Source organism: Solea senegalensis, linkage group LG5 (genome assembly GCF_019176455.1).
Source record: "Solea senegalensis isolate Sse05_10M linkage group LG5, IFAPA_SoseM_1, whole genome shotgun sequence".
In the NCBI taxonomy this organism is placed as follows: domain Eukaryota; kingdom Metazoa; phylum Chordata; class Actinopteri; order Pleuronectiformes; family Soleidae; genus Solea; species Solea senegalensis.
Window position 1 is genome coordinate 17,538,623 of NC_058025.1, and position 57,432 is coordinate 17,596,054.

Sequence of the window (57,432 nt, forward strand, 5' to 3'; positions counted from 1 at the left end):
CCCCATCCTTCCTATGGTCACTGACTGCCACTGTGTGGTCATAAATATTTCACAGAGTCTGCTGCATTTGGGTTAAAAATGTCATCTTTTGTTGAGTAACAACAACAAGTCTGGCATCATTGTTTTCCTTATTCTTTTGTATATCAAATAATAAAAGCTTCCTCTCAGCCAATGTCCTTTGGTGGTTAGTTCAAGCTCCACCCTCAACCCTCAGAGAATAAGTTGTATAGTATATTATTTGTTGTAAAAGTTAGTTGGATAGCAGGATGACATTGATAACAAGTACACTTACATTCATCAGTGACAGTTATAATATTAACTTATTAAATTAATAAATAAAGTGTTAAATTAATAGTACATTTAATTAGTAACCCAAACTGTGAAAGTTTAAGTACATATTGCAGTTTTAGGAACAGGAACTGTTTGCTCCTAACAAACCAAATCTTCTTTCGGCTTCTCTCTTTCGAGTTTGCCACAGGGAATCATCTGCCTCCAACTTATGGAGGTGTATTCTCTCCTTATGTCCTCCTTCACAACACCCATGAACCTTCTCTTTTCCCTCTTGCCCCGCAGCTCCTTCTTCAACATCCTTAGTCCATTATAATCTCTATCCCTTCTCTGCACGTGACCAAACCATCTCAACCTTGCCTCTCGTACTTCATCTCCAAACTGAGCTGTCCTTCAAATATGTTCATTTCTAATCCTGTCCATCCTGTTCACTCCCAACAAAAATCTCTGCATCTTCAGATCTGTCTCACAGCCGTCTTGTAGAGCTATGCCAAATAAAAATGTTTGTTTTTAGTGAAATGTATGACGGGTCGGTGACACAGGCAGCACACTTCGATGGTAGGGCAACCCGTAGACAGGGCTCATTCCTGCGTGGCGGAAACTCTCCACCTTGCCAAACTCGCGCAGATGGAAGAGGAGGGTGAGCTTTCGGGTCATGGTCCTGAGTGCCAGGAAGGAAGCCAAGATCTGAGCAAGGAGGAAGAGGAGGTACAGCGAGTGGAGAGCCCTCTCCAGAGGCAGGATGATAATTCCTTCATCAGTCAGGAAGAAGAGCAGCACTGGCAGCTGGAACATGAAAGACAGAAGCCAGAAGGCTGCGAGCTCTGGCACCTGATGACAAACAGGGAAACAGAGAGAGAATTTGGGTTGGTAGAAGGCAATGCAAATATATAGTCAGGCACACACACACACTCTCGACGCTAGATTACACAGCATTCTTTGCAGGAGCCACTTCCTCTGAGACGAGACGATAAAAGAGCTCTGTGGTGTAGTTCAGAGAAAATGTTGGCTTGATTCACCTTTTCCTTAAGGTTGCCAATGTAGCCCAGATAAAGTCGGACAACTTCAATCACTGTGAGGAGGATCATCCCAGTTATAAGCAGAGCCTGGTAATATCCCGGCAGATGATAGAACTGCAAATAAAGTGCACAAGTACAGCAAATTCTATTTTTATTTTTATTAATAAGAATTCATCAATAGGTGGCACCAAAGTCATTCAGTTTTAATTTTCCAATTTCACACAACTGGATTCACCAGAAATTAATACAATTCCTACTAAAATACAGTCAAACATAAGCATTTTGGTGGTGTGACAAACTAAGAGATGAACTTTCATCAACTAACCTTTACTTCCAGCATGAACACAGCAGAGAACCACCAACAGGGGAAGTAAAACATGTTGAAGTACAGAAGCATCTGCAGCGGAAGGTGAGAGACTGGCTCATTCACTCCTGCAACACAAATATCATCAACAAACACTTAACTCTGTTGCATCCATGATCCATATTCTCTATAGTCGGAGATTTTACAGCACAATCACAGGACTCAGCTGCATTAAAAGAGAAATCCACACCTATCGGCCAGGACATTGAAACTGCACAGTGTTATTGTTGTGGCAGACTGAAATGCAGTGAATTTGAAATCATTCATCAATACTGATTTGACTACAACACATTTCTCAGATCGGCTTCAGCAATGGAACCACCAGTTTTAAATGTATGGTACAAAAACTCTAAATGACTAGCGCTACTCCAAGAAGAGCAGGCTGTGTTATTTCAAACAGGTAGACATGATTAAAAAACAAAAATAGAAAAAATAAAGACTGGCAGGATAATAATAACAAAAATCCACAAACTACAGCTTTACATATATGTCTCGTTGTCTGGTGCATTTGCCCCGCACCCAAATGCATCCCCTGCAACTAGACAGCAGCACTATAATCAGTGACTGACCAGATGTGTCCTCCTGCTCCCTGGTGAAGTCACTATCTGCTGTCCTGTTGTTGGTGAACACTGAGCCTCCCATGTAGGCCAGGCCCACCTGCAGGTTCTCATGGACAGGTGAATAAAACACAGGCATTGTGGATACAGATCTGCTCATCCGTTACCAAGCCTACCTAAAGACCTAAACTGTGTTTGCGTTTCAGTGTCTTCTGCTAATCCCGCTCGTCTCGCGTGTCACAAATGCCCAGTTGCAGGCACAAAGAGACACAAATGGACATGTGCACAGACTCGCTGGCAGACACTGCAGCTAATCAGATTAGGATGAGGGAGGCGGGTTTAGGATTAGGCCGGAACAGCAGCGTGGCTGTCAGTCAGTCATTTAGTGGCCACTTATTCTCACTAAATGCATTCATCTAATTTAACATTTAGTTTACATTTATATATGAAGACAAAATGTGGATGAAATCTAAACTCTGGATAATGTGTGAATGAAAATCTGAATTTTACACAGGGATATATTTTGTCTCTCATGCTGATAAAACTAGGTCAAATGTCTGTTTTCAGTGTGGTAGCACTGTGTTTTCTATACACCCTTCTTCTCTTAGTATACCCTTGTTCAATATAAAGTGACATGAAGCAGACACTTGAATACAATGAATATCGGTGATATATGTGATTTTTAGACTTATAACCCTGTTCCTACTTTAGAAATTCAGAGGCGATACAGGTAGGCGATACTAAAGAGCTTTGTATTGTATCTTGTATTATTTCTCTTGCCGCTTACAGCTACGAAAAGGACGTCTCTACTCGAATACGCTGAGTGAACTGCATTTATATTTATATCACCCTAGTCATGAGCTAAGAAGATTATTTGTTATGGTATCTTGAAATGCTTTGTTTTGGAAGGACACATAGTTTGCATAACACAATAATACAAAACAAATGCATTGCATTGCCAAGCAGGCACCAATTAAAATCTCATTCAAATAATTGTTGAGGTGTTTTTACAGCTGTTTTTATTGTATTTCCAGAGGAGAATGACACAGGTTGTTATACCCTACACGAAGCACCGAGCCAGCAAGTCTTCAGAATGGAGCCTGGTTTTTTTTTTTTAACCTTGGGGTCCCACACGTCATTAATGAGACCAGGTGCAGCTGCAGAGTTTGGCCACAAGATGTCATCACAGCTCATCCCGTGGGGCTGGCAGGGGGAAATGTTGGAACTCCTCAGGCACCTCTTCCCCTTTCTGGGACCTCTTGTAGAAACCCAGCGAGTCTAACAGGCTGCTGATCTCATCTGCCTTCATTTTCTTCACTGGAACAGTCTGACGTGTGTGGAAATACATGCACAAGAGCTGACACACATTATGGTGAAAAGCCCCCCCACTGCCTCCTGCACTTACAGTAACATTTATATGTTCAGCAAGTTGATAGGATTCTTCATTCATATTCAAATTATACAATTTCAAAGGGCTCCCGCCCACATTATGAAGCAACGAATAAAAACACATAGTAATAACACATAGTCTTCGAAAGACACACACACACACACACACAAACTCCCACATAAGGTTTATAGGGGAAAGTAAATGCTCTAAATTCAACTCAAGAAAGCTATAAAACTAACAGTTCACTTTTCAATCACAGCAGGGAGAAATTCATTATCACTGGTTTCAGTGGAGAGTTTTATTGTCCCGTACTGCCCTAAATGTGGATTCAAGGGCTTTTCCACACTGATAAAAATAAAAGTCTGTGGGAAACACTGAACTGTAGTAATTTCAGGGCATTAAATGTATATCAACATTGGGACCATGTATCCTGTTTCTGTATAAAAGTTAATACTCAGCTGTCAAAATTTTCATGCATAGACTTTTATCCTCCCTCTTTTTTTGCCATTACGTGTATTTTGCAGCTCTTTCAAACACTCTTTCTCGGGGTGAGGGAGGATCTGATATCAGATACGGCAGTCTTAAAACGTACATGAATATGTCTCAGTGTTCTGGACTATAGCACTTTCCATAAACCCCCATCACCAGGTTGAAAAAAGAAATAGCCCACAACTCACCTTTACAACCTCGTCCTTGTCATTGTACAATATCAGACGCGGATTCTTCTCCTCTGATGAATCATACTCCAAGTTGTGGCTACAAAGGAAGCAAGGGATCAAGGGAAAAAAACAGGAAGGAAGTGCTGTGCAAAAGTCATAGGCTAGACTAAACATGTATGCACTTTTAAAATAACAAAAAGTTTCAGAAAAAAGTGTCAAACATTTAGTGTGACCTACCCTCACATTTAAACAATAGCCCGACCCTGGCTTTCCTAAAACTGAATATTGTCTGAGCTGCTAACACACAAGACCAACTTTGAGTCACATCATTAGACACACTTAACATTACTGCCTGGAAGAGCTTTTTTTTTTTGCTGACAGGGAACTCGCCAATTTTGCAAGAAAAGGTCACGAGAGAATCGTTGTACTGCTTTTTTAGGAAATGTCACCAATGCCTCACCAGGGCGCCTGAGGAAACTGCAAAGAGCACAAGGATACTACAGAGCCCATCGCTCCATGAGAAAAAGATGAAGCTCGGGCATTTTCTTTATGCCTCATCCAACCACGCTGGGAGCCTGTTAGGACGACAGCAGATAGTTGTTAAAACAGCATGACAAATGGCTTTGTGCACGCTTTGTTCTGTATGTAATCAAAGCTGCCACAAATCGGTTTTATATCTCTGCAGAATACAGTATACTCTGATACGACAGCATGTGGCTTATCCCTCATCTTACCAATTTCCCCACATGCTGGTTATTGTTATAATGTTTCCCCTTTTGACTTAACATGTGAAAAAAACCCGGTCCCTCTTGCCTGTTTTAACCAAACAGTTTGTCAATGTACTGTAAAAGTAGAAGCAACCTAAAAAAAAAAACGCACAACCAAATAATAAATAAGTTCTTTAAAATCCCCTCATAAGGATCTGGTACTAGTTTGTCCAGATAACAGATATTTATGTTGTGTGGATTTCAATCTGTACTCACCAGCAGTTTACCTCTGGCTATAACAAGCGTTTCCTCAACCATTGCAGTGTCATTCTTAGATTCTGTTGCATAAACAGTGAGGGTAAATGTAAGCACCAAAATGGGCCACATGGTATCTTTGACTTCTCTTGCCAAAGTTTTTTCCAACAATATGTGACTCTTTCACACACTTGGACAATTTCTCAGAGTGGACAAGACCATGCAATATTCCAGCAGGGGAGCAGTGAACACCTGGGTTCCATTTTTTCTCTCAGTTGTTTTTCTCCTTACTCTTTAAAAATACCTGTTAATCTCTGCACTCAAGAAAACTGGCCCGCATGCTCTTTATTCTTTTGTCAGCTCTCATTGTTGTATAGGCTGTTTTTGATTTTCATAAGCCATGCAGGGGCCCCCTGCCTTATGGTTTATAGTTTCTTCCACATTAGATGTCATTGGGGGTCCACACAAATTGCACAACATCTGGGCTCTTATCACTTTTTCCCATACAATAAACCTGCTGGTACTTGATGGCCTCTGAGAGCCACCCACACTCACGCTGCTGACACACAGAATTCAGCTTCATAAACCTGAAGGCAATTTTCTTTTGTGTATTAAAAACAAAGTATGGAGTCAACTTGAAATCTTCTTCGATTTGAAACATATACTGTAACAGTGGACAAAGAGTGAAAATAATGACACAGGGTGAAAAAAGCATAGCCTCAGTATGAAAACCAATAATTGGGTGATCGGTGTGATCAATATGTGTGTGTTTTGGAGGATATCATTCTCAACAACAACAGTGTGATTCTTTCTGAACCAATAATAATGCGATTTAAAATAATCTGAGTTGTGTTCATTTTCATAGCTGGAGTAAGATAAAAATACATCTGCTACAACTTTTCTGAGAATATATGTATATATATTCTCAGTACATATGTATATATATATATATATATATATACATATATATATATACACACACATATATATATATATATATACATATATCCTCTTCCAGTTTTCTTAAACACTACCAATCTATTCAATTAGAAAACTCCCACTTTCACATACAACAGCTTCCAGTGTTTAAGATCAAGTCAAGTCAAGTTTATTTCTAGACCACATTTTAAAAAAAACTACCAAAGATTTAAGATGGTAAGACACGGCAACATAATATCAATAAAAAATAGAAGTAAAACAGAATAGTAAAATGGTAAAAACTACACATAATGCGAAGGCGAAGTAGAAGAGGTGGGTGTTTAAAAGCGATAAAATGGTCAATAGTGGGGGCAGATTTAATTTCCATGGGTAACTCGTTCCAAAGTTTAGGGGCAGCTACAGAAAAGGGGGCATATTTCTGGACAAGAGGGCTGACAGGAGAGGGTTGGATGTATTGTGTTTACTTCAAAAGCAGTCTGTTATTGCAAGTGTTTTCAAGACTTACAAACCGGCCTTTAACAATCTAACCCTCACCAGAGAAGTAAATAAACCTCCAAAACAGTTCTTTTAAGTTTTGTGAACGCAGACCTCGCTGATGCTCCAGTAGGGGTTGCCACAATAGGAAGTGGTTTGTTTTATGTCAAGATGGGCAAGTAAAATGAGTCAGCAGCAAAAACGGTTGAAAGACTGAAAACACAATGAAGCACCTACAAAAGGTGAATTCCAGCGCTCAGAAAGGTTGTTTCGCAGTATATAAATGCGTCTTGCCTCCGCCCGCCCCCATTGCCATAGTTGCAAAACATGTAGTGTTTAATTCCTTTGTGATTTTCAACATGTACACTCTATGGAAGTTGTCTTGTAAGAAGGTCACCACAAGAGGGCGTGACGGCCACATGTGCACTTCCTGGCAGTTTGGCGGGTAAACTGTACATCCAAATCTTAGCCACAGACAATTATTTTTCCAACAAAAATAAACCATTCCTGCCTGGAATGCTGCAGCAAAGCCATCTCTCTGTCTCTGTCTTTTCCAGACCCAGCAGCTCTGCTGCTCACAGTCCTGCACTCTGCTGTTTGAGATAAAGTGTCAAATGGCAGTAAAACAGTCCCCTGTTTTTAACAGGGTTTCCTCCCCCTGGCAGCCATCGTAAATCCGTGGGCCTGTACGCTCCCCTTGCTGGAGATTTTGCGTTTGCATCTGTAAGTTTTACAGGTCTACTGCTGTTTCTCACAATGTATCTCCGACCCAGAAGCGAAACGGCGCTGAAATATCTGAGTTAGAACAAAAGAGAAAGAGAGAAAGCTGATGAGGTCGAGGAGAAATCGCAATGAGCAGATGGGGGTGGGGTGATCTTGCTGTGCCTGACTCCACAGTCAGTTATGTGTGTGTGTGTCTGCATGTACACCGTATGTGTTCGGCGTCAGCATGTTTCAGCTTACATCACAGGGTGCCTGTCAAAAAGAGGATGCTGTTATAATTCGCTGACAGAGGGGGAAAACGCGACCATTTTTAAAAACATTCGCAAAACATGCATATGCTGAGCTTTTTCTTTTCTTTTTTTTTTGCATTTGGCGAAAGATCAAACAATGAAACACGTCTCTGTTATCCTGCCACCTTCTGAGAGCTTACTATAAGGACAGACACACACACACACACACACACACACTTCCTGTCTTTGCAAAACTCCAGATGCAGCCTACCAGCAGGACATTAGTGTGTGTGTGTGAGTGTGTCTGCTCTGCTATGGAGTCCACAGACATTAGTGAGACAGAAAAAAAAAAAAGGTTGTTTGCACATTTCAAGAGGAGGATAGGTGAAAAATCTCAATATAATATAATATTATTATATTTATGTGTGTGCGTGTTTTTCTGTCAGGAGCCTCAAGGAGCCCGTGGGGAAGTCTGCTGCATGTCTGCCTGCTGTGCTCTAGTTTGCTCATAAAGAGAGGCTGCACTGAGGAAGGTGAAGGCCATGTGGAAGGCTCCATTCATTAACAATATAATGCCAATTAGGCTTCTCCACTCTACAGTAAGTAGACTGGGTTTAGCTTCTACAGCAGGACCAAGTGGCAGCCAGTTGTGATGTCACTCATAAGAATGTGAACTCCTGTTTTCAAGGTTTGAGATGTGCAACTGGAAGCTCACAGACATCGATGGCACCCATGCCACTGGTGTCTATTCATATGTGCCGTGCATCATGGTTTACAAATATTATCGACTGAGACCACTGACTCCTCAGGAAATTGTTTACTGACATTATTAAACATAAGTCACACCCTGGTGGTTATTGAGTATACTGGCCCCAACTGGAAAACAAGAAAACTGTATTCATTTTTTACAGCCCATGATAAGGACACATGCTTTTCTTCAGAGCTGTTGTGTTATGATAACCAAGCAAACTCTTCCCTTCTTTGTTTTAAATATGGAATAACTAATAATGGATCATTTATTTCATGTTAAAAAATGGCCTGGACCACTACAAATACCATTATACTAATTTTCCTGGCCAGATCTTCAAAATGGGCTTATAGGTTAAATAAATGAATGACAAAACGACTAATTATAGTTAAAAAATAAATAAAAAATGACTGGTTAGATCAAAAAAAGCTATAAGTAAATAAAGGCAACAAACAAACAGGGCCTCTTTGTAACATTTACAAAATTTAGTGTAGTACTGAATTTGATTCAGCTTGTGGTTAGCTTGAACCTATGACCTAAAATGATGGAGCTCTACTTATCCCCATGCAGGGCCACAGCGAGCTGTGCAACACTGCTGCCCTTGGATGATGATCTGTGATGTACAGGCAAATATGACTAAACTGAGTCACCGCAAGTCACTTCATTAGCTTTTTTGTGTTGACGGTGAATGTGAGAGAGAAGGACCACGATTCACTTATCATGGTGACATTATTCAAACCTGTATATTATGCAGTAGGCACTACAGTCACTACAGTCACCTCAAATCAGTAGCTTGACATTTTGGAAAAGAAAAAAAAAAAAATCAGTGATGTTGGTCTGGTTTGTTAATATGTGGACATGCTGCATTCATTTCTCATTTACATCTTGTGAAATGTTATTAATATGGAGGAAACAGAACAGTAGGCTATCATAGGACATTTTATGTGCATGTGTGTGTGTGTGTGTTTGTGACCCTTTCATGTAAACATCTATTCTCATCTAGTCTGCTGACTCTCATCTGACCAATTTAAAACTTAAACACATACAGTTACACAAACAAAAACATTTATATTGAACTGCTAACTCTAAAATGCTCATTTCCAAAAGTGTTACTGTCCTCACACTCTGTGGGACAGCTGCTCTGCAGCCGTCGTTGACATTTGACCTCGCCTGGAGGGAGGGGATCAAACGACAATCTTCCTGTGGAGGTAAAACAAGTATCACATGGTTGAAGTAACAACCGAAACCATACTTTTCTAAACTCCTTATTTTTTTTAACAGTCACACTGCGGAGCCACAACTGCGTTTACAGTTGTCCGCGGTCACATTTTGAAGAATGCAGCTGTGACAGTCTGGTGCATGTAGCGTGATTTGTAGGTCAAGTACGACTAATCCGAGTAACAAAGATTTCTGTGTTTACATGTTTTCGATGGGGAACAGGATGAGGTGATACGATTGGCTCGGTATAGTGACATCACGGCGGATGTGGAGGTGGAAAGAGGGTGAAAAAAGTGGAGGAATTTTCACCCGATGGTTGTCCAGTTGCTGGCCACATCAGAGTAGCTGAGGGGCAAGCAGACAGCAGCCGCTGCTCCCCTCCCTCTAATCTGTGCTGGGGTAATCAGAAACACATGGCTCCCCATAATGACTCAAGTGTTGTCTTGCAAAGTAGAACGGGGCTGCGAGGGTCATGTACACACCAACTCACAGCCACAGTGAAGCTAAATAGCGAACACTTCCCTACACACGCTGCTGCACTACACCCACATACAGCTAACCAAACCAACCAAATAAACCGCTGATAAGAAGAGTGTCAATAATCCTGACCCAGGCATCTGAGTCACAGAAATGCAATAGGGGCGGATCCGTAAAGATGTTAGACGCTCTTGCACGATAAAGATGAGTAATCCTGCATCCACATGTATTTCTGTAACTGGCCTAAGCCAAAAGAAAAAGAATGAACGGTTATATCTCGAACAACAAAGCTGACACAGTTTGATGGCCACAGACAGGACTGATTGTCGGGACATTTGGGGTTCAGTGCATAAAAACACAAGCCATCTGTGTATTTTCCCTGGGTTTGTGCAGACATATTTACCCTTGTGATCGTTTTCGTTTTCCATCCCACAATGTGGAATAATAAAGCAGCTCTCTCTCGCTCTCTCTAGTGTTCCAGGTTAGAGTGAGAAGCAGAACGAAAAAAAAAGAGAAGAAAAACTTTGGGTCAGCCTGTGGAATTATGTGAAAGCTGAAACCTCAAGCCACATTATGAAGTCTGAAGTCCCACTTTACTGCACAGATAGCGGATGGATGGGTGTGTGAGGGAATGAAAGACGAGGGAAGATAAGTGGGCTACAGAGACAAACAAAAGAATGAGAGGTTTAAAAGAAAGAAAGAAAAGTAGAGAGAGGCAGAGACAGAGAGAAAGAAAGACAAGAAAAAAAAAGAAAAGAAAAAACAGCATCTGATCTGCTTCCTATTAGCCATCCAAATCTTCTCCCCTAATACGCTCGTTCCATAAAATTATGCTGACAAAGAGGGAACATTTCAGGGCAATTTGAAGTCCCAGACAACGGCTTGCACACCCTTCAATGTGCAAGAAGAGAGGGAAAAGAAAAGAAAAAAAACTCCATTTGGACAAAAAGTAACTTAAAAGTGACTTAATTACATTTCTGTCTATTTCTATTGATTTGTATTTTCACATTTACAGAGTTACTGAACATGTGTGTATGTGTCTTTGAGAAGCGTTGTGTTTGAACACTGCTGGAATAATAATATGTCAGTCTGGCTCAAAGTATAGTTGGGGATGTGACGGATGCAGCGAAAAGTAAAGTTAATAGTAGGTTTTAGTCTCATACGCCAACTTTAAAAACAGGCTCTGTAAGTCTCAAGAAGCTTTCTGCAGCATACTGCACTTTGAAAACAATCCTCTTTTGACGGCCCTGCTTTCAAAGCTTCACCCACCAAAACATTGAAAGTCATTGTCTGCGGTAGAACGGGGAACTAGATCTGCCCTTTGTTTTCCTTCGTCCTTCTTTTTTAACTTACTTTTTTTTATAACTTAATTGATCAATCATGTATTGCATGATGCGGTAATTCATATGCATATTGTCTATATGACTCAAAACACACATCGATACAATACATCTGACATCATACTGCATTGGCGAAAACCTGAAACTAATTATTGTGCTAATAGATTTCTCAGAAAAATGTTTCGATTTTGTAAAGTCATTTTCTCACGGTCTGACAATCAGTCAACTTATTTTTCCAACCAGTGAAGTTACACCAGAGTGCACAGGTTGGACCACTTCATGTGACTGTTATGTGAAGTGGATTTAATGTTTTTCTTTTTTAATTTCATCCCTTTCAATTGTTCTTCTGAGCATCCTTTTTTTGGATTCCAGGTGGAGTTACTTCTAACTTGTCCATTTACACATTGTAACTCTGTGCAACTGCAAAAGGACTTTTGTGTCTATATTATAATGACAGTCTTAAATCACAGAGTGAGTAGATGTCACTGGAAATCTATAAACACACATTTGATGCTGGCATTTCCCCCGTCTTCTGGTTGCGCACTGACCTCAGTTCTCAGCGGTTTTGGCTTGAGAAAAGCACCAGCTCCATTTCCAGTAAATGTCATTTCATAGTTCCATTCGATGCTGGCATTTCCAAAGGGCTGAGAAACAACACTGAACGTGTAAGGGGAACTGCAATTAGACAGTGTTCTTCGTAGACAGTGCGTCGACGCGGATAACAGAAGAAAACAGCATTTTCAAATCTCGCCTGGCCATGTCTGGTGCAATGAATCAACCAGGGAAATGACCGCATTTCAGGAAATCTTGGCCAGAACAGACAGTAAAACGATAAGAACAAAAGTTATTTAATTTTTCCTGTGAAAACCTCAGACTTTTACTTTTACCACATTACCCATTACCTTATTGCTGCATCAAATATGCTAATAGAAGTTGCTATTTCCTGAATATCTGTTGAAAGATTATAGCTGAAATGGAGTGAAGCTTAATCCACGATCCTGAATTTACGTGGGCACTGAAAAACTGCTCTCAAGTCAGTCCACAGAGGAATCAATATTTTCAAGCTCTTTTAAGTGTAACTCGACTCCGATTTCTTTCTGCTTTGCATTGCAGAAAATATTTGTCTTTTTCCCCCTCACTCATAAATTTCTTTCTTCCTCTCCTCGCAGGGACTGAAATGGCTACCAGATGTGGTTCCAATCTGTTCATGTTGCCATGGAAACACATGGAATGGAGTCGGGTTTTGGAGTCCAGAGCTTTTGGCTGACTCATAGGGCCTCGGTTTTAAAGCCCTGCAGTTTCTATAGATTTGGCACAACGAGGGTGCCCCCGCTCCAAGTTATGTTTAGACTGGCAGTTGAGATGTCACTGAAACCCCTTCCCACACTACTCACCCTGACTTCAACATGCATTGCGTTATATTGTATAGTCACTTCTTTGTGTTCTGTGGTGCCACCATGTCAGAGCAATTTTACGTTTCACACGTCAATGTGCAATACCAAGTCAATAAAATGAGCAAAATATGACACTCAGAAAACGGCAGGGGGATGGGAGGGGATATGAAAAGGCCAAGTTCCAAAATTACACACAGACCTCTTCCATTTCAAACAATTTAAAAGCAGCAGGCACAGAAATCCATCACAAGCAATGACACACATGATCAATCAGCACAGTTTATCCTGAAATGTTGCGCAGTGTTGACACGCAATGCTCATTTCCAAGCTGTGACTTTCCCACAACATGTCAGGGATTTAAAAAAAAGAGCATGTGTTGGTAGGCTCTTCTCCATCTGTGAGCTGAGGATGGGCAGATGAAGGCAGTTGTGTCAACATTCCTCTACGTCCTGGCAATGAGTCAGACCTCAAGTCATTGTCCTGTACTCAAAATGAGATGATCCATGTTGAGCTTTGAATATGGATTTGGTTGAAAAAAAACCTAAAAACAAAAAATTGTGTGTGAGGTCTGAGGAAACCTGTGATGGAATATAGCTTAAAATATTCGACTAAAAAATGTTATAGACATTAATTGAAGTATTTACAAAATAACATAAAAGTAGGAGCACACTACTGTCTCTCATTGAGACAATCCTAAAATTGTCAGGACACAATATATAGCACTTAACACATTTATTAGACCACCTGTCATAAAAACAAGAGAAAAGTGCAAATAACTATAATTGTACATCTTAATCATTCAAGTGCTTTACTATTTTCCATTTTTTTGTAAAACAGTACATTTGAAATTTGAAAGAACAATTATGTTTTAGCATTAAAAATATCATTTCGGTTAAAGAACTTGTGTATTAATCATTACAGAAACATAAAAAAAAAATAACAAAACATTTTGATAATTACCAATGCCATCAATTTAGAGCAGCTGTGGCTTTGGGTGGTGGTCTAACACATTTGTTAAGCACTGTGTATGAGAGACCAAATTGTCTGCAACGTGTTCTGCCATGAGCCAATATGAGAACCATGCAGGGGCAATTCCAGAAAATTCACAGCAACCACGTGGACAAGCGTCCTGCCCCCAGCATGTTCAAGCCAAGCGCTCCTGCAATATAAAATATCCTGTAAAATACACAATACACAACCGCATTCATCATATGTGAAGGACAACCTCTGAAAAATACCCAGATATTTGGGTCCAGAAATTCAATACTGCAAAGTGTTACATGTATGTGATCAATGAGTTGCTTGCTCTCAAAAACAGAACCCTTGTAGCCCACTACAATGTAAAAGCCTTAACATTTTGATAATGTTTTGTGTGTTCTGAAAAAGAAATATTAGAATGGTCAATCTTAATAAAAGACTACATCAAAGTAGGCATGTTGAATGAATTTAAAACCAGACTCAAAAACTCAACTCAAGACCTCGTCGAACGTGCATGCGCTCGTAGAATACCGCGTCGAAAGAGCGTACAATCCAAAACAAAGCTTTGTTGTCTGCTTCCAATTACCATCACATGACCCATCCAGCCATCCTTACTTCCATTCATCCGCCCCTTCACAGCACTTGTGGCCCGATCCTGGCTATATACCTCTTTTCCGCTAAAAGAGGATGCATATGTGGCATGTGATTTACTCCTCAGCACAGAGTCACCAATGTTTTCCTCCTATGAAAGGGGCTCTTGTCATCATTGCCCCCTACAAATCAACAGTCTCCTGGTTCCTTCAGGTTCTTTGACTACACACCTCCATAGGACTCCGGCCTTGTCTAACAGTTCAGTAGCCTAATGTTAAATGAAAAGGCAAATCTGTATTGAGAGAATACAACAGGAGATGTGTGTGGTGTATTATTAAATATATTTCCATTCACCTTATTTCTATTTGTGTTAATGTACACAGGAATAAGACATTGTGAGGAGCCAACAAGAGGTTATGACCCCATGGGCACAAACATTATGGCTGTCACTGTATATCCAGGAGTAATTGTTAAATTCTCATTTGACTACAGCTACATGTATTGCGGGGTTTTTTTTTATTCCAAAGAAGTAAATAAGGAAATATTAATTAAATGACCATATACAAATGGAAATAAAAGTTGCAGAAAACAAACCAATACAAACAAAATATATCTTACAGTTAGTTTTGCAGCAGGCCCCTCTTTATAAAAATGCTCCATAAGCCTATGAATAAATGCACAGGCCAGTCAGATAGAAAAATGTTTCCTCTTCATACTGTAACTACACAATGTTATGGTTTTACGTATATTATGCAAAGGTTTCAACAGTGGTATCATAGTAGTACTGTGCAATTCTTTCTGTATGAACTGTTTTTTTAATGTGAGGCAAAAAAAAACAAAAAAAACAAGACAGGAAGATTACAGAATTCCTGCGCAGCAATTAATTCCATATTACACTCTGCATCATGGAGTTAAGTGTTACACAAACAATTGCATCAACAGAGAAAAAATGACAAAGCTGCTGTAAACTTCACAGGAGGAAGGTACTCATACCGTAGGTTTGCTACAGACTCCAAAATAAGTGACATACCAAACAAAAAAGCAAATGCAAAAGAAGGCCAGTTCAATGACAACAAAACAAAACAAAAAAAAAAGAAAACAGTGGGACCAAAAAAGTCATATAAGCACAGCTTACAAGGACAATAAAAAGTACACAATGTATACAAGTAGAACAAGTTGAAAAACAAAAAAAATAAGAAATGTGATGAATGTGACGTACCTTGATAAAATTATATAAAACCATGGTTCATTTAGTTCAAATCAGCCTTGAATGTAAAATATAAATTTGTCCAAAATATTACCTTTATGTATGTTTAACCTCCTGGCACATTGCCAAAGCTCATGTTTTAAGTGCTACTTTTAAAATAGCTTTGTCCCACTTAAAGGCTTACCTTTTTTGGCTGACTGGTATTAGAGTAATCACTTGAATAAAAGTTGGTAGCAACATTTAGGTCAACTCCACTTAAACTGGTCCACAGTTGAGGCAGATTTTAACACTCAATGCACAGTACCATTTAGTCTCATAACCTATAAGAACAACATTGAGATTAAAGCACCTTGTTACGTTAGCTTAAGGTAATGTGATCATTATTGGACATACATTTCTTTTTTCACTTAAAAGTCTATTTGCATATACAAATACATGTGAAATGATAACACAGCTCATATGTACTGACCTACTTTCTTTTCTAAGTTAAAATAGCAAAACAAAAAACGGTGGTCTCCTCCTCACCTGTACAGAACAACACCAAAACAGCCACTACTTTGCGTTTTACTGGATTATAATGACCTGTACCATTTGTTTTCTTATATGCAGCACAGGGAAACTGCAGATTTGGCTGTAATTCAGAGAAATTATGTAACTTCAAAGTGATTTATTAGCATGACATTAAGTGAGGGCATGGATAGCGTGGGTATCATTTTTGGCTTAGTGGTTTAGCTGACTGAGTAAAAACATACAGTAAGAGCACTTTCTGGGGATTTGGTGTTAGCAAAAGTATGGAAGTGGTTTCAAATAGCCATTTTCTGCAGAAACATGAAAAAGGTTGTTTGGCCTTCAACATAACATGTGCGATGGAACTAAACAACAGAGACCTAAGACCTTAGATCTAAAATGCTATTTTAGTGTATGGAAGAGCCTTGAACATACCATTGAAGCATAGAACATAACTTGTGCAGTTTGGGGTTCAAAATTACGTTGATTGAAGAACATTTCTGAGAATGTGGGGTAGAATTTTGAAAAGCTGTTGTGCTAGCAACAGGGAGAAGGGGATAAAATGGGTTTTATTTGCTAAAGACAAAGTTCTCCAACAAGTCACAATGAAAGTGTGAATGTGTTGAGCTCAACTGACAATATTTAAGAAATCCTTCATCTGAAAAGAATGACCTTGACAACAAAAAAACTGACGCTGCATTTTGGTCCAATGCAATAAAAAAAAGTAGCTTGCAATCCTTAGAGGATTCAAATTTTCTTGTTACTTTTAGTACCTTTAGTACCTGTGGAGAGCATTCACAAAAATAGCTATTTTCTTCTGCATAGCAAATCATATTTATGCAACCTCAAAAGCAATTCATATATAAATATAGTGGTGGACATACTGCAGCGGGATGGCGATGAATAATGAAAAATGTATAAGTGCCACTGTTTTCACAGTTGTGTCCGGCTTGGCCACAGGTTGTGATGTGAAATTGATACATAGTAAAAAAAAAAAGAAATGAAATCTTGAAATGTAATATAATTGTGTATAGAGGTCATTATAATACAACTCACCAATATGCCATCAATTTAAAAGCATCTGTCACTCTTGAGTGGTCTTGAAGTCACAGCACACTCGCATAGGAAAAGTTTAAATTCCTTGTCTGAAAAATGACGAATTCCAACAAATCCATTAAAGTTTTTCTGAAATGTGTCACAATCTTCGTGCCGTTTATTGTTAAAAACACCTACTTCACTATCTGTGGTGGCATGATGGCTGTCTTTTGCTGTGGCGTTTTGATTTCGGGTGTATCCAAAGTACCCTCCTTGCCTTTCTTCCGTGGGGGCTTTTTCATTGGGGTTTTCTTTGGTGTAGTATCCAACGTAGGGTCCCCTGACCTTGAGCCATTCAAGTCCTGCTTCTCTGGGCTCTTGGTTTCAGCAGTCCCCATGTCAGAAGAAACAGGCGTCACCATTTTCTGGAGGCTGTTTGAGGTGGGCAGCAGGGGCTTGGAGGAGCCCTGTTGGCTCAATCCACTGGAAGGGTTCCTCTTGGCTTTCTGTGGAGGTGTCGGCTTCTCCCGGGCTCCCTTGGGCGTAGAGAAACCATTGGTCTTCGTCAAGCCTGTCCCCTCGTTCCTGTTGATACTTTGGGTTTTCTCCTTGAGCTGAGCAGCCAGCAGTGTGGCAGCCTCAGAGTTCATATGGGGATGGATTACCTTGGGGCTCTTGGGTGGCTCCTTAGAGGTCTCCTTTGGATTGTCATTTGAACTTTTCTTCTCGGACGAGGAACTGTGGAAATTACTAATCTTCTTCAGGGCATTCTGAACTACACCATTAATGTGTTCCATGTGACTGGGACTGCTGTGTTCATCCCCTGACTTCTTACTTCTCAGAGATTTGTGTTTACTGGGGGAGTCATTGGCATCTGCTGCCTTTCCTTCCTGTTTCTTCTGTTGCTCACGGTTTCTTTCCTTCATTTTCTGACGCTCCTCACTCTTGGCTGAGCAATCACTTGAGCTTCTCTTTTTCTCCTTAGGCACTGCAAGTGCCTTCATGCACCCCTGCCCCTGCTGTTCTGGCTGTGGAGACCCTGGAGTATTTCCATGTATCCATGATATCTTGGGCTTGGTGGATGGGTCTGGTGGACGTGGTTTTGGCTTACCAGGTGAAGGTGGTGGTTTTCCATTGCGCTTGGCCTCTGGTGTAGGAGTTCCATCCCAATTCTTTCCACTTCCATCATCCTCTTTGGACTGCTTGGAGAGGCGAGCTATGCGGGCATAGAGCGCTGCAGTTGTGGACTCAGAACCACTGGTGGACCCTTCACTGTCAGATGACTTGATCGGGGGCTGCTCATTGCCCTCTGGCTTTGTGATACTGGTGTCTTTCAGAGAGGTATACTCTCCCGCATCATCCTCATTGGTGATGGCTTCTGGCTTATCCATCGCTGGGCTGGGGCTGCACTTCTCTTTGCTTTCATTCACAGATTCTGTTGGTTATTGGTAGATCATTTGGTATTAGTCAAAGATTATCTATCCAATATTCAAAATTAAAGTCATATTAATTGACCTTTATAAAGAAATAGAACGTCAGACATGATAACAGATAAATATTCAAATTATATATTAAAATACATAATAAATTATTACACAGTGACAATTAAGATTCAACTTATTTAGGACATAATTGATTGTGTGTCACAAGTCCTTTTTTAATAACTCAGTTTTCCCTCTGTGTAACAGTGTGTCTGTAAGCTGTTTATGTCGTTTACTTTCACAGTTGTGTTTGACTTCACAGACATAAGACAGAGAGGAAGGAGCCATCATTGATAAGCTAATGGCTAATGAGCATTTGTAAATTTACGTGTATCCCAGTGAGTTAGAAGTGATTGTTGCTAAAAGACGGTGAGGACAGATTGAAAGTTGAGTTATGGTGGAGAGCAGTAGGGAAATTGCCCTCTCTATTTGTGTTAGTGTACAATTGTGTCATACATTTGGTCCTCACAGCTATGAGACATTATTTTAGTCCCACCAGAAAATAATACACATGTACTGTATGTATCTGTATGACTTAATTTAATTTATAAACACATTCTCAAGAGCTGGAGAGGTTACGAGACAAAAGGATCCTATCCTTGTAAATCCAAAACCCTTTCATAATGTCAGAGTAATTATTTTGTGCCAGAGGCGTTTTGCTGAAAGTTAATTGTTTCAAAGTCCTTGAACCACTCATAGGGCTGGGAAAACACTGCTAAAAATACATCAATCAAACACATTTTCAAAAAGAAAACAAACAAAACCTCACTTGCAGTCTTTCAGACTAGAAACTGTTCAAATGGGCGTTTCCCACCCAACTTCAAGGAGTTAGTCAGTGTTTGGATTTGTTTCATATGCTGACTTGACTATTCCATTTCCTGTTTATACTCTGTGTGTTCTCCAAGCAAAACATGTTTCTAGATGGCATGATACAAGGTCAGCTATCTCTGTGATTACAGATGATGTCATTGTACAGCATTTTGTGGATCTTGCGTGTCAATTAAATTGTTTATTTATTGTTAACAGTGACTCACCTTCATGGGGTAGACAGTAAACTGGCCCCTCATCTCCACTGTCAAAGGAAGAGAAGGACTCCTGGGATGACCAGGAGGTAGGGGAGGGCTGCTCGGCCACTGAAGGGGGTTCGATGAAGCTGCAGTTAAAGGTGTCTGGATCATGGTGGGCTACTGAGAACAGAAAACAAATGCAGAAGCTAAACGGTGAGCTAGAGGCTATTGAACAATGTTACAAGAATAACAGTCTGTCCTCATTCATTCTTACAACTGCTGCAGAAATGTTGGTTTAAGTGAGTCTGCAGACAAAAAAAGGTTTTATTGGTTTGGTGTGTGGGTTAACAAACACAGCAATGTTATTGGTTTTTGAAATCAAACGCTTTTCAGTATAAGCCTTTTAGTTTCATCCTGTAAGGCTAAACAATAGAAAAGAGACAGCTGATCATCATATGAGACAGACATTCTCAATTAACAAAAGATCAACAGCATTGTTTTAATGGACCAAATGCTCATTGTGTCCCAAACTAGCAGTAAACCAAGAGATACAGTATGCAAATGAGTCCTTTAAAAATTGCAGGCTGCCAAGATGTGGTTGGTCATTTACTAAATAATTTATTCATGTTCAAAAAAAACAGTCTTAGCTATGATATGTCATTGCTTTCACAATATATGAGATTGTAATAGATACAATGGTATTGCATTAAATTAAATACAAATTAATAAAATAATAAAAAAAAAAAAAAACACGAAAACTGTGTATCCTCCAAGCTCAGGTCCTCTACCAGTGGCCTGGGAGCCCAGGAGGGGTTCCACACAGTATCTCAGCTGTTCCTATGAATGCACTCTTCAGGAGAGAGATCTCAAATGTTGTTCCTGGAATCTGTTGGAGCCAGTCACTCTCCAGGTTTGGAGTTTACAGCCCTATCGCTACTGGGACAACAGTTGCCACATCTTCTCTAGCTCCTCTATCAGACCTTGGTATTTCTCAAGCTTCTCATGTTCCTTCTTCTTAATGTTGCTGTCACTATCCAAAGCCACTCTTTGTGATAATCTGGTTGAGGGGGTTCAGGCCTATGGAGAACAGCAGGGATGACAGAGCATCTCCATGGTATATTCCACATTTGATGCTCACTTGTGTGATGGGCTTTGAGTTGGCCTCTAGAGTCATCATGAGGCATGAAGTCACAGCCGTTGTGACTGCCCTGTCAACTACTAGTTGGTGCTTGGCTCCCCTGGTGTTACTGACAATTCCTTTTTGGGCTCTGCTCATGTATTGAACCATGTGCCTAGTCACCTTAGTTGTAACAATGCCTGACAGGAGCTTTCATGTTGTGCTGTGGCAGGATATAGGTCAGTACCGATTTTAGCTTCTAGCCTTCTTCTCCATGGAGGGTATTGCTCCTTAAGGCTTATGCTGTTCATCTTGTAGCCAAGCATCAAGATAATCACTGATGTAGCTGCTGCATATATCAGCTTGTTGGTCTCAGTGATGTTGTCAGTAGGGAAAGTTAGCAGTGCTGAGTTCAAGTCCTCTAGTAGAAATTCACTTGCAATTGATTGAAGCACATTGGAAAACTGAGGCTAGCAGTTGTTTCTTGTTGATATTTATGTTATGTATATATATATATATATATATATATATATATAACAACTCAGCTGTTTGCATTAAAGACACATCAAACAACTTGTGTGTCTCTATAGCGGTTCCAGCTGGTACTGTTGTTTTGTGACTATCATAAAGAAACAGCAAGTTCAGAAGTCATTGGGTCACAATAATCAGAAATTGTATATAATATATAAATACACCATTACACAGTTTTATAAAAGGTTGTGTATTTCAGCTTTAAAAATTACGCTAATAAAATTTCGGGTTTGTAGACTAAGCTAATAAGGATATGATTATCTCATCGTTATTTTGGTCTTCTCTAGGATGCAGAAGTTTAGGAAACCGGGCCACAAAATAAATTTTTTTCGCCATCTTCTTTTTTTTTTTTGCAGTGAAATGTAGGTCAAGTCATGTTTCTCCCTCACTTGCTCTCTCTGGCTCTCTCCATCTTCCTCCCCACACCTTCAGACACAGCAGCATTCTGCTGACCTGTCAGTCCTGCAACAGCTGTGGTCTCTGACGGACACACATGGTTTATCTTTCCATCTGGCATGAACAGTTCTCGCCCAAACTCTAAAAGCCATTACCTTGAGTTGACCGACCACATCTGATAATTCTATATGGCCGATGACACATGGGTCCATCCGTTAGTTTAGACCTCAGATAAACTCTCCATGCAAGGAATCCTCTAGCTGTGGCAGTGACCTGGCTAGGAACAACATCTTGCTCCTCAGGTGTTGTTGACTGTTACTGAGATACTTTAGGAGATCTGAGGCACGGTTTTTGGTGATCTTATATGGATTTATGGATATGTATTGGTATTTCATCAGTAATATCATTCTAGATAAGGCATCTTTCCTTATCTGTGTTTGATAGCTTTGCACTTCTGAAGTGCTCCAGAACAAGAGCATTAAAACCATACTGTGTATCATTAGCAGATGACCTATTTCCTCTCTGGTTCCGCTCATCATTAACAGCCAACTGAACAAGACTGACTTTTTTCATCACAAACGCTCTGATTTTTGTTTTCTCTCTCTCGATTCCCTTGCCCAGCTTTCTGCCTAACACCATATGCCAGTGAATAGATTTCGTCTCTTGAGATTTTTTGTCTCTCTGAAGTGTTGGTGTGTTGAAAATTGTGCTTCTTGCAGGGTGGATAATGTCAACACAGATCTAAGATGTCTCTGCTTTTTTTTGCACAGCACAGTGTGTGAAAAAGGAAACAACTACCATGACAAGTGTGTTGGATTTGTATGTGGAGGGTTGTTACATTTAAGGGCACCCCCATTTATGTGTTGATCATTTTAAGATGTTGTGTCTAATATACAATGAACACAATGATGATATACAGTGTGTTCCAAAGCAAGTAAACTACTAAACTAAGCTGCTGCTGCATGGCTGCGCTGAGAAATGCAGGAATGTAGAGCATCTGACCTTTGTTAAGTTAAGTTAGTGGACAAGCTAACACATGGGCATTTTGCAGCATTATGTGCATGCAGTGATGAACAACTGTTATCCTTGAAAGCAGCTCCCTCCGGACTGCAGGTCTAGCACAGATTGCAGATTGCACTGCAGACTGGATGCCACTGTGATCCATTCCTACTTGGAGGCCACAGCACAACAGGGCCTTATTGACACGTCCCAGCTGCAGAACTCTACCGTCACAGTTGCTTGGTGGGGGTTGGGGAAGCAAATGCATTTACAGACCTGGGGCAGTGGAAGTCTACAGGTTTAAGAGCTCAGCTGCAACGAAAAGGCTGCTTGTTCAAATGTCTGGTCCAGCACTGGAAGTCATGGGCACTGAGTAGGGGATACTAGTTTGTCAATAGTAAAAGGCCTGAAATAGCAGTGTTACTAGTTTGCCTGTTTAAACACAATTTAAACAAAAGCATTACACAATCAATATGGCTAGCTCAGAGGTTATGCCAATAATTACAATAACAATATAGATATAATGTGGGAACAATTTTGTTATAGGAAAGTAATACCATGGTAGTTCATAAGGATTTCTGTACAAGGAATCCTGGTCCTGGGGATCCACTGTCCTCCATGTTTTTGATGTTTTCCTGCCCCAACACACCTGATTCAAATGGTCAGCTAATCAACAATAATGACCCATTTATTTGAATCAGGTGTGTTGCAGTAGGGAAACATCTAAAGTGTCAGTGGGACATAATCTAAAAGCCAAGAGTAATTATCATAACCAAGCTATTACCTGGATACTAGCACAGTAACAACAGGCACTAATTAGGTTAAGTGTACTCATAAACATGATCATATATTTATATATTATTGTTATTGTTTTATTACTGAACTCTATCGAACAAGCCAACTCTTTGGTTCATTATTGTGTGAGAAGGGTTTTGTCTTTGTCAGTGTGAAGCTCAGTGTGTTATAGCAAATATGTTTGTAGAGCCAGCCAACTTTCCCCCATGGATAAATAAAGACAAAAAAGGCAGGTGGTGTGCTCTTAGTGCTGACCCAGGGGCAAGCAATTGGATTCTGTGGATGCAAGGAATGCAGAACAGACATGACTTTGTAAGACGTGTAGTAAATACTACACACAGTCATAGTTGTGCTAAAAGGTGAGCTGGTGACTTTGTTTTTATTTGGAGGCTAACTATGCAGACAAAAGGGCAAACATTGTCAGAATCCTCACACGCCTCCCTCCGTTTTGTTTTTTTTTTTTCGTTTTTTTTTTTCTTCTTTTTTTTTCAGTTGGTCTTGCCACATCTGCTGCCACTGACCCTGGTGTGGATAAATCACCATTGGCTGGGGTAAATTTGACCATTTCCTGTTTCCAGCCCCATCGGGCCCCCTCTGGAATGTGTGTCTGTGCGCAGGAGTGAGTATCCCCGGTCAGATTTAGACTTTCTTAAAACTGGCAGACATACTGTGGATAAACCAACAGAAAAACAAAGTAGCAAAAATGTATCTAAGGCAAACCAGGAAATAGAAGAGGCAGTAAATAATGTGTTATAGGAGAAAACCTGGATTTCAGCTCTATTGTGTCTAAGTGTCTTCTTCGTTATCTGTCAATTTTAACTTAATATTATAATTTACTTGCATTGTAAATGCAAAAAAAAAAAAGTGAGTTTGACATTGTGCCTCTGGCTGACACAGCTATTCACATGGTCAGGCTCTTGCCCCATTCTGACATCATAACAAAGGCAACTCTGTCCAAGTGTTGTATTTTGCAGTGAGGTATAATGGAGACAGACTCTAGCTTAAATATTAAATTGGGGGCCACGTGCTGCTCATGCAAGGAAAAGAAACCATGTCTCCTTTCACACCACACTCACTTCAGTAAATGTCAATTTCATGTTGCTTGTTTTGCCTTAAGACATTCAGTTTACAATGACAATCAGTCATGTCTGAGAAGTGGAAACCAGAAAATATGCAGCATTCTTTTTTTAATTGATGTTGACTGTACTTTAATTCATTCCTTGTTTGGCTATCTATTTCTTCTTATTATTGTTAAGCACGTTGTTACATTGCATTGTATATTTTGCACAATCGTCCTCTGAGCTCTTATATGCTCTTTCTTGTACAATAAGAATAATAATTGTATGTGCTCAAAAACATTGTGCATTTAGCCTTCAACTGCATGCACTATTCAATTAAGAAGATTTATTCACACTGTACAGAGATTAAAGAGATACAGTAATAATAAAATGATTGATTTGTTTGTATAATCACGTGCAGTGAGGTTAAAAAGATCAACATATAGTTTTTTTCTTTCTTTCTGTCTACTATACTAAGAGAAAAAAAATGAAATGACTGGGGTCACAGACAGATCTGTCACACACCACGAGTCCTCCAAATGGGGCAGGAGGGCTGCAGTGTCTACCCAAACAGTGCTGCCTTTGATAGCACATCACTCACCACCACCCGAGGCCCCTTGACAACCACTGGGCTTCTTTTAATAACACAGCCTCCTCCTTAGCCCCAGAAAAGATGATGGAAATGAGCAAAGAAAATGGGAAGAAAAAAGCCCCAGTTTGGGGTTGTAATAACATGAACACATGGCATTTGAGGGTGCCAAGAATAATAAGGGGCTCTAAAACCAGTGCATTCCTTTCAAATGAAACCCCACACTCGCCTGGCAGCCACCATACACTTTTCAACATTATTCATCATCTAAGAGGCAGACAAAGGTACCACTAGAGGAAAATGCTCACTCTGATGGCCATCCATCTGTGTCACACACTGAATTCACCGTTGTCATATTCGACGACATCCCCACTGTGATGTCGTCATCTGTTGTTAATGCGTCAGCTTTTCAAAAAGTTAACTCGGGGATTTGGACTCCAGCAGCCCATGTTGCATGCACCCAAGAGACAGATCACATAAACGAAAGCAGCATCCAGCAGCACTGCGGTGGGGCATGAGAAAGAGTTTAGGGGCTTACCGACTACTTTGGGCAGTTTCTGTCGCCTCAGTGGAATACGGGGAAGTTTAGTGCTGATTCGGCTGAATCGTCCACACAGGATCCGCTTGGCTTTTTTGCTGTTGGTAGAGTTGTCTTGGTTAGGACTGTAAAAGAGATGATGCTATGGAAATCCAAATGATTCACAACAAGGGATATTAAACCTGGCCCTGTGCCTCCTTTGAGGCCTTGCTGGCTACATCACAGTGCCACTCAATGTCAATATTTACTTCAATCTTTAAAAAAAAAAGAAAGAAATATATTTTCTACAAATTTTTAAAATGACTTTAAAAACAATGACGACCCTGATCTTGAATTAGCCTGCAAAAATATGACAAACGGTATCTGTCACTTACTTGTGGTCATCTTTGTGTCGACACAGGCAGCAGCAGCACAGCAGCGAGAGCAGGACAATCAGTAAAAACGAGACCAGCGTTCCAGCCGCAATCACACCCATCCGCTGGTTGGGCTCTAAAAGATGAGATGTTGAGAATTCTGGGTGTGCCACACTGGCACAGGGAAGCACCCGTCACTCTGAAAATACTTTCTTGTTTTTGTTAATGTGAAAGTTAGCTCATATGATAAAGCATAGAGCTAAAATAATACCTGATTTACAGAAGCTGCTATGACACGAGGCATCTCAGGGGGAAGTGATTTCTTGGTTTCAACAGGCTGAAATTCACTATTAATCTTATCTCTCACAAGACATAAGACCGCTTACCCTTTCATTACTGATTTCTTGCAAGCAACTTCCTCCCCTCAAACCCCTCATTACTACACACCCTTCACCATAAGTCCATGATTTAATAGCTCCCCTCCCACTTCGAGTGAGATACACCCCAGATAAAAAGTGCAGCATTGCTAAATGATATTAAGTGCTTGCAAGATACTGGAGAAGAAAAGAACCATGGCATACAACCGGAGATGGTGGATTTTAAAGAAACATTGGACATGGCGAGTCTACCAAGTCTCAGGTTGTAAATACTAACATTTTGGGATGGGGGCCCCCTGTCCTTAGTCCGTCCCACAAGCATGGACAGACCCACAAATCTCATGTATGGCAGTTTTGCTGCCTTTATTGTTTGACTGTCCTTTTAGACTCAATAATTTAGTTGTGTTTGTGTAGGTTGCTTTGCAGCATAGGCAGTTGTTGCCAATGCTGCAAAATTGACCTTTCCATCAAAGATGTGTACACAGTTGACAATAGAAGTGTCTGCTCTCTGAACTGTTTAAAGTGCTGTTCAGGTTGCATTTTACTGTCTCAACCTCAAGCCAGAAACGGATCATTTTTAAAATGCATTTTATTCATTTATATTACATCAGATCCCAAATTAAACTAGTTATTTGGGCAACACTGAGTTTGTTTGCTTGCCCCTTACACCCAAGCCCATCGGTACCCATTAAGATGCATCAACACTAGAAATTCATGCTATCTTTAAAGTCCTGGGCTGGATTTCCTCAAGGCTGTAAAGAGAGGCTATGGATAAGTCCTCTCTCAAATCACTTGATTTATATTGTGTTTGAAGATTATAATGAAATTATTGTTCAAAATAATGTTTCCTACACACTTTTAATTGGGCAAGTAGTGATCATTACTTCACATCAGGCTGAGATGGATTGTTGCGTGGTGAGTTTTGTAAATGTGGTAAGCTAAAAGTGATGAGGCCTTGAAATATCATTGAACCACCTCCTCATTATGTCCTCGCACAAAAAATCCCTGCTACCTCTGCATCCTCCAAAATCATATTCTTCCTGCCTGGCTGCCTCCAGTCATCTATTTCCAAGCCATCCACTTTTTTCTTTCTTCTTTGTCTCCCTTCCAAGGTCTCTTTTTCTCTCCATTTTCTCCATCCCCCTCTTCTTTCTTCTTCCTTCCTTTCCTTCTCTCCCTCTCTTTCTTTCTCTTCCCTCCCCTCTCTCCCTCTAGCTGGACAGGAATAGAGCCAACAAACACAGCCATAAAAAGAACGCCGGTCTGGGTCTGGAAACAGTATCAAGGACCCGCTACGTTAACTTTCCCACTACACACACTGACCTGAATAGATGTGTTTGTGGGTACTCGGTGTACACGGCCAACTATTAGACATTTAATACACAAACTGCACTAGTGCCGTCTGGCTTTTTGGACAAACACATTCAGAGGGTTCGGACTGTTTCTGTAAAACAGATCTGTTTTGTCTTAGAAAAAGACTGGGTCCTGTTTCTGTTCACAGAAAACCCTGAAAAACATCGTGACCACAAAGCATGTGCTGGCTCTTAATATAAAAATGTTTTCTTACGAAGATAGCAGGCCCCAGACACAGGATCACAGTCCCTGTCATGGCAAGAGCAAGTTTGATTGCAGTTCACTCCGTACTGGCCAGGTTGACAGGTCATATTGCAGCTTGAATACAGAGAGGAGACAAAAACAACATCTGTTTTATGTCTGTTCCAAGCGACAGATGTGTCAAATGAGAGACACCGAGGGAAAGAATGGGGGATAAGTAGGGTCACATCAGTGTTTCAAACATTTTTTTTACTCTCTGACGGAAGCCTTAGGGAATTTAACACTTTGTACTCTAAGACCATGCTTTACCAGTTATGTAAAGATATCCCTGAAGACACAAGCTCACGCCTTCAAAACATGTAAGCGTGTGACGAATGTAACATCGATCCTTTTTACTCTACACAGTGTGCTGCAAAGACAGACAGATTTTAGAAGGTTCTGTGACTTACTAGGTGCCATAAAACCCCGGGTCACAGAGGCACTCTCCGGTGACAACGTGACAGATGCCATTATAACAGTGACTGCAGTTGTTCTCACAGTTCTCTCCATATGTGCCATTGGGGCAGCGCACCTCGCACCTACGACACACAAGAGGAACGTCATAATCACAGTCTTTTACAAAAACGCTGTCACAGTAGATACTAAATAGAGGCACTGACTATCTGTGTTGCAAGAAAGCAGGCAAAGCAGGCATTTACCAGGGGGCCAAATGTTAAGAGGGGGGCCCCTGAGAGTGGGTGATTATATCAGTCTGCAGCAATGACAGTTTTGTGAGTAACCCTTACATTCGATGGCAGCTACAGTAATTACATGATCATACAAAAACACCATTTACATTATTACATGGCCTCTAACTGTACCAACAAAAACGTTTATGGTGGTGGTTCAGATAGTGTTATGTTAAATAAATAAGTTTTAAGCAATATAAAAATGGATTAGCAATTTAGCAATTAAAGTTTACCAGTGCTCTAGCATCTTCCTACAATCTTAATGCATTAATGGCAGATACTATGGTCTGGATAATTGTAACCCCCAGGTCCTTTAAACACTCGTGACAGCTGCCTTTATCTTCTTATGAAATGACATAGCTCACACCATTTCATGTTTGCATGCTTCTTTCTAGAAATGTACTGTGTTTTCTTACCTGTCCCCAATCCAGCCAGGGTTACAGTGGGAGCACTTGCCATGAATGGGGTCGCAGTGGTGACCGTCCTTACAGGTGGGACACACTTCCTGGCAGTTTTCGCCAAAGAAGCCCTTGGAGCAGAGCTGATCACACCGTGTCCCGTTCCAGCCTCTGTCACAGGTGATGCAGCGTCCCTCTGTAACTTTACAAGGCTGCTGGCCCTTGCAGTGTCCACATCTGTAGTGAGCCAAACAAAAACAAAAACAGACAAGGATTTGTCTTGTTTGTTCACACAAAAATTCTTCTAGCTCATCTGCGTGTAATAAAACAATTTAACGTGATGGAGGACATCTGTATTTGCATGTTTTCTATCGCCGCTCTGATGACCATTTAAAGAGGGAGATAAACAACACTGAACTCTAACTTTGTTCTCTTTGGGTATATAAAGACTGTATCATGTGAGAATGTCCCAGGTCCATGGAAGGTAAAGTACTTAACTTGAATCACGTTGATATGTTGGATGATTATGGGATAATGTGAATACCAACTACCACATCTCAATGTTTTATTGCTACATTTAAGTAACATGTTCAGATATTCTAATGGTTATCAGCTGCAGTTTGTATTAAATCTTCATATCGAAACCACATAATTGCACCATCAGAGAAGGGACCTTAATGTTAGGCATCTGTAAAACTGCATGTTTCCTGTGTTTTTGAAATGGTACATTTGCTCTCTGCCAATTTCCCCCCACCTGTTCCTGCAGTTCTGTCCATAGAATCCAGCAGGACAAGGTTCCCTGCAGAACTTTCCACGGTAGCCTGGAGTGCACGTACATGAGCCATCGGCTTGGTTGCATTTACCGTGGACACACTGGCAGTATCGCTCACACCGTTGGCCCCACAGCCTCTCACGGCACTGGCAGCGTCCCGTGAACTGCTCACATGGTGAGTTGTTACAACTACACTGGATTGCACAGTTCCTCCCCGTCCAGCCGGGGTTGCACTGGCAGCGACCTGTCATCGCATCACAGACGGAGTTGATGCTGCAGTAGCAGTTGTTGTTGCACTGGGGACCCCAGGCACCAGGGTGGCATGTGCATTTGCCTGTCTCTTGATCACATTTGCCCTTTTGGCACAGGCACACATTCTCGCAGTTCGGTCCCCAGCGGTTGTGGTTGCAGGTACACTGGCCGGTCAAGTCATCGCACTGGCCGTTTGGGTAGCAAATACATTTCCCTTTGCAGTCAGGACCCCAGAACTGTGCGGGACACTCTATGAAAAGAGAGTGTTGACATTAGTGTCAACATCAACTGGTGGCACTGGAGAGCATGTTACAGAAAAGGAAAGTGAATTCATCTTGTGGGCACTATAAATACTATACACTATAAAACACGTTTTCACAAGCAGGTATATGATGATTTTTGAAGAACATTAACCTTGATAAATGCAATGGAGATGTCTGCATCTCTCACATTGCAAATCCTGCAGGGCAGAATCAGAGCGCACAAAACAATTATGAAGACCAGTGATAACGTCACACTAGTTACACTTTTCTCTCTTTCACTTTGCCTTTCAAACTCTCTCTGAGTGATTTTAGAACACGGTACAATGGATGTTATGACATCACGCCAGTAAAAGCTCAGAGACAGCATCTGGCCTGCCAACTTAGACGAAATAGTAGAAAAACAATTTCAAGTTCAAGTTCATCATGGTGTCACGCATCACTGCCAATTGGAGCTGATAAAAATCTGTCTATTGCAGAAGTCATTAGACCTGGAAGCGAATTCAAATTGTATCCATTCCCACTGCGGACAAAAGCTAATTGTAGAAAAGTGGCTTTGACAGGACTATGCTGCTCGCATGACTGAAAACCCCCCCAGTAAAAGCTACTTTCTGTAAAGTTGAGATTTAGGTGAAACAATGTCTTTAACAACTTGACATTTCAACACCATATTTAAAAGGCAAAGGAGAGATATTGTGAATGTAATAGTAAAAGAAAACAACATCAACAATCTCTTACTGGTGTCACAGCTAGCTCCAAAGTATCCATGGCGACAGCGACATTCATTTGGCCTGACACACACCTCATTTTCCTTGCAGGTGAAGTTGCCTTCACAGAGAGCTGGGGCGAACAAGAACAGGCCACATTATTCAACTGGCTTGCACAATGAGCAGTGTGACGTTAGCGATGTGTAACGGTTACATACGTGTCAGGCATTCGTCCCCTAGCTGCCCCCAACCGCTGCAACACAGCAATCCTGACGACCTAGGAGAGAAATTATGACGATATCCAAAATGAGAGGGGAGAAGATAAAGCACCGAGCTAAAACACGGTAAAAAACAAACATATCAAGACGGCAACATCCACACCCAGCTCATGCTCACTTCATCTCACAGTTCTTATTGATGTGGTTTGGGCCAAATTTGGCAAACGTGTGCAGAGACTCATGTGCTTAACACATGGTTGCATCATTTTGTGAGCAGGGTTCATTTACAACTAACTGGGGCTGGTAGCCACTTTAAAAGGCCCTGAACCCTCCAGATATGCAGTTTATCAGCTCCTCCAGCCTTTTAGGAAAATTTAAGAAAGGAGCATTAATATTCATAAGAGACATTTTGCAGTTAAGTTTGCGGCCTGTCAGGAGAGGATGGATGTGTCTCTTCTTCCTCCCACTCCTGTGACCTGTATGGGGGCCTCTGCTTTACATCTGCCTCCCTTGCAGCATCTGGAGAAGGAAGGTTGTCTTCTGTCAATGAACAGGGAGCTTTTTTATTCTAAAATGGGCACGTGGAAGATGTCACAGGCTTAACCTCTGCATGCTTTCACTTGTTATGAGAGCGAAAAAATAAGCCTTTAGACAAATTTTAACACACAAAACGTCTCGGGACTTAACTATGTGGCTTCATATTTTGACGAACTCCAGTTGAAAGTGTTGAGTTGATCCTTGTTGACCTTTAACATGCGGCAAATCATGTCAGCGCTCACTTCAAGGGTGGCTTTTTATACTTATTCAACTGTGTATTTTCTGCATCACAGCTCTAAGCGTCACCTTCTTTGTACCCAGATGTTTTTGGGAACATTCAAGTCTAAAGACAATCACTGTTGTGGAAATCACTGTCAAGAGGTTGAGTTGGGACATATGCTTCCATTCCAGCTAGATTTCAGCAGCTGATTTTGCAAAGCGAAACATGCTGGAAAAGCTGAGTCGTGATGATAAATTGTGAACTACTTCCTCCTATTCATTCTGTTCACTCAGTTGAAAACTATAAACACAATACGAAACACAAAAATAAAAACACAATGGGCATAAAGGGGAAAACAAGCACTGCAGTGGATGCTGAATAATGGAAAGAGGGCAAAATGTCAAACCTGTAGAAGTAACTGCTAAAAATATTACACTGAAAACTCCACAGTGCACAAACATACAATTTATAAAGCAAATCTATGACATGGCAGCTTCATCTTTCATGTCAAAGGTAAGTGGCTTTTCCAGTGTGTTTGACTACAGAGCATATATAGCTCCTTTTTATTTCCAACTGTGTGCAATGGAGGTCACACTGTAGTATAACATAATATACTTTGACAAACTGTGAGGACAGTATTTGTTTTTTTAACACACAAATGTGCCTGAAAAACAATCCCTGTGACTATTTTTGCTGCTTCTCTCCAACCATTTCTAGTCAGTCAGCAATTGTGGCCTTGGCCATTTTCCTTTTTAAACTAGTGACCAGACGTCCACACACAGGCTCGACTATATTACTCGAGGTCATCCAGCAATACTCTTTGGATAACTTACACTATGATCAGTCAGAGACTGTCAATACCTGTACACTTTAAATGTATGCATCATTATAATCTGTTTACTAACAAACACACAAGGAAGGAAGTCCCACTGAGATGAAGGTAATCATATTTCAAACACATTCAGCTACACAAACTGTCAACATATCAATACACACCATAAAATATCAAAAACACGATATACAAGAGGAATAAAGAGGCAAATAGATTTCCTATAAACAAAAACAACCACATCTCATTCACCATTCATTGACTGTGTGTTGAAATTTGAATGTGTCGAAATGAATGTTTTATAAACTTCCAGAAAGTTCTCCAAAAAACCTCAGTGTCACCAAATGGTGCCTCCAAAGCTGTGAAGGTCAACTGGTGCGCCCCCTACAGAAGGATAAAACACTCTAGTTCCAGATGTACACATCTGTATGGCTGCTTTCTTCAATGGACTCCTCCTCCTCCTCCTCCTCCTCCTGCATGCATGCATGCATGCTATACAATGATAATGTAGGAAAAGTAGGTCAAGGTAAAGTATATATGTATATAATGATATTACAGTGTAACTATAACACTCGTGAAGAGAGAACATCAGTGGTTAAGTTCGACTCAACCTATTCGTGCCAATAGTGCAATTATAATTATCTCGTGTTCTTTTTAAAGCACGATTCCCTTGAGCCAGTGAAATAAAGAATAGAGGTGACACAAGTTATTTGAATGTAAATACAACCCTGAGTTGACTTTTAAAATGTCCTACCTTGAAATAAAACGGAATGAGGAAAGAGTGGTATGCGGAAAACTTAGTCACAAAACTGATTTCTATGTCCAACCATGTGTAATAAATGCTTTTTTTCTCCTGCAGAGATGCTTACCCCGGTGCTTTGCATACATTCTTGCCTTTGGGCTTGAGTTCTTGGCAGAAACTGCAGCAAAAGAAGAGACAAACCACCGCAACGACGGCAAAAGAGTCCTTCACTTCCATTGTACAAGCAGCAGCATCCTTCTAGACGCCGTTTTCTCTCCGCATTTCGTTCCTCCACAAAAAAGTCCTGACGCTGGGATTGTCACTGTGTTTCCAAGCACATAATCCAGATGCAGCTTCTTTATGGACTCAACATCCTTTTGGTCACCGAAAAACCCCTCAACAGCAGCTTAAAAAAGAAAACGGAAACGGTATCCCTTCAGCTGCGAAGTCACCAAGGCAAAACGCGAAAATGACACTTCTCTTCGTGTGCGTCGTTCTCCTGGAGTGCGCCATTTATTCCATGAAAGTTTCTAAAAGTTGATGGCTCCAGGATTACGCAGACGTAAATCACGTTGTAATGTCCTGGTGGACGCCCGGGAACTATGTGATAATACTTACAAGACGATCTAATAATGATGATGATGATTATTATTACTAATAATGTTATTAATAATAAAACAGGCACATTAGCTGCCTTCTTGCTTTGTCCTCTCGGAGGAAAAGCGCTTAACTCGTAACTTCTGTCCTCTGCTGCGCTCTCAGGAGTGGCAGGAGGGAAATTCCTGATTTGTTACTCTATCTTTGGCTTTGTGCGCCATGTGTGCGCCACCAAATTTACATACGCCTGTGTGAGCAACAGACAGCGATGGCCTTGGTTATGATGATGATGATGATGATGTGGCCTAACTTTCCTTTACACACAAACAAAAAGTAATGGGGTTAATTACCAGAATAAAGAATATTGCTATTTCATGTAATGATACTTCCAATTTTCATCATAAAGACCTGCGCATTTTTACACCTCTGGGATTTATGGTGGGACATCTTGGATATTATTATGTGAAAAGTTGTGCCTTTTATTTCTATTTAAAACACTACATCAAGCTGTAGGTTAATGGATACAAAGGGAGGATTGTGAGTGGAGGTGATAAAGGAGGCGCATCTACACGTGAAACAATGGCTCCCCCATCTGTTAGAAGGAACAAAGTAATGCTGGCATGTGACACCTCCTGTTTTAAATCCTGCTAATGCTTATGAACCAAAAATAAATGTGATGACTTTATTATTAGAGCAATGCTGACTCAGGCCAATAGTAAACATCTACACAATGGAATGACAGGTTTGCCATTTAGTTCTACTCATGTAATCTGTGATGAATGGCGCCACAAAAGTCACTCCCAGAATCCATTAAAACACAAATGCTCTGACCCCAGTTTCACAATGCTGTGAATAAATGGTGCTTTTTGATGCTGTGAATGAAATGAATTTACACAAAACGGACAGATAATGGAATGTGCAGTGCCGTGCATGACAACGAAAATAGTTATGGCATCATAAAAGCCTGCTGAAAGGTAAATATACTCAGAGAGTCATTTCCATACTTATTTATGTGCCACGCTTATGTGGCCAACACGTGAAGGCAAAACAATGGAGCTGAAAGCCAGTCCGTCTGCTCCTCAGCGGTTAACAACACTTTTCCTTTTAAGATACCTTTGTCAAAATAGGTCACACAAGGTCACAAAAAGGTCACACAAGTAAAAGTAAAGTATTAGATAGCAAAATACAGTATATGCATGTCCAATCTCTGTGATTAGAACATGATGCTGTACTGTAAAGGATGTCCTTGTACAGATACACAGGTGTGTGGAAAGGTATGAAATTATATACTAGTGACGCCTGCCCCAGTGGTTGCCCTTTTAATTATTGCCCCTGCTCTTCCAAATGTCTGTGCACGCCACTGTGGTTGAGTATTTGAAATGAAATAGTGTGATCTGCAGCTTAGACTGACTCGGTAAGGAGTTAGTCTCAGTTAGTTTGTGTGTTTGAAGTAGCAGCACCTGTGCAGGTTGTCTGGGTGTGTGTGTTATTACATCACAGCTGATCCACCAACCACCTGATGCAAATTTGACTGACAGTCGCTCACATGCTGTTTCACACAGTGTCGTTCACGGCCAACGACGGCTCCGGGCTTCTGTGTTTTCACTGCAGACAACGACCTCCTCCTCCTGGCTGATGTTTTCTGTCAAAGCTGCTCGGGCACTGACGCGGCCTGGGGTGGACATTCCCCGTACTTGGCTGCTGATCAGATGGAGGCTCTGCTTCACTGCACGGTCCCACACCGAGCGGAGGGACCGTGTCAGCAGCCGCAGCCACACTCAGCGGGATTCAGCACGACTGGACTGTCCAAAACAACCGGGGAGTGAAAGCAGAAACCTCAGCACCTCCTCCACCTCCACCACCACAGCTCCTAATGAGATCTCTGTGGACTTTGACCTGACCCGAGAGTCTTATAAAAGCAAAGACTCATTAGAGCTGCTCAGAGGTTTGGTGGTTTTTAAAGTCTGCTCCTATGACATCATGGTCGATAAGAATCAAGAGGTAAATGAGGCGTTTACCATAAACTTTATTCTGTCTGTCTGTCTGTTAGGGCTGAATGGTTTGGGAAAATATCTAATTGCTATCGGGACTGTGGATTGAGTTATGATATAATTCTTCAAGTGAATCTCCAGTTCAATTTTTAGCGCGTTATAGAGGTAAAATACAATTTGATGATTTTTTTAAAATTAGATGAGACAGCATTCAATTATTTATTTTGGTACTCAAGTGCCGGAATAAGTATAACAATAAATATTTATAACATGTATTATATTTTTGTAATTGACATAAAACATAGGACAAACAAAAATGGAATTACTGTACAGCGGGGACTCAAACTGGCGGCCCTGGGGCCACATTTCTGTATATTTTTATTTTGAAATTAATAGATTAATGTTGCATCATAAATATGTTTTGTTTTTATTGTTGCATATTAAAACAATTATCCAATCCAATCCAACTTTATTTGTAAAGCACAAAACAAACACAGTAGACCAAAGTGCTGTACAGAATAATGGATAAAAGACAGACAAGCTCATACGAGGCAAGAGTACATATAAAAAAAAGGAATTAATACAGCATATTGATATGTAATTTTGAGCTCATATCCACTAGTTTGCTTTTCCCAAAAAAGTTGGGCTTTTTTTTTACTTGACTGGCCCCCGACTGACCAGACGAGAGTCAGCGGCCCACAGGTCACCTGAGTTTGAGACCCCTGCTGTACAGCGTCATGAAGCAAAAGCAGATTCCATCAAAAGAAAAGATATGGCAGAAAAGTATCCAGACAACATAGTCTTACATAACATGTACAGTATAACTAACACGTTACTTGCATGTATAGCAAATAAAAATCATGCCTTCAAGTGCAAGAGTTTTTCTCTTCATGGGCTAAAAGTTGCACCATTTGTTTTCTTATTTTTGATCAAATATAAGATCTTTCGTCAAGCCAGCCATAGTTTGAAGTGTATTGCATGGAGACGGTGAACAGTCAGCACAGGTCTTAACTGTCTGTGACTTAGGCTCACATATCTTTAACACCCACCTCTCAAGTTACAGTCTGTTTTTCCCAAGACTTCCATCAGTTCTACACCAGAGGCAATTGCTCCAAAACAGCAAGTAAAGCTCTGCTTCATATAAAATACATTGAGCAATTTGTACTGTCACTGTTCAATTTACATTTCACGACTAAAAGTGCACTGGAACGTGATCAACCACACACGTTTGTTCAGAATTAGCTGTTTATCTCATAATATGAGATGAAATTTTATTGTCTGATGCAATTTTATTCAGAGGGCAGAATTCATGTATAAATAACTGGGCGTAAAATAAGCTTTTCCCTGTTTCAAAGACCAGCAACCATCGCTGTTGTACGCAACCCTTACAACATGCATGTTACATGCAGTATCAATACATTGAGCACGTGGAGCGGCGCAGCGCACTCTTCATAATTCAACAGTCAATTTCTATTCAGGATAAGGCGTGACGCATCAAAGTTACAGTGCTACACCTGACGTGTAATTCTGTATTCTCTCTGCACTGCAATATTAATGATGACATGAGTGTAAAGCTTTGTTTTGAAAGCAAATGTGATGAACACTCAACGGCTCTTCAATTCAATTATTTCACTTTTTGCCAGTTCTAGTTGTTTAAATGTGGTTTGTAGCCCAGTGTTGAGAACATAATTTGAATTCATGTGCTTGTGAAACATCAAGTTTAGTTTTTTACCCGTTGTCCTTCATCTATCGTTTTCTAAACATGCACTTTCTGTGGACATTATGATTCATTAAATTATACATGGAATCAAATGTGGATGTAATGTCTTCTTCTTCTTTTCTGTTCAGATAATGGATCTATGTAAAAAGCTTCTGGGCCAGAGAACCTTCAACCAGTTCATGAAAATAACATTTTATGGTCAGTTTGTGGCCGGTGAAGATGAGAAGGCTGTCAGGCCACTGATCCAGAAGAATCAGGCCTTCCGTGTTGGCTCCATACTGGACTATTGTGTGGAGAAAGATATCAGCCAGGAGAAGCCAGAAATGAGCAAGTAGGACAGTCACAGCATTACCATTTCAGTGCAGTTTTGAGTTTGGGTTTATCAAGCATTGTGATAAAAAGCACCCACAGTAACTGTATTCTGGTGATTTGAAGGAATGTTTTAATATTTCACTTAAGTGACTTGATGTCTTGATTTATAATTATCTTTTTCATGACTCTTGTTTTTCAATTTTAAATGTGTCCTACGTGCAACACAAAATAATTATTTTAAGTGCAAGATAAAGTGATTTCAGAGTATATTTTAAGGAAAATCTTTAAATTAAAGTTTTATTTCTTCCCATGCCTAGTGTTTAAGTTAAAAAACAACAACATATAAGCTTCAATACTTTGCTCTTGTTTGATGTCAAAAATAGATTTATTTTGTAACAGCCATGAAATAAACACTCACCACAACATGATTTGTTGGCTCAGTCATGGCTGCCCTTTCAGGAGCTGCTGGCCGGAGAGAATTTCTCACTTGTCAGGAATCGTGTCACATGGGAAGCAAAAGGCTGTGGGTGTCTGTCCCATGAGCTCATGCAAACTTGGATAATAGCACAAACCTGAAGCAAGCAACGTCACTGGGCAGCTATGGTTTGGCTGTGGGCATCCATGCGTGATGAGCAACTGGGACATAATGTAGTCCAAAATTAAATGTGGACGCTCTGAGGCTGCCTCACTGCCAAGTTGCAGAGTAAAGCAAAGTGTTTTTTGTCAGATATGTTTAGCATGTTATGTAAAAGAGACACAAATACTGTCCTTTTGTGTCTCACACAATTCTATTTCTCTTAAGACCAGATGTAGTGCATAAAAGCTTTTTTGTGGGTATTTAAGAATCAGGTTTTGAGTTAGATGATGCAGAGTGACACCTGATTGCAACGTCACATTATGCCTGAAAGGTCATCCTTTGTTACTGCTCTATGTCTGTCTAAATTCTATAAGGTGATGGAGCCTCCAGCGTTATTGATCTATAATGCAAATATAATCTTTCAACATGATGTGGTCAAGTGATGTGAGAGGGACATAGCCTTCTGCACTCCGGCTTAAGTTCTAGCCCTCAGGAAATTTGGCCCATGAAGATCGATTTTGACCAATCACGGGGCAGCTTCGACAGAAAGGGTGCTCTTATTGGCTGTTAGACTTAGCAGCTGCACATACATGTCCCTGGAGATGATGTGTTGCGAGGAACTGCCTCTGGTCATCTGTCACATCAACAATCAACTACTTTAACTCAGTGGAGTTTGTTTTTTTTGTCCAACTAAGATATCACTTCTAAGCTTTACATTGTCATGGTGCCTCCCTGCTCATCAAAACAGGCATCAAACCTCAGGCTAGAGAGCTTTTATTTGGCAGACATGCACCTACACACCGTGAGGATGGAGGACAAGGTGCATTAAGACAGCTTGAGTTCAGGCAGCAGGGTCTGACAGGCCTCTCTACTGATCTGTCAAGATGGCAACAACACCATAAGTCATTTCCTTGTAACAGAATGAAGAGATCAGGAACAGAGGCAGAGTCCTGGTTTGATGTTGAGAGCAGGGTATTCACATGCCAGCCTTCAGATACGCAGGCTATAAATAATACACATTTTACGGTTTGGATTTTAATAATGCAAGCCTCTGTTCTGACATTATTGTGAGCAAGCTGCCAATAGTAATAATAATGCATTTCTTACACGTGAGGATAGAACTCTGAAATGTGGTTTGATGCTGCAAAGATAATTGGTGACTAATATGCATGTTTTAACATTTCATTGATTTTTAATGTAGTCTACTTTTCAAGACAACAGTAAAAAGCAACTGACTGAACTACGCAAAGGCTGTTTGTAAAGGATGACGCACATGGCCAAACAATGGCTGTGCTGATGGCAGCTTCCAAAAATGGGTATGAGTTTTCTGTCAGGACCACATTATGCTTTGATCTGCACTGCTGCCAAATGGCATGGCACGTTAAGAGAATATCTTGCTTTCCCAGCTTTGAAGCCCGGTGGCATCTCTGATGTCCTGCATACTCACTGTTCAGTCATCTGCTCAGTTACAGGAGCGTCCTCAGCGTGACTTATTCATGTGTTGAGTGAAGCTACAGCTGCCCTCGCTGTAGGGTCAGCAGACTGACAGCAGTGCAGTTCAGCGCCAACACTAACTCCAGTCACCTTTTTTTTAATGCAGTGGCTGATCCTTACGTATAGGTGTGCTGAACACAATATGAGCCTCTGACTCTAAACTGTTAACATCTTGCTGAAATCGTGACGCAAAGGACTGTACAGTTATAATATTGCTCAAGCGCAGCGTGTTCACTAATTTCATCCTCCTGTATTCCCTTTAATTTAGCTCATGTGAATCCTCTGCAGCAAACGAGAGCATAGGTAAGCTGCCTTGTTTTGTTCTCATTTGTGTACTCGGCGTATGATGTAAGTCGAAGTAATAGGTGCGGAAATGTGTTTTCACCTTCAGGCAAAAACAACAGAGAGATAGATTTTAAAGAGCATAAACAATCTGGGGACCGTCGTGGAGGAGTGACTGGGGTCTGCAGCAACGAGGGCAAATGTGACCAGAATATGGAAATCTTCATCAAATGCATCAGCGCCTCCAGTAAGTAAAGAAGAATCAAACTAAATTGTTCATACATTTTTACATCATGTCTGGATTGGCTGTCAGCGATGCATTTTTGGTGTAACTGATCAGTAACTCCCTGAAAACACCTTAGTGTATATCATGTGGTGGGAATGGTCACTATTCCAGTATTTGTAACTAATACCTAAATGTCAGTGGTGTGCACAGGGTGCAGAAAAAATGCTTTGTTTTAAAAGGAGTGCCTTTCTAGTAGATGTAGTGCGCTATAAGATGCCCTTGTTCCGATGGGTGCCCTTCCAAAAAGGATGCTGTAATGAAGTTGTCCCAAAGGGTGTCCATAGAGGAAATTATATTGTTGCTGCATCGAAGATTATGTATAGAAATTAATTAAACAATAATGTGTGGAGGTCCATGTAGAGGTCCACCTGAAATTCATTCCCCAGGGCCGGGCTGCTTTTGGCCCCAGACAACACTTTGGACATGCCTGCCTTTAATTTTCGCCCCAAATGTCTGTGTATGCTCACCACTGCTAAATGGTGCAAAGCAAACCTAAAAAAGGAAGTCATTCTGTAGCAATACCTTTTACAGAATTAAAAACTTTAACAAGCTAGATATGTATATAGTTTGCTATATAACTATTGAAAAGTTTTCTGTCAACCACTGGTCACGTGGACTGGTTGTGTGTTGCAATTACATGCATTCCCTAGACATGTATTTATAAGCATGCTAATGTTTTTATCTGATTGACTTGTAGGTGAGAGTTCAATGGACGCTTTCTCTGCCATCAAAATGACTGCTCTAGGTCAACCTCAGGTTCTGGTAGGCTGTAACGTTGGATTAAATGGTCCATGTAGCAGCTGGTACTCTTTTGGACGATGTTGAGAAGACTGACTTGAACGTATCATTATTATTTATACTTGTATTTTATGTAATAGATCAAATTGTCAGAGGTCCTTGTGAAATGGCAGCGATTTTTCAACTTCCTGGCATTGCAGCAGGGGAAACATGGTATGGAAGTCTTAGAGCAGAAGGTGGACCTAAACCAACTACAGGTACAGTTACATACAGTGTTATAGACCTAACTACACATGCTAAAGTATCTGCTATTGTATGCAACATTTTTAAATTGAATTTTAATGTCTATCCAGGAACTATTGACCAAACTGGGTGCAAAAGGTGACTTCTATGGCTGGTTTTCTAGCAGGAAAGAGGAAAACTCACGGTAAAAAACAACAACACATACAAGCATGTAGGGCTGAGAAGGTAATCATGACTCAGTAATTAGTTTGATAATCAAATAATTATTTTAGCTCCTGAATTAAAGTTGAAGAAACTTCTTAAACAGATTTAGACAGAAAAGAACACAAATGTATACACATCATATTGATACATATATTTAACTTTTACTTTTGTCAGTATACACTTAATTAATAAATATTGTTATTGTTTCATTGCCCACCCATATAATCAAATCTATGAGTATAGTGTAATCATGTAAGTAAATAATGTCAGTGTTGCACATCTTGGAAATATATTAAAGTATCTTTTTTTTTTTTCTCCATTATTTGTCCACCAGGGAAACAAAATAAACAATATTGCTTTTTGAGGAAAAAATATCAAGAGACTTAGAAAATATGTTAATGCTAGTTTTTTTTATAAACAAACTTTGGCTGTTTAGTCGCTCTGACACTAAGGGAAGAACACAATATTTTGCAACATTGTTATTTATTATTATTATTATTATTATTATTATTATTATTACATATTTTAAAGTTTGTTTTTAAGGACATTTGATGCTGCCGAGTGATCATACAGGGTGTATTCCTTTGTTGCTATGATACCGTTGTGTCCTTTCACCGACAGAATCATTGACGTGCTTGACTGGAACAGCTTATTAGATCACAGAGCAAAGGTACCGGACCTCCTGGTTGTTCCAAATCTAAAGGTCAGTCACATTACACACTGATTTAAGTGGAAACAACTGAGCTGAAGTTAACAATATACCCATATAGATCCACTATGAATTAAACACAGTGGAGAGGACAACATTATGCAGTGAAAAAACCAGGTGGGAGATGTGAGGATTCAGCAGCACCTCATTTCCCAATGATGGATAACAGTGATGCTAAGTAATGGTAGATATTGGCTAATAACAGTGCTGTGTTAATTACACGTCTGTTGACCCGAGATTACAGACAAGTAAAGAGATATTAATGGGTTTCATGCTCATTTGGATCATTGGTGTTTCCTCCTGGTTGCTTACTCAGCAAAGGATGCTGGAGCCTTTGCTGCAGAATTTCACCACAGAGGAGGAGGAACAGTTGAAGAGGACGGTGCAGCGGATGGACGTCTTAGCTAAGGTTAAAAAGAAAAATGGCTGTATGCTAATATACATACTAATGTGACATTTTCTATCTGCACAAAACAAATAGGGGCCATTCAGATGCAACACCTTTTGCCTGAGCAAATTCATTATGTTTAATGGAGGCGTGTAATAAGAACTTACAAATGAGAGGAAGAGCAGTTTTGTACTGGTTTGTTGTGACACACTTGTGTTTCTGGCCCCTTTCAGTGCACACAGCGAAAAAGTGAGTGAGTTCATTCAAACTGTCGAATTAATATGTGTGTAGTTTGGCACAAAAAGCATCATAAAAGTGTTGCTGAAATGTCAAAAAGACAATATTTTGTTTTGTCTATTGTCGTATAGACGCAATAAACCACAACATAACTATCTTTACGAAGCTGAAATGAACGAAATAGGCTCAATGTTTTAACCCAGTATAACCCAGTTAAAGTGGTTCATCTATTTTCAAAATAGTTGACATTTTCTTTAGTAATTGATGAATAATTAACAGATGAATTGTTGCAGCCCCCCCATAGTGAGTGGCTTGTAAGCCTGAAGAGGACACCGTGACAGTGAAATGGTTCAGTAAGATTTATTCAAATTCAGACTTTGTCGATGGCGTGGCACTGGTGCAGAAGCTCTGGAGGCGTGTGGTCATCAAACAAAGGAGTGCTGCTATGGTTTTAAGACGATGAGTTACAGGAGTGTAGCCAAGGAGGGGAGAAAAAAAAAAAAGCCTTTTTACACACTGCATCTGAATGGTTCCTCAGCCTGTATTTGTCTTGTAAACAAAAAAAAATTGCATATGTTGAATTCTACCATTAATTAAACACTGTTGTAAGCACTGCTCGGTGTTATTATACAAATGAATCAGATGTTTTTGTGTCTCAGCATGCCGTAGGGAAAGGTGTTTGCTTGCTGGCAGACGCAGAGCAAACTTACTTCCAGCCAGCCATCAGCAAACTGACATTAGACATGCAGAGGATTTATAACCGAGAAAAGGCTGTCGTCTTTAACACGTACCAATGCTACCTGAAGGTAAGAGCTCACAGCTGGCAAACACAACTCGATGTTCAAATGTGTTAAAATGTGCACACAAATCGTAACACTTCTATAAAGACAATGCTCTGGCATGTAGAGTGGCTTTTAAACCCTAAACATATAATCAGAACAGCAACAGGCCAAGAGGAGGTTAATACTGATTAATATTCAAACTAAACTCAGGTAGCAGTCGAGCCCAAGGCCACACCGAGACAAACAACCATTCCCTCTCATCCTTACACCTGGGTCAATTTAGAGTGTCCAATTGCATGTTTTTTGGACTGTGGGAGAAAGCTGGAGAACATGCAAACTCCATGTAGAAAGGCCCTTGTTCCGATTGAGTCTTTTTGCTGCCCTTTATCTTATTACATTTCCTATTGAATGCTCATATAAAAGAAAATGAGACAAGGCTTGTGTGTCCTATATTTCTCATAATTAGTTGCTGTGATAACAGATGCACTGCTGGTTCGCCGCCGATGTAATTAATCGAGACAAGTTGTTGTGAATGCTTTTTTTTTTTCTTTTATAATCAGCTAAGCAGAAACAAACACAAACCAATGTCAACACAGTGCTGTTTGACTGACAGTGGAAGTACAACATACCATTACTAATGTTTTTTACATATCACAGAGACTTTGCCTTATATTTCTGTTGTTCAGTTTTTGCGTTGATTGTTTTATGCTTGGCGGTTCTAAGTCAGGGAGAACAGATAGGGTGTTGGTTGACCTTCATTTCATTTACCGCCGCGAAACCTTGTGTAAAAAATGTTTCCAATTAACGTTTGCTAAACATGTCCATGTTATCCATGAGGTACTGACAGTTGTTTTCTTTTTTTTTTAAAAAATCACCTTGTGACAGATCGAGCACTTTTCTCTCAACAAACTTATGTCTGATTGAGTTGACAAGGGCATGATATCACTAATATGCTATGGTGTTGAACAGTTTGGAGTCTTTAACACACTTTTTGTCTATATATGTATGCATATATATATATATATATATATAAACATATATATATATATATATATATATATATATATATATATATATATATATACACATACACATATAATAGGTTTTGACCATGCATTGGCTGTTTCACAGGAAGCCTATCATAACGTGACTATGGATGTAGAACTGTCACGGCGTGAGCGTTGGCGTTTTGCTGCCAAGCTGGTACGTGGAGCCTACATGTATCTGGAGCGAGAAAGGGCCCGAAAGATTGGCTATGAAGACCCAATCAACACTGATTATGAGTCTACTAATAGAATGTACCACAGGTAGGAGCCAGGACTTTGCTTATTGGTGCTGATGGTGTCCAAATCGGGAAATAATACATCAATCACCTCTGAAAGACCGTATCATTATCATTATTATGGCCCTTCTATTGTATCATGAGCTACCCTGCAAGTTCCACCCCTTATTAAGTCTTAAACTGTCCTCTATATAGACTTTTGCTACTGATAGAAAACACTTTTGAAGTTTACTTTCTTGAGCTCACTCCAAACACTTTCTCTTCTCTTTGGTTTTCCCATGTACACATAAACCAGCCTCCTTACAGGCACATTTCTGCTGCAGTGAACAGAACAGGGATTTAAGTTTAAGGAAGTGGTCCTTCAATTGAAGTTTCTCAGGTTTATCATCTTGTGTCAGCAAGCTTCCACGCCATTGAGTCACCTGTGTGCAAGTTGCAGGAATCATCTAGCTCAAGGGTTGCTCCCATTTTTTTTTTCCCTGACACATCGACAGTAAGGCAACATCAAAGGCCTCACCCTGTGGATATCAACATGTTTTGCACAAAAGGGAGGAAAGGCTAAGCTCCTCGAGCACTCGATCAGATTTCAAAAGTAAATATCAACATAGGACGGATACAAAGTTCGGCTGATACAGTCCAGCATGAAGTCTGATTCAAAATCTGCTGACGGTGGAGGAGTAAAGTGCATGCACATTAACTCATGCTGAGGTCCCTTCGAGAATGGATTGGTTCCATTGAAAAATGTGTGTAGTGTTTAGGGATACTTTTACAGTTTAGTTCTGTGAACGGTAGTCCCCCCCACCAAACAGTATGTCCCATACTAATGAGAGCAATTTATACTAATTAATATGTCACTTACTGTCTGGATGAACTGATAGGTTGTTTTAATGCAGAGAATTGTGTTATCAAACTTCGAAATGCAAAAGCTCTCACATGTGTGGTCCACAAACCAGATATATTCAGTTTACTGTCGTAAAGAAGCGAAGACAACCCATTGATCGGTTGTCAAAATAGTTCACTTTAGTGAACGTTATAGAAAAAGGTCACAAAGTGTTTTCCTTGTGTGTCTTTGCTTGTGTAAGGTGTCTAGATTATGTGCTGGATGAGATTGCACACCACAGAAATGCCAGTGTCATGGTTGCTTCCCATAATGAAGGCACAGTGAAACACACCTTAAGGAGGTACCACTTCTTTTCGATCCAAGGACAGTGTTGAAAACACTATTGATTTTCTATAGAGATGTGGATCTGTATAAACTAGGATTTAATTGTATCCCCCTCTCATATAGAATGAATGAGCTGGGTCTCGTACCCACGGAGAACAAGGTGTACTTTGCTCAGCTGCTGGGCATGTGTGATCAGATCAGCTTCCCACTAGGTAAGAAACAAAACACACACACACACACACACACATGTTCGACATTCATGACATGAGGGGACATTGCATTGACTTACATTCATTTCCTGGAGACTTACTCTAACCATAACCACAATTACTACTGGCCTAATCCTAATCCTAACCCTAACCCTAACCCTAATCTCAATCTCAGCCTAACCTTAAAACATACCTTCACCTTAAAATGTAGTAATTTACGTTATGGGGACTTGCTTTTTGTCCCCACAAGGAAGACAAGTCCCCATAATGTGACTGTGTAAACAGGTTTAGGTCCCCACAACATAAGTAATACCTGGACACAAGTAGCCCAATTTTAGCCCAAGTTTCCCAATTCAGGGGTCATACCACAGAACCTCGCTTCATCTATTCCACTTCAAAGGCCCCTTAAAATGTGAATTTCTGTTCAAATCTTTATGCAGCAAGTGTTATTAGTAGTCTGAAATGCATCTGGCTGCAGCTCTGTTGCTAAGTGACAGTAGTAAAGGTGGGGCAAGCTGGTGACACGATAGTTAATTCCTCCATAGACCAGACCATGTCATTTCTGTCTCTGCAGCCAATGGAGCCCACTACTTGGGTAAGCTGCATACACCATGTCTTAAGAAGGAAACTACCCCTGGATTGGGACACAGCTACTAGTGTTAATTATCCTCCTCCACATCTCTCAGCTGATTCCCCTTGAACCTCTGAGTTACACAGGCGAAACACAGGCCAACTGGAGCCTCTGAGGTGTACATGTACAAGTCAGTTTGCGGCCCACGATGTGACGTATGAACTGAGACACCTTCGTATTGACAAGCTGTCTCAACAAAGCACTGCTGCCGGCTCCTGCCACTTGGTTTGTCGGCTAAAGACAGCAGCTGCAGGTGTTTATCTGTCAATGAGAGACTCGAGTTAAAAGCGACAAAACCACTTTTGATGTAAACAGACATGTGTTTCTTTGTCGCTTACTCAAGCGACGCGGCAGTTCGAGCTTCATTATACAAAACAAGCGTGGCTATTATGTCTTTAGTATTCATTCAGTTTTCACGATTTGTTTCAAAATTGCATGGCCGAAAACAAAATCTCTTAGCGATTTCAATTTAATTAATCAGAATTCTGAAGTTTTGACTCCTGTTGGGGACAGAGGACGTGATAAGAATAAGCTAAAGTGAGGGGGCTGAAAACTGGCTGATGAGAATGTTGGAAGCCAATCAAATAGATGTCCAGTTGTGATGTGCTCTGAGGAGTTTGTCCAGAGTGTAAAAGTTTTTATGCAGCACCTGTAATTAGCCTTGTCAATCAAATGTCACATTTTAACATCATGACTCATGATTTTGTCTATGTTTATCGTCCTCATGCCATTCTACAAAACTACCGTTTCTTCATGTGTTGTCTCCCATCCCGTCCACTTCACCCCTAGGCCAGAAAGGCTTCCCTGTCTACAAGTATGTCCCCTATGGGCCGATGAATGAGGTTATGCCTTACCTGTCACGGAGAGCCCAGGAGAACAGAGGCTTCATGAAAGGCACCCAAAAGGAGAGAGAGCTGCTGTGGAAGGAGCTGAAACGCAGGCTCACCTCTGGGGAGCTTCTCTACAGACCTGTGCACTGAGAACACAGAAGAAGAGAGACTGACTGTTAGCATGCAGATTTTTTCCAAATCTTTACTGGTTGATGTCTGTTCTGTCTCTTCTGTGCTACAGCTCTTCCCGGACATGCACCTGCTGTTGTGTGACTCTTTTTGTTTGCCACACTTTGTTCCTCTTGTTCCTCACTGATACAATCCACCTTCACTTCTACCCCTGCCTACATACACTGTCCATGCACGCTCACTTATTTGCCCCTTCTGCCTCTGCATCCATAAGCATCACTCCCTCCATCTTCCCCGTTGCCTAAAGAACTGTGGTGTCCCTCAACTGGGCATCTTAACGGCTCCAAAAGGACTCGCTAAAATGTCAACAAGACTTGGGTGGGCTTCTGTTTTTATCACCCTATTTATCATGGAGAGGGGCAACAATAATAAAAATAAGAGCTTGATTTAAAAAGCAGTAAAGGAAACATCAATATTCCACCTGCGTTTTTTTTAGACACTGACAACCAGACACTACCCAGAAAAGGCTTTTTCCTACTGTACATTTGTGTGACGTCTTTGACGTTGTTGTGGCAGACGTGCCCATTTGTGAATCAGCGCGAAAGGAATATGAATGGTTTCCTCTCGGCACATCCCTATTCTTCTAAAAATGCGTTTTCTTTGTTATTGTATTAGCCGGGGGAAGTTATATTAATGGTCACTGAAGTGTTACAAGAGAGAATACAGTGTTGAGTATTCAGCGAATGAATCACATTTTGTTTCCCAGCTGCCTGTAAGTCAGGAATGTTGTTTATTAATAATACAATCTGCAAGAGGATAATAAATTAGTGCGTTGCCTTTTGGTCCTGCATACTGATGGATGAGCATTATGCAAATTGTTCATTTTAATATTAATGTTCAAAGCAGGTAATCCTTGTTTATCAATTGATAGACCTGTTCTATTGATGAATAAAGAAATAGAATATTGTATTAAAAGCCAAATTTAAAGTGAAAATATAGTTCAGAAAAGGAGAAGGGCTAGATGTTATTGACAACGACATTGTAGCTGAGAGCAGTTTGCACAGCTCAGGTTGTTTCGGGTTTTAATTTTGTGACATTCCACGTGATTATTGATACACAATTAGTATTTGAGGCAGAGGGCAACCAAGCTTCATGATAATTACGGGCTTGTCATTTTATGAGAGCAGTGAGTGCTCTGTCGACCATCATTTAATTACCCATGATGCTGCGCTCAGTGCAGATCACAGAAATTGGATGCATTAATCATTACTCAGAAGAAACTTTAGTGGCTGTTATGTTCTACTGAGGCAAAGCACCACAGAGCTGAGCTTAATTAAGAATGAAGTCTACTTTTGATGAAAGATGTGCCTTTGAGTATACGTTCGCCAACACATTTCTTCTTACATGGCGTGGAAGTGATTTAGAGGACATGTTACAGTGCGGAACTGTTCGTCCAGATTCCTCAAGATGTTTGACCAAACCAGCATGGGCTCATATTCTTTGAGCCTTTATTATTACTTCTTACCTCATTATACCACACAGCTGAGGCAAATTGACTTTATGGAAATAATACTGACATTATATTATGGAAGATGGGAAGGACAGCATGGATTATAGATTTTTCTTGGGCTCCTTTGCTGCCGGCGCCACGTGGACTGACTTTTGGGATCGTATGGATTTATTATTTCTTTTTGGGTCCTTGTGATTTCAGTGAGGCCAGGGAAGCAGCTTTTCAAAGCATTGTTTTTCAGGTTTTGTAATTTTTACTGCGGCGCATAGAATGAATTGCCTTGCAGCTGTTGTAATCCAGCAGCTATTTAATCTGCAACCAGTGTTTGTGCGCCTGTAGACAAACCTACAATAAGGAGTACAATGTCTTTGAGGCAGCCAGGACTATTGTGTGTTTTTATCTTTCGATAGCAAATTGAGAGATTAGTGGCTCATAGTGGCAAATAAAAAGAAAACCTGTGCCTGGAATCAAATCCTTCATATGTGATAATGCTAAACCTTTATTTCATGCCAGAGGGGTGAAGCCAGGTTAGAAAAATAAAAAATAAAATACTAATAAAACTTCTTGCAAAGACATAAATGGAGTTTTTATCTGTCAGTAATGTCTTTCCTCCCAAGTAAACATGAAGTCATAAGTGAAGTTTTCATTCACTTTAATCGGAACTTGAACCATTGACTGAATAGTCCATTAGTTACATACTGTGGCAAATGTAAGTAGGTTATATATCTTGAGATAGGGGGAAAAACACTTCGACAATAGACTGCATTTGCTGACATTGCAGCACCCTCTCAACATCATTCCGACATTGGGACTCAAATGCACTCAGTCAGTTTGCATCATAAATGCTGCAACTCATGTCAATATTTTATAACAACACCTGGGGCTATCTTTGCTCTGGTGTAAAATAAAGAGAAATGACTGTGAAATTAGTGCGAGACACAGCAACTACCCAAGTAAACTAATTAGCAATCCTTTGTAAAAGTTCTGCAGGAATGACTAATAAACATTAGCATTGTTGTACTGTCTGCTTCCTTATGCCAGATTTGAGGTTGATTGATCTCCAAAGGTCAGCACAAGTTTAAAGTCTTAAAAAGTAGACATAAACAACACCAGATCTACAGAAGATTACAAGATTATATAAGACAATATATAAATCTCGCTGTGACCCAGAATTAGTACAAGCTGGTATAAGAAAACTGATGCATGCGTGGGTTGTGAATCATGAGCCTGTGGAAGACAACGTGATGGAAGTTTGCGAACGACTACTGCTGGCATTTGTCGAAAATCATTGTGGACAACTTTGCATTTCATCAGTTTCATTTGACTGTGAATGTCTCCACAGCTGTGTCTGCACTACTTGTGTAAATAATGTGAAACTATTGCTGTCGTGTCTTCACATAACCACCTGTCCTATCAAGCCATGTGTCATTTTTGCAGATACTGTTCTCAGAACTGAAACTAGAAAACATGTTGAAGGAATTTTCAGACTTGTTAATCCTGTTTTGTTTTTTTTTCAAATTCACACAACCAAACTTTTTCTGCCTCTGGCTCTGACATATGACCTTCTTCCATGAATTTGTATTTCCCTATGAGGGAGACTGTGTGTTGTTCATCATAGGTACTTAGTGAGAAATTAAATTAATCATTCAGTTTAGACGACCTCAGAGTCTGGATGCAGTTCCGCAATGAAGGAAAATCCCTCTGAACCAGCGAGTAAACAAATGAGTCGTAAAACACAACAGATGGGACAGGCGATGACTAATCTCATCTGTCCCAATAGTGCAGATGAAGGTAGCATAAATTATCAAAAATGCATGGGAGGCAAGGCGATACATAGGAAGCTAGAAAGTTTCTTTTTTCCAGTCTGAACACACTGTGAAGTGAGCATGAGGAAAGACACTTCTATTCCTTGCACCAAAGTGTCACATTGTGCCACCTTTATGTGTCATCGCTGTGTCATCAACAGCAGATCACTAAAATAATCTGCCAAATCTTCTGAATCCATGTGTATGGCTCGGCTATGTCATTTATCGCAGGTTTTGTGACAGATAAAAAGAGTCCAAATACCATATATCACAGTTGTCACACGTCCTTGAATTATTGTCTTCTTCATCCAGTCAGTGTGTCATCGGTGACTGGTTTGTGTTTTAGCAATCTCATTTGGAGGTGAGGAAAGCTGTCGAAGGTAAATTTAAAGCAGAATGGCCATGATGGCGCACTCCCAATCCTTGAGGTGGATGACTGGATTTCTTCTGTTACCCCTCAACACATAGAGTGAACCTTTTGTTCTGTGGCACTGAATGGCACCCATGTATTATAGATCATGATACTGCTTTCATCTCACCTCTTTGAGATTCACAGTGTTCCCCCTTTGAAAGTGATAGGCTTGGTGCAGCACAAATGGATAGAAAAAAAGATGGGGCTTTCTCCGTGTGAAAAAAAGAAAAGAAAAAGGAAACAACTCAGGAGAATGTCACTAGAAAAGAGCAGAACAAATGATTTGATTTGTCACGTCTTCTGCCTCAGCAACCTTGTCCTTATATTCACCCTCAAGGCTTCCCACTTCAGCCGCGACACACACACGTATGAAGGCATACACATGCATAACCATATGAGAACATGCAAACACAGCCCGCGGAAATCATGCTAATGTGCAACATGCACACACGCACACATCCAAACACACCTGCTGACACACACACACACACACTCTCCTACTCCCATCACTTCTCATATCTATCAGACTAGGGTGAGAGATGATTTGAAGCGGCTCAATATTTTGATCATTAGTTTGGAATCACGGAGTGCAGCAGCAGTGAAAAATGAGACCGCTATCTCATGGCCACCTGTTCTTTTAATAAGAAAGAGAACAATCCTCTATCACAGGATAGATTGGCTACTTGGTGTACGAGTAAGAACATCCTGTTACTGTGTGCGGCTGAGTGTTTATTTGGTCCTGAATGTGTACGCGACTGAATTCTATCCTGCCATGTCTGTTGTGGGAGTGGATATATAAAGCCTGGTATAAAGGTATACAGTAAATCTTACTGGAGCACAAAGATCACATCCTATGATATGATATGTGTGAATATATCAGGTAGTGAAGTGCAGATCTCTATGTCCACCCCAAACGAGTTACAGCTGAGAAGAAATTGACCGACATGGTATCACAGTAACTAAGACCACATCAATGGCAGGTCAGAAAATGCACATATGTGGGGATTATTTCATCATGAATACATGACAACTCGGATTTGTTGGATTCAATTGTTTAAAAAAAGATTTCCACAAGCAACCCCACAATGCTGAGTGGTGGGAGCATGTGTCTGGTTGGTAATACCACCAAGTGTGTCTGCCTGAGGCTTTCTGTCTTTTTCTTTGCAGGTGTTATTCAATGTCTGTGAATGCCTGTATTAGAGATCATGCTATCAGGCAAACTCAGCATGGTTCTCCTTGGTTTAGGGATCTAATTGTCATGCCAGAACAGCAGGAGGAACATCAACTCAACCAGCGGTGCTGAGATGAAAGCGGAGTGAGACCACAGCACCCAGGCTGGGCATTGCTTCTTCTGTGGACAGTGGACAAATACTGTAAATGAGACTATTTTGGCCTGTTACCAAATATGTAGAGTAGAGATTATAGGGGGTTAAACTATAGAAGAGCTATAGAATGAAAGCCGTGTCAGCAGTAGTAACTTATTTGATCCTTCTCCAAACAGGATATGAATAAATCCTTGTTTTATTCTGGGACGATGAGTCAGAAAACGCCTCCCCGTTCTTACACAACCTCAGGCTGGACGTGAAGCGGCGGAGTACTCATTTTCTGGGTAAGGGAGCTTACATCTTCACTTTCGCCCTCTCCCTTGTGTTTGTGTAGGCTGTGACTCTCAGGACTACTGAAAGAAGGTGTCGGAAGGTGGGGTGATATCTCATCCATGCTCGTCTCCTGTTTTGTACACCTACAGGCCACGATCACAATTTTTATAGGAAGAAAGGGAACCCACGTGTTTCTGCCTTGCCAAATGTTCAGTAGGTGAGTCTCTGGACACAAGCCTGTAGGTATAAATAAAATACACATGTCCCAGTGGCAAACACTGGGGGGCAGTATTATTCTTTGTGGCCTTTCAATGAACCTCTACCCAGCTGTGTATCAAAGTGTGTGAGGAAAAAGATGCTCAGCAGTGTCTTCTCCTCCACAATCCTCGGTCCTAAAAAGCTCTTTTTAAAAGCTGTATGAAAATTCATCATGCTTTTCAAACTGACCTATTTTTTAGGAGATTGGTTGCCTGGCTCCACTTAATTATTTTTTTAATTTCTTTCCCATATACTGCCTTACAGGGATGAGGATTTTAAGAAGACAGAGGACATATTGGCATGTTGTTTGGGGCCAGATTTAAGCCACATGCAATGGTTTGACAGTGCCTGTGCTAAAAATAGAATCCTCAAAATATATTCATATTTTCCATAAGAGAACGTATTGCAGGCTTACATCCATACTCTGTCTTTCTTTCTCTCTTCTACCATTTCACAAAGTGTCTTGGAAGTCCGGACATTCCACCATCACTGGGTGAGAGTGCCCCATTTCCACAGACATGCACCGTGGTAAACACAGTAATCCCCTCCTTCATGTTTAAAGGATTAATATCATCTTTATTCATAAGTGTGGTATGGAGACTGCTGCCACTGTTGTTAAGGAACACTGACACAGGCATGCACAAACAACCATCATGTGTCATGCGGGCCGGCTGAGACACACGTGTCCTTGTAGTATCCGCGATGATCTGCCGGTGGCGGATTGATTTTGTCCAGCGAGAGGGAGAGAAACAATCAGATCAAAGAGGGCGCTACAGAGAGAGGGAGAGAGGGAGAGAGAGAGAGAGAGAGAGAGAGAAGCAGAGAGAATAAGCAAGAAAATAGTTGCATGTGGTTGGATGGGAGTGTGGGGTGGTAAGGGACAGAGGGGGAGGGGATAGAGAGAGAAAGAGAGACTGCTCTTCCACTTTGACTTGATGGATTTAACCCTCATTCAAAAAGACAGAGTTATGACACATGGGAGAGAGAGATTCACATTTCCTTCCTTTCATCTGTGGAAGTACAACTGTCTTTCTTCTCTACACACACACACACATACATATACACACACACACACACACACATACATGGTTGTAAAAACTTCACTCAACTTTGTCGACTCTTTACACACACATGCATTGCTTCAGCCCTCATCCTCCCTCCCTCCCTCTCTCTCTTTCCTCCTCTCCTTTGGTCTTCCTATTCCTTCTCTCTGCGAGATGGCTTCAGCTAACAACCACAGGGTCGTGGGGGTGGGGTGGTGCCTTAGCACCAGTGCAGTCCTCGGTCCACAGCCCCCGTCTCTGAGCCGCAGGAAAGGTTTCAGAGCACAAATATCTATCTGAGTTTCTGATAAAAGAATAGGGCAGTTAGAGAGAGAGGAGGAGGAGGACTAGCTCTAGTCTCATCATAACAGCCTATGAGGGTTCACAAATGTGGCTCCTGGGGGTAGGATTGTGTGCTGATTTCCCTGAACGCTTGGACTGATAACACACAGGCAGCGTGGGGGTTCTTGATGTGTATGTTGTGAGGTTATCTGCTGGCATTTTGCTTTGTGACCGCGTGTGTGTCTGCGTGAGCATGTGGAACTGTTCGTTTGTATTCTTGTGCATGGTCCCAGGCGAGGCTTTGCTTAGTGCTTATTATCACTCATGGTAAAGATCATCATAACTCTATCTGCCCCACTTGGCTTTCCTACCTTCCTCCAGAAACTCACTGCACAACACAGCACAGCACACCGTGGGCTGCATCATGCAGCAACGGACACACTGTACATAAAATGAGGCTCCATTTTTTTGGAGAACAATAAGATACGAACACATACACATGAGTTGCAAGGGAAACACAACCGTTCATTGACAGTGGAAGCTTACAAGCATAGGCTGTATGTAGTGTAAATAGCACTAACAGGAGTCACTGAGTTGGTGACGCTAATGCAGAAAGACCATGGGGTGGCAACTCGTCTATGTGCCATTTGTTTGCAAAATAACCCTGCTTTTCCTTCTATTCATACCATCAGTAATGAATAGAAGTTCCTGATGAGTTTGTGGTGTCAAGTGCCCTGTGTCCTGTTTTATTCAACCTTATTTTTTAATGTGGAAGTAACTAAGCAGTTCAGGTATTTGTTTCCTCCACGTAACGGTGATCAGATCAAATCTGCTTACTGGAAACAGTCGTCACATCAGTTCCACAGACATGTAATATTATGGAGTGGGAAGACGACATGGTGATGATTTTTTTTGTTTATTACTTTGTGCTGCTTGGTGAGGATAGATGAATAAAATGAAATAATAAATGGATATGGGCAATATATAATAATACCACCACTTTATCCTCCATAAGAGGATCATGGGGCTGCTAGTGCCAATCATGGGACAATATAGCCCTGTTTTAATTACACAACTATATCATTGTTCACTGTTGAATGAACAAATGAGATTAAATAATATATAATAACTTGTTCAATAATAAATCAATAAAAGATGGCCATACAACCCGGTTTTAACTGTGTCTCACCTGTGTCTCAAAGCAGCATCACTTCTCTGGTACCAGATGGTCTTCTGAAGGTTTATTTTCAACAAAGTGAAATGGACAGACATAGACACCAAGGCTTTTTAGCCACAGAGCCTTCTTATTCCTTAGAGGAGATAAAAATGTTGTACTGTGCTTTGCATCCACATTACCATCTTATTTGTGGCTGGTGATGAAAAGATTCCCTGTTATAGCAATCCCTGACTGAACACATGATACCTGTTTTCTAGAAGTGATTGCCAAAGTTGTTGTCCTGCCTGCTGCATGAAGCTACACATTTACTGACTCTTACATGTCTCGGCCAGAAATATGGATTAGGACTTCCTGGCTTAGTTTGATTTATACAAATCTGCATTGAAGAGGACAAATACCATAAAAACATTTTTTATCATATTTTTTTTAAAAAACAAATGTAAAAACACAGATAGACTTGGTCCCGATGCCTCTGCTCTGTTGTCATTTACAATCACGACACCTGTGTGTCTCTCAGCTCGGCCTGTGCTCAACGGGTGATTTGGTCATTTGAGTGCAGATATCGATAACACATATCGATATGTTTTACAATTTATTTCCGGAACCTCGTCGTACAGAAAATCAAAGTCTGTAACCCGTGACACAAAAATGAACGCCGTTTTAGAGGCCCCCCCTTAATGTCTCTCTTTCAGGAGAGCTCCCCTTTGCTTCCTTGTAATGTGAACCATGGTGGCGGCCAGTGACAGTGGTGTGAAAGAGTGCCTATTGTAACTTAACTAAAAGATTGTGTATTCACACAGAAAAAATGTATTCACACAGAGACAAAGCAAGGCTTTTGTCGCACCAAGAACGTTAATGTTCTCCCCCTTTTGTTCAAATGTAATTTTGCTGTTTTCTAGTGCAGATCAAGCTGAAACATCCTCTAAAAGTACAAGAGTAATATTATTCATGAGTGACATCCAATCACGTTTCACCAACATTTT

General features: G+C 40.6%; 4 protein-coding genes across 5 annotated transcripts; 1 reads left to right on the forward strand and 3 right to left on the reverse strand.

Moving 5' to 3' along the window:
* Positions 1-789: 789 nt before the first annotated feature.
* On the reverse strand, positions 790-3,154 carry zgc:112294 (transmembrane protein 17A). Its single transcript, XM_044025321.1, has 4 exons — positions 2,241-3,154; positions 1,633-1,739; positions 1,308-1,421; positions 790-1,119 (listed from the first exon to the last, which is right to left on the reverse strand). The coding sequence occupies exons 1-4, from the start codon at positions 2,386-2,388 to the stop codon at positions 799-801; spliced, it is 690 nt and encodes a 229-aa protein (XP_043881256.1). The 5' UTR covers positions 2,389-3,154; the 3' UTR covers positions 790-798.
* Positions 3,155-3,224: 70 nt separating this feature from the next.
* selenoe (selenoprotein e) lies at positions 3,225-5,398 on the reverse strand. Its single transcript, XM_044025322.1, has 4 exons — positions 5,261-5,398; positions 4,776-4,852; positions 4,296-4,374; positions 3,225-3,555 (listed from the first exon to the last, which is right to left on the reverse strand). The coding sequence occupies exons 1-4, from the start codon at positions 5,369-5,371 to the stop codon at positions 3,412-3,414; spliced, it is 411 nt and encodes a 136-aa protein (XP_043881257.1). The 5' UTR covers positions 5,372-5,398; the 3' UTR covers positions 3,225-3,411.
* Positions 5,399-14,975: 9,577 nt separating this feature from the next.
* On the reverse strand, positions 14,976-33,853 carry scarf2 (scavenger receptor class F, member 2). Of its 2 annotated transcripts, none has more exons than XM_044026768.1 (11): positions 33,686-33,853; positions 31,231-31,289; positions 31,044-31,145; positions 29,776-30,295; positions 29,040-29,258; positions 28,345-28,473; positions 27,909-28,012; positions 25,986-26,100; positions 25,612-25,709; positions 19,616-19,768; positions 14,976-18,535 (listed from the first exon to the last, which is right to left on the reverse strand). In XM_044026768.1, the coding sequence occupies exons 1-11, from the start codon at positions 33,793-33,795 to the stop codon at positions 17,295-17,297; spliced, it is 2,850 nt and encodes a 949-aa protein (XP_043882703.1). In that variant the 5' UTR covers positions 33,796-33,853; the 3' UTR covers positions 14,976-17,294. The 2 variants fall into 2 exon arrangements, with proteins under 2 accessions (XP_043882703.1, XP_043882702.1); XM_044026767.1 differs by having other exon boundaries at positions 25,612-25,736.
* A 1,937-nt stretch (positions 33,854-35,790) lies between these two features.
* Positions 35,791-50,333, forward strand: prodhb (proline dehydrogenase (oxidase) 1b). Its single transcript, XM_044025987.1, has 14 exons — positions 35,791-36,156; positions 37,995-38,197; positions 40,518-40,552; positions 40,641-40,778; positions 41,515-41,579; positions 41,696-41,812; positions 41,909-41,982; positions 42,624-42,705; positions 43,028-43,120; positions 43,996-44,142; positions 45,250-45,425; positions 46,483-46,581; positions 46,689-46,777; positions 48,195-50,333. Exons 1-14 carry the CDS (start codon positions 35,791-35,793, stop codon positions 48,383-48,385), a joined length of 1,875 nt encoding a protein of 624 aa, XP_043881922.1. The 3' UTR covers positions 48,386-50,333.
* Positions 50,334-57,432: the final 7,099 nt, after the last annotated feature.

Coding starts and splice junctions, on each gene's coding strand:
- zgc:112294 (XM_044025321.1), bottom strand. CDS start 2,388: ATGAGCAGATCTGTATCCACAATGCCTGTGTTTTATTCACCTGTCCAT. Junction 1,740..2,240: donor GGAGCAGGAGGACACATCTG/GTCAGTCACTGA, acceptor TTTGTGTTGCAG/GAGTGAATGAGCCAGTCTCT. Junction 1,120..1,307: donor TTGGCAACCTTAAGGAAAAG/GTGAATCAAGCC, acceptor GTTTGTCATCAG/GTGCCAGAGCTCGCAGCCTT.
- scarf2 (XM_044026767.1), bottom strand. CDS start 33,795: ATGGAAGTGAAGGACTCTTTTGCCGTCGTTGCGGTGGTTTGTCTCTTC. Junction 31,290..33,685: donor AATGTATGCAAAGCACCGGG/GTAAGCATCTCT, acceptor TTTCTCTCCTAG/GTCGTCAGGATTGCTGTGTT. Junction 31,146..31,230: donor AGGGGACGAATGCCTGACAC/GTATGTAACCGT, acceptor TGTTCGCCCCAG/CTCTCTGTGAAGGCAACTTC.
- prodhb (XM_044025987.1), top strand. CDS start 35,791: ATGTTTTCTGTCAAAGCTGCTCGGGCACTGACGCGGCCTGGGGTGGAC. Junction 36,157..37,994: donor TGGTCGATAAGAATCAAGAG/GTAAATGAGGCG, acceptor TTTTCTGTTCAG/ATAATGGATCTATGTAAAAA. Junction 41,983..42,623: donor AGGAAAGAGGAAAACTCACG/GTAAAAAACAAC, acceptor TTTCACCGACAG/AATCATTGACGTGCTTGACT.